This window comes from Vanellus vanellus (assembly GCF_965231255.1).
Source record: "Vanellus vanellus genome assembly, chromosome: 8".
Lineage (NCBI taxonomy): Eukaryota > Metazoa > Chordata > Aves > Charadriiformes > Charadriidae > Vanellus > Vanellus vanellus.
Window position 1 is genome coordinate 17,406,931 of NC_138913.1, and position 72,089 is coordinate 17,479,019.

The window sequence follows — 72,089 nt, forward strand, 5'->3', positions numbered from 1 at the left end:
CAGCACTATACAAATGAAACAATATTTGGGTTTGGTTTTAGTGGAACAAAAAGAGGAAACAGGAAAGTGCAGAGCTGTTTTGTGCAATGTACTTTCCCATAGGCCACTTCATGGTGATTTCAGTGTGGCACAAGTGATTTCTGACAAAGGCCTTTCATCCAGAGCTGAGGGAAGGGCTCTCACTAAAATGCCACCTACTGCTCTATACTCTTAAATTACTGAAATGAAGTCTCTCAGAAATGCATTAGTCATGCTATACTCCTGCCTGACTATAATACAGATTGACTAGCACACTTGGAAGAAAGGGAAAAAAACAAAACAAACAAACAAACAAACAAAAAAAAAAACAAAAACAAAACCAAAAACACCCCACAGAACAATTGCAACAAGAATGTAGTGTTTTGTTAACTCTGACTTCCCCTCGCAAACCTCCCTGTTATAATAAAGAGCATCTGCTACGAACAAGAACTAACCTGTTACTAACCAAATTCTGCTATTGATGAATGCATGATTAATATGTTCCCTCAATCATGGCATTAGCCCCTTAAATGGAGCAGAAATAATAACTCAAGATGCTCAAGTATCCTCTGGAACTGGTGGATATTGTTCAGCTTTCACTTACAGCAATGCAGCACTGCATTATAGCTCATCTGGGCTTGATTCTTCCTTAACTATTGCTACCGAACAGATACATTAAATAGGGCACTCCTCAGGTTATCATCAGAATCAGCCTCCAAGCACTGTATGCTGGGTTCTGCAGGCAACTTTTGTGCAGTGTTGAGTTTGCAGAAGACAAAGCTAGTTTACCACCACTTCTGTAGTTTTTTGATAACTCCGCTGTCACATACTAGCAAGCTGCTGCAGAAGGAAGGATAGAGTAGCCTGACTGCTGTATGGTGGTCTTCTAAGTGCTCTGCAGTAGCCATTCTGAGATTCAAAACCAAATTATTTCCTTTTCATTGAAAAAATGCTGTGGGCCAGCATGTGATGACATGCACCTGTTCAACATCTTTGTTGGCAACATGGACAGTGGGGTCGAGTGCACCGTCAGCAAGTTTGCCGATGATACCAAGCTGTTTGGCGAGGTAGACATGCTGACATGCTGGAGGGGAGGGATGCCATCCAGAGGGACCTGGGCAGGCTGGAGAGGTGGGCCCAAGCCAACATCATGCAGTTCAACAAGGCCAAGTGCAAGGTCCTACACCCGGGTCGGGGCAATCCCAAGCACAAATACAGACTCGGCAGGAAATGGCTGGAGAGCAGCCCTGAGGAGAAGCACCTGGGTGTGCTGCTTGATGAGAAGTTCAACACGAGCCAGCAATGTGTGATCGCAGCCCAGAAGGCCAACCGCATCATTGGCTGTGTGGCCAGCAGGTCAAAGGAGGTGATTCTGCCCCTCTACTCCACTCTCGTGAGACCCCACCTGGAGTACTGCCTCCAGCTCTGGAGTCCCCAACAGAAGAAGGATGTGTCCAGAGGAGAGCCACAAGTTTGATCCAAGGGCTGGAGTGTACCTCTCCTATGAGGAGAGGCTGAAAGAGTTGGGGCTGTTCAGTCTGGAGAAGAGAAGGCTCCGGGGAGATCTACTGCAGCCCTCCAGTACCTACAGGGGGCCTACAGGAGAGCTGGGGAAGGACTTTTTACTAGGGCATGAAGCGATAGGACAAGGGGGAATGCCTTTAAACTAGAAGATGGCAGGTTTAGATTAACCATTAGGAAGGTTTTCACTTTGAGGGTGGTAAGGCACTGGACCAGGTTGCCCAGAGAGGTTGTTGAGGCCCCATCCCTGGAGGTGTTCAAGGCCAGGCTGGACGTGGCCTTGGGCAACCTGGTCTAGTGGGAGGTGTCCCTGCCTGTGGCACGGGGGTTGGAACTCGATGATCTTCATGCTACTAAGCTTTCTCTTTATGTGGAAGGACTTCCTACAGGTTCTTTAACATTATTAGACTTAGATTTCCATATTCCAAAATTGAAGCAGTAAGAGTATGACGATAGTTTGTTCTTAAACAAATAAACCCCACAGCCCTTGCTTCTTCCGTGCAAATCAGACGCCAAAGTGATGCATGACTGTAGATACAGATACGTGCAATAATTTAGGAACTATAGAACCCAAATAGGACAGAGACACTTTCTACAAGACACAAAAAGAATGAAAACCAGATATCAGAAAGAAGGGAAATTTAAAAGTAAAATTTTCAGCTCAAGAAACGGGTATTTACAGCTCTTCAAACTTCCAGCAATTTCTAAACTCTGCCTGCAATTTGAGAGACTGTACCTTTTATGGAAACAGCTCTACAGGGTGAAAGAAGATCTCATATTTTTACCCCTACAGTATGCAGAATTCTCATCATTCATAAATGGGAAGTCAACAGACAGGGAGTGCAGCGCAGGAGGCAGATCTTATATGTGTGTGTATATTTTATATATACACGTACAGACAGTACATATATAAAAATGTGTATATATGTATAGAACTTTTGCGATGTGTGTATGTAAAGAACTTTTGAAGAGCTTTCTACTTGATTATAAGGCAGCAAACTGTTGAAGGAGGTGCTTTTTAAAAAGTTTTCATTGAAGTACACTGCAGCCAGAGAATAGTTCTCATTAAACGGTGTAGAAAGAGGTACTGGGTGATGTAATGAATGGATACCATTGTCCAGTTTGTGAGATCAAGATCAAGAGGCTGGTGTCAGATATATTTTCGGCTTGGTATAATAGTTTTCTACATTATATAAATGCAAAGGAAGAAGTGCCTTTTTATACTTGTTGGATTAGCTTCAGGTTTTCTGAGATGAGAAAAAAGTGCTTTCTTAGATGTGTTGCCTGGATTTGCTGGCTTGTGTCATCTTGGACCTTAGTTTTAAAGTACAATTTTTTTTCTGAAAAATTCACTTTCTAGGCAGTTTAACAAAGGGGATCAGTTTCCTCTGCGACATTTACAGAATAACCATAAAATCCTTCAAACTATCCTGAAAAAATCTGGGAGATATCTTCCTTTTCAATATGTTCTTCTTTCTCCTTCGAACTTTTTAAACAAACACAATTTACTTGCAAGCAGGAATCTACTTGTAGTACGTTGAACCTGCTGAACCTGAATTTTATAACAATACCTAATGATGATAGGTGGATAGATTATGTAATTAGAGCCAGATATATTTCAATACAGCCATTTTTCAGTATTCTAATGAAAGAGCTTTTGAAGTCATGATAAGCTGATGTCTTATGGGATCTCAGTAGCAGCAGTGTTTACTTAAGCTTGTTAACACTGTTCATGGTAAATATTTTATTTCCTTTTCAGCTTTAATTTTTTTGTGGTTAGTCAGTACCCATGAAAAGACTCAGTACCCATGAAAGGACTCAGACCATGAGTCCTAGAAAGAAGACTTCTCTCATTCTACTAAGTGAAGTACAGATACTGGTCATGCTGTATTTTGTGCCTTAACACAGACCCCATGAACGCCTGGTATGAGCAGAAAGGCAAGCCAGGTCTTACAGACTTCTAAAATTTAACCGCTCGTCTGAGACAGTCTGCAAGACAGTGACTGCAAGAATAAGTCATGTCCGTCCCTTCCTTACCATACCCACTTCTGTACTCGGCAGATGATGAGCATCAAGAAAAAATAGGTGTGGGATTTCCAAAAGGATCTAAGCACTCTGCAAAAATGCATCCAAGTACTTCAGTGTAGTTCGAAACCTCAAGGGAGTTTTTGACACTTCCTTTTTGGATTTCAATACTTTTGCATCTAGTGGTATCACTAATATACACAAACAACAAGTGACATAGGTTGCACAAAAAAGACACTGAAATGCTTATTTTCTCCTTCTCCCAAGAAGCAGAACCGACTACTTGTGCCAGCAATGTGAAGCAGGTCGGAAAGAGGTAATTGCTCAAACAAGCAGGAATCCTTTTGGTACTAAGTGGATTCTTGTGAATTTTAGAGCTGACTAAAATATATACTGTTGTCTTTACTTAAATGAAGCTCTGTAAAAGTTAAGAACTGGGTGATCTAAATTAGTTTTTCAGTGTGCGCTAAGTCATTTATAAGAAGCTGAGACATTCACAGTTCCATTGACGTCAGTAGGACTGGAGTATGTAGCCCTTTAACAAAAAAATCAGGACACTGTGCTCTGGTGTCTGCATAAGTGTTTGTCACAACATTTGGGCCCTATTAAGCCCACACAGACTACTTAGAGATAAGAGGCTCTGTATCCTATTAAGCAGTCCTTTGAGCCATGCAATTTTACATTACTTCCCCGTCATTTGTTCAGACCCCTGAAACCAAGCTGAATAGCAGAATCCAAATATATACAGTAGCCATTATTGGCCAATATAATACGACGATCTGTCTTTGTTTAACTGCAAATTGATTCTAGGACTGAATTATTTGTTTCACTACAATATATTAAACTAGTGTAAATCTACATATGTTTCAATAGAACACGGCACTCCTCAAAAGGCATGGCCAGTTCTGAAAGTCTCATCCCACCTTTGTTTATCAGATCTCAATTTACCATCCTTCCAGACACTCCTGCTTTCCCACGTTTTCCCAGGGAGGGGTGGGATGGTTAGTGGTTGCTAGACAGCTGATAAGGTGTAGTTGATCTGAGTGTTTGAGTAGTTTGTTTAAAGAAATTCTATTCAGTTTTGCAGTGACATTCTGTCGCCTGACTGTTGCTGGCACATTGTGTGCAAAACAGCTGGAATTTTCAAAGCTCCTGTTTATCTAAAATAAATAGGCGAACATAACCAAAACATATTTCATATGTACCCTGAATATATTTAGATAAAGTACTCTCTACATATTCAGATAAAATAACTTGATCCAAAAGATTTTTGGTAGGGAAAAAAAACAGCTGGCAAGCTCTACATTCCTTCCTTTGCTGGCAGCCATAGCTTAGTCTTACTCTACAGCACTAGAGAAGAGAAGGCTCAAACAACCATTTTACACAACCACATAGTCTTCATACTATCAGAAGAAAGTTTGCCATAATTTTTGAGTGTATTTACCAGATTGGTTAACATTAAATTGAAAGTAGAGTAGTATGCTTGCCTTCATATGAGACTGAGAGAAGTACTGATATGTCTGCAATCAAGTTCATAACGTTTTTAAGTCAGTTCTGAGTATTTAGGGAAAGGACATATTGTAAAAAAAACAAAACAAAAAAACAAAACAAAAAACCAAAACCAAACCAACCATACCACAAATAAACAAAAAAAAAAAAAAAACACCAGAAAACTTGCAGATCAAAATTATTGGTGAGAAACAGTGCCACCTATAATGCCATGGCATGTGTCCATTCTCAGATACACATGGTTCCTAGAAGATCCCTTAGTGCTTATTAAACCTGCAGGGGCCAAGAGCCTCTGCAACATCTGTAATTCACATCTTATAGGGAAGACGTGATTATCTGGTCACATAAACTGATGCTTAGTTTTCTCTTTCCTAAAATTTGCCAAGTCAATGCCTTATGGAAGTTAAACTTCTATTTAAACATATTTTTCTTTCCGCATTTTGAAAGCAACTAATGCTAGCAGTTTGAATTTTTCTCAGCAGGTCTTAACCATAAAACCAAGTGGCAGTGCTTAAATAGCTTCACTTCAACTGCTTCACTGTTGATCATTTTGGCAGCCACTCTTAACCAGTGATTATCAAAACCTTACACTATTATTTTCTGTAAGTAGAGATATTAAGATAAGAGATAATTCCACTCAGTTTTATAGTATCAAGATATGATCAGGTATAGCCTTTGAAAGCAATGTCATATCTGTACCTCCCCAATGGAGGAGAGAGGGGAAGCGTATCCTCTCCCAGGTACAGCATTTTCCTTTGCCACGTGCATATCAAACATGAAACTGATTGCTCTAATCTTTGTACACCGAAAGACGCCCCTAATGACCTGTCAAAGCCTGCAGCTTCTCCCCCTTCCTCTTCTGCCACAATAGTTTGCATTTCATATTTTCCATTTAAAAATCTGCAGGACCCAAACAATCTGGGCATTTCACCAATTCTGCAAGCAGATATACCATGCTATCCAACCCGAGAAATGGGAAACAAAGCCATGTTAACTATTGATAGTCTTGCGAAGACAATTTATGGGAGCAACACAGCACAATGCTGGGACACACGCAGAATCCAACTGTCATACGAATTATGGATCCTGTCCTTCCTTCCTTGCAAGGGCATTTGAGAAAGGTATTACCCTTCCTTCTCTGACACCAGTCATGCATCCTCTGTGTTGACACATTAAGAAACACTGCCCTATCTTATGCAAGAGTGGAGACAGAAAGCTTGATTTTTAGCACATAGGAAAAGGAACAACTGTTAAATGAAACAGCCTGCAGTGACCTAATTCAAGAAAGCTTTGTCAGGTGATAATCTTTCTCATTCTTTATATGTCATTCCCTGAAGCACATAAGTGTTCAAAATAGTTTAAAAACATTCAGAAATGTGAGAGAAGTAGCTGTCCTCCTGTGCGGCTCTGACAAAGATTAGAATTCCCAATATAGTTGCTGGTTGCAAAAGTGCTCTTAAGCTGCTGTTTCACTGGGTTTATGTCTGAGTGCCACTAATCAAATTAACTGTGATGGCTGCAGTAAGCTGTTTATAGAGATGAAAGACCTAGCAAAAGAAGTTTCTGTTACAGCTTATGAAGCTGAATACTGTTAAGCACATAAACACTCACTGCATGGAAAATCTTGACTTTTATTCTTTCTGCTATTCCTCACTAGGGAGTCAAGAGAACTTAAGTGTTCTCCTTAAGTCTTGCACAAGCCCAAAATCCTTCTTCCCATCATATAACTGGGTTTTTTGCCCTTACAAGAAACCACATTTGTTTTTGTTGTCTCTTAAAAAAAATAAAATTAAATTAAAGGTAATACAAGCAGTAAACAAGATTTAATGGAATATATTATAGTATGATAGTCATGTCAAGCTGCAAGCTTTTCCCCACGGTATGGTTAAAAACCGAAAAAGCAGTCAGCAGAGTGTTCCAAAACAGACTACTGCAAACCATGCACTTTTAGCCTATCAGATCCTTGTGACTTTGAAAATGAATATCAAGCTGTGGGTGTTTGTGGAAAGGATCACTGTGCCACAGAAAAAAAAAGAGGTAACAGAGCAGCTACTGAGATTACAAGGAGGCCTCTGGCACGCAACCAATTACCTGCAACTATAGTAATATGAGAAGGCAAAGGAAGGAAGCAGAGAGCATCATTGTGTACTGATATAGACGGTCTCAGCTCTTTACCAGGCTCTGGAGCAGATGCCCAAGGACTAAAGATTTGCAAGCTCTCTGCAGCTTTACAGATCTTCGCAAGGGCCGCTCACAGAGGATCTATAACAGACTTTCTCTCGGTTCACTTTAGCCCGTTCACGCAAACAAAAGGTGCTGAAAAGAAGATTCTTTTACTGAAGCATACAAATGCCTAGGAAGTGTTAGTAAAAGTTCTGAAATCTGTCTCCTCCCTCCATTTTCTCATTAACATATCAGAAAGTCATAGAAAGGGTTGTACTTCCAAAATATTTTATACCAAAATATCTGTTCATAATTTGTACAGGTCAGGCTAGGTAGAAAGCAGGAAAACAAAGCCTCAGACTGCTGTTGGACCCTGCAGTCCTTGCTAAATGAGTACAAGACATCACCACCGCTAATGAGTACCCATCCTGGCACAGCTACACAGCAGGCACAGTGCTAGCAAATCCTACAGGTCCTTCTAAATTAGCTTTGAGAACCTTCCTGACAGGAAGATTTAATTAGTAGTATTAATAATGTCAGAGGTCTCTGCCTTTGAAAGTATTCCAATTCTCCTAAATAAATATGTAGCATATGGTTCCTCAGGATTTCCAAGCACAGAAATCATGTTTTCACGCCTTTTTTTGCATTAGTAACCATTTGTATATCCATTGGGTGACAGAAAACTGGGGAGTTTTCCTGAAAGAGAATTTTTTTTTTGTTCCCCGCAAAGTTTTGAGCACTTATACTCCCAGTGAGAAAGATGTGGGAAATGGGTAGTAGGATTTAGTGCAATCCTTATACATAATAATAATAATATCTTATGATCCAGTCAGTCAAATGACTACCAAGTTTCACTTTTATAATCCAACAATGAAGAAAACATTTCATCTTCTCACTACCCTGTCATCTGACATCCTGATATATTCTCTCTTTTTTTTTTTTTCTTCTCCAGTTTTAGCTTTTAAGGCTGGCAGTGCTACATTATTCACATTTAAAAGTGGTTCTCTGTAGACTTTGCAAAAGTGCAGATTTTTTTCAGCTCAGCACAAATTTCTATCAACTGATATTTTACCAAAAGCTTCTCTTTGATCATTTTGTTGCATAAAATAATTCTGTTCCTATCATTCATCTCAGTACCATAACATTTCTGTACTTAAACAACATACATGTCTTAGGTGTTTGCTTCTTTGTGGCTCTTGGAAGAGTTAATCTGTGATTAAAAATATCACAAACAGTTGCATTCGGAGATTGGGGTAACTTTTAAATAGAAAGTTCCAACTTGTACTTAGGAAATACAGAAATACTAATAAGCCATCATTTAACCAGCTCAACAGCTATTTTAGAATTCAAATTAGGATAAAAATGGATGACATGAAAATATTTTCACTTTATACATTATGCACCAGATTAGCCCTCAGTGGTCAAGTTATAAACATTGCAAAAGCATAAATACATAAAGTGGGACAAAATGATATTAAAACTCAGCATGGAGAAACATGAAATAAACCAAAATTTCCTGATAGAGCTTCCTAGAAACTGACAGTATTAATTTGGCCAGATAACTTTCAGAGGCACAATTATTTTTATTCAGTGTGAATCGTCTCTGATGTTAGAGAGAAAAACGTTTCTCTCAGATAAAAGCTGCCTTTTAACAAAGCACGTCTTAAGCTTCACGCTACCAACATACTATAATTTGCTCTGAAACGTGGTCTGCTGATGGCATTGGATGTGTCACCCTGATGATACATCAAGACAGCGAATTCTGAAATGGTGAGCACATTAGTAAAAATTACCTTTAAAGACCAGTGTCTGCATTCATATGCACAACAGATGTAAAACAGATGTCCTCATACTTGTGCAACTATTTTAAGTACAGGCATAAAACATTTTGTGCATGTAAAATGAGATGTGTTGCAACAACAGTCATATCTGTTCAGAAAGCCACAGACCTCACTGCTGTAATATTCTTCCTAGCTGCTGCTCTGCCACTGGGATGTCTCTGTACCCTGTCTGAGACAACTGCTGTGCTGGGATGAGGGGGTAAGTGCAATCAGTCTCCAGGTAGAGGAGGGGATGGGAGGAGAGCGTGCAGGGCTCATCTTTCAGTCTGAGCTGCAACAGCCCCACGCTCTCTGTGTAGATCTGATAACCACAGATATGCAAGAGCTGGCAGTGATTCTGTCACGTGGCGGGGACTGCCATGATCTATCATGAGAAAACACTTTCTTATCTTTACCAACAAATAAAGAAATCTTTAGGTATTTTTAGGAAGAAAGTGGCTAGACCTTCATAGATATTACTAATATCCGATTTCTTGGCTAGGAGAGATGTGAAGTTTTAGCAGGCAAGCCTGCAGCAGTGAGGAACACCCTGGAGAGGACTTCATTTCCACACATCTCTTAAGGCCTGTAAAACGCCCAGGGAACCTCTTAAAGCTCAGGGACTACCCTCGTCCTTCCCTTGGCAGCACAATGGAACAGGACGAAGGCAGGAAGAGACGGCTCTGCTGCTCTCAATGCTGACTTCACCACTGACCAGGCCAAGCAGCACTCATCAGTGCCTGGCAGACTGTGACCCTGCCCACCAAGGCAGGCAAAGAGGATGCTTACAGCTTCCACAAATATGGGACATGGAGAGGAGCTGCTGCCTCTTCTTGCTCTCCTCACCACCATCACACAAGGCTTAGCAGCAGACTGCATGGCTGTAGAAGGTATTTCACGCACCTGAGCCATGGTGCCTCTCACGACACTTTGTGATGTGACTGTGCCTTGTCTTTGCTACAGGCTTTGTCTACAAATCACAAACAATCCTGCAGCCATTGCCAGGACATGAGCAGTTATCTGAAGCCTGATTCTCTGTCTGCATTCTTCTGGTCATACTAGTGGGACTGCCCCATGGAATCAATGTAGCTGGCACTGTGATTTTGTGTATGCCTGAATATTATATGTGTGATGGTTCCTTCCCCCCATGAAAGCCTGCACGCTTGAAGGATAACAGGATCAATCAAGGCCTTGCTGAAGTCAGGAATCACAGAATCAAAAAAATGGTAGGGGTTGGAAGGGACCTTCAGAGATCATCTAGCCCAACCCCTCTGCCAAAGCAGGTTCACCTAGAGTGGGCTGGACAGGAATGCATCCAGGCAGGGTGTGAATCTCTCCAGACAAGACAACTCTACAGCCTCTCTGGGCAGCTTGTCCCAGTGATCCGTCACCCTCAAAGTAAAGAAGTTTTTCTTTATGTTCACATGGAGTTTCCTGTGTTCTATTTTGTGCCTGTTGCCCCTTGTCCTGTTGCTGGGCACCACTGAAAAGAGTCTGGCCCCATTCTCTTGCCAGCTGACCTTTAGATACCGATAAGCACTGATGAGATCCCCTATCAGTCTTCTCTACTTCAGGTTAAACAGACCCAGGTCTCTCAGCCTTTCATCTTAAGAGAGGCACTCCAGTCCCTTGATCATCTTTGTAGCCCTCCGCTGGACTCTCTCCAGTAGTTCCTTGTCTTTCTTGAACCGGGGAGCCCAGAATTGGACACAATACTCCAGATGTGGCCTCACCAGGGCAGAGTAGAGGGGGAGGATGACCTCTCTTGACCTGCTGGCCACGGTCTTTTTAATGCACCCCAGGAAACCATTGGCTGCCTTGTCCACAAGGGCACATTGCTGGGTCATGGCCAACTTGTTGTCCACCAGGACTCCCAGATCCCCCTCTGCAGAGCTGCTTTCAGGCAGGTCAACTGCTAACCTGTACCAGCGCATGGGGTTATTTTTCCGTAGGTGGAGGACCCTACACTTGCCCTTGTTGAATTTCATTATGTTCCTCTCCATCCAACACTCTAGCCTGTCCAGGTCTCACTGAATGGCAGCACGGCCTTCTGGTGTGTCAGCTACTCCTCCCAGTTTTGTGTCATCAGCAAACTTGCTGAGGGTACACTTTGTCCTCTCATCCAGGTCGTTGATGAATATGTTGAAAAATACCGGATCCAGTACTGACCCCTGGGGATCACTGCTAGCTACAGGCCTCCAACTAGACTCTGCGTTGCTCAGCACAACCTTCTGAGCTCTGCCATTCAGCCAATTCTCGGTCACTCATCTAACCCACACTTCCTAAGCTTACCTATAAGGATGTTATGGGATGCTGTGTCAAAAGCTTTGCTGAAGTTGAGGTAGACAACATTGGCTGCTCTCCCCTCATCTACCCATCCAGTTATGCCATCATGGAACACTATCAGATTGGTCAAGCATGATTTCCCCTTGGTGAATTCATATTGACCACTCCTGATTAAACAGCGTGTAGAGGAAGAGAAGGTCATAGGTTTTTGTAAAGTCCTCACTGCACATTGAAAAGATGCTCTCACTATCAAAAGGCATGAGTATTTGTCTTGCTAGGTGTATAGTTAACTGCTGCCAGAGACATCAGTTTCATTTTTTGATTAGGGAAATATGTACAAGTTGTTATAGTTAATAGGCCAGTTTTACTACGCAAGTCACACAGGAGACAAACAATACGTTAACTGTCTTATTGAGCAACACAAACAGTGGAGAGTGGTTTTTCAGCATCCTCAAGAAGTGACTTTGCTATTACGCTAATGGTGCCCCGGTGAGTATTCATTTTCAGGTAGTAACAACCCTTGAAAATAACTCTTTCAGTCTAATTATACTGCTGGATTACAGGAAGCCTTTCAGTGAAGTTTATGGAGCAGATTCTTAGTCACTGGAAACAGCTGTAACGCCACCAGTTTCAGGAGGAGTAATCCAATTTACACGCTGGACCTACCTCTCTATTCAGTAAACCCTGTATTAAAGGTTACGTAATATTTAAGGATAAAGGAATAAAAAAGCCAAACTTGATTCAGGCAATGATTTTGCACTTACTGAAATGAGGATGAACAGAATCAAGCTCTAAGAGATTAGTTATAACTAGGAGATTAGTTTGGTGTAATAAAGCACACTTAGCATAACATGAAGAACTCTTCAGTGCATTTTGGAATAATGCATTTTAAATCTGCCAGTTGCCTCTGAAGGTCTCAATCCTGCAAAGCTCACTCATGATTTAACTTTATGTACTATAAATAATCCCACTGAAATCCAACTATTCACAGTGCAGACAGGCAAGCCGATTTTAACTGCTGGACAAATTAGGGATGTAGCCAGAGGAAAGTTCCCTGGCTTCCAAGTCGCCTTCGGACTTGACCTATAAATAAACAGGGAAACGTTTGGCATTTTGCTGAGTAGAAATAGTCCTGTTTTTCAGTGGTTTTGGTTCCACTTCAAAGAAAATCTTCTATTCTTTCTCAAATGACTGTGATTTTCACAAGAAAGCCCATAAAGGTCTCATTCTCTATAGACTTATGTTTTTAATGCTCCCCCTAAATGGGGAAAAAATACTCAATCACAGTTGCTAAAATGATGAAGAATATATAGTTAATTTTCATTAATCCTGTGCAGCTCTTGCCTGTAAACTCATTTGAAGCCTGTATTCTAGATCAGCAGCACATTACAGCTGGTTTGAGGCACAGAGTTGTTAGGTGTCATATACCAAATGAAAAAATCCACGATGCAATAAAATTACTGGTTTTCTCCAGTAAGAAAAATAGTTTTCTCAACATGGATACAGAGGACTAAGAAAGACTGGTGCTTTTAGCTGAAGCCTGTTATAGAAGAAACACGCTAACCTGAGCCAGGGCACAAAGCCAACAACCACTAGATAAAGAACCTGAAATTTACATTTAATCAACCTCAAGTAGGCACAAGAAATCAATTTAACACACTGTTTGCAGAACATTTACTGTGGAATCATCTTGTATGATGCAGCACTGCTAAAAATTACCCCCACAAAAATCAGCTGTAATTAAGGAAAGCGCAATGGCCAAAGAAAATATGCCACAGAAGTCACTGAAATAGAACAAGGAATTTCTTTATTTTGTTTCCCAAAACTTCAAACGTAACCTTTGATAAGTTGAATGTTTGATCTTTTAGCTACTAGCACAATTTCCTAGTTACTTTTATAAACTGGAGCTTTCAAACTCCTACCTACTTCCAGTGATCTCTGCATACTGGCTTATTTAATATTCCCTCAGCTTATCTCAAGTCTCAATGCAGCGAGGCTTTTTAGTTGCTATGGCCCTAAGCACAGAACATGAAAGAAAAGGATATCTGGGAGTCTCGCTCTACATTTTTCATTTAAAAACAAGGCCTGGGAGCCTGAGGCATGTCCCCAGTCATTTTTAGTTGTTTTTGAGCTCCCGTTTACACTTGGTGCATTCCATCTTCACAGGGTACTTCTTCAAAATATTTAGGGAAACAAGCAGGAACACCAAGGCTGTATCAGATCTGTAACCCTGCTTACAGTGTGGAATGGGATGCCCATATGCATGGATAGTAAGGACTAAACTGCTAAATTTGTCAGAGGGGTCTTGCCCAAAATCTCATGGCCTAGTTTCCTATTAGTCATTCTGATACAGTCTTCCTAATCCCAATACTCATACAAATAGTATTAACTTTCCACAGCCCAGGTAATTCACAGCTCCTTCAATACAGCACCATTACGCTAATTAATCTAGTTGTTGTCACAAGCCAAACCAGAGCTGATAAGCCCAATATGTTACATTAAGTATAAACAGGCAGCTATAGAGCATTACATTCACACTGTTTGCTGTTGTCGTATTTAATATAAAAGGCACGATATCTTTGCGAGCACCTTTAAATAAATGTACTCCTATCATTTTAGGTTCACAGAAAAGGTAAAGTATGTTTAATAGGTAAGGAACTAGCAAAAGAAATTCAGACTATCTCAGAACAGCTGTTCTTGTCAGGTTTTACCAGTGACAAGACAAGCACTCTCAGCTCAGGAGCTGCATTGGCACCAGCTTAGAAATGTTTTTAAATTGGAGACTGAGTTAGTGCAGAAAATTAAGTTAACTCACACTGTAGAGGCACCACCAGGTGGATCAGCAATGCAAAGTGACAAAACTCACAGACTCCTCTAGATTTGGGTGCTGACAGCACTCCAGGGAAAAGGAAGCTCCTCTGACAAAAAGCCAGCAGAAGCAAGTGAAGCCCATTCATCCTACACCCCTCCCCATGCAGAGGGGTGTATGCTCACAGCGCACTCAACTCTGCCAGCTCATACACCACAGCACGACTGAGGCTGGGGGGAGCTGCTCTCATCAATGTCTGGTCCTGAACAAGAACACCACAGTGATAAGAAATCACCTTTTCCCTCTCGGGCTAGCTATCCTAAAAGTATCTTTTGCTTGGACTTCTTGCTTGAAGCAATAGCAGTACTTCAGTGTTTCAACCAGAATAATCATGACGTGTTAACCACTATGTTAATAAGAAAAAATGTTCTACTGACTTTGGAGGAACCACTTTGAAACTTTAGGCTACAATGTAGTCTGCCTCAAGCCTAATGCTGCTGTACTTGACCTCTCTCTGCTATTTTTTAATTTGGCTCAGCTATCTCTGTGTTACATTGCAATGTGCAATGAACTCAGTTTGCTCTTGTGTGACACAACTCAATCCAACTAAACTCTTACTACCAAGGTCAGAGGGCTGGTATCTAGAAAAGTGAGGATTTGCTGCTCCATTTAGAGGTACCCAGACATCAGCAAGAACTAGAACCTGCATCTTTAAATCTCCTCTTCTTCAGCAAAGAATGTAGTAGAAATGAAGTAATCCAAACAATGAAGACAGTATTTCACATTCCAGCTTCTGGAATATTTCACCTTTGCCTGTGAATGTTAAAAGAGTACTAGATACAGAGATCTAAATATTGGCCCAAAGAAATCTACCAGAAATTATACATATGATGACGGAAAATAATTTCTACTAAATTTAAAATGCTGTAGATTTACATTTTCATTTTGTCCTTTGTTGTAAAGACTGGCAGATAGGTATAGTGGTATAGCAGATAAATCAGGAAGCTTTTACATAGTAAGGTACATAGAGGTGGTGGATAAGGGTAAAAGCCAAATATTCTCAGCTGTTTTCAGCCTCCCAGACAAAAACGCTGTACATTCAAAAACATGGGAAGGCTGGCACACAAAGGTAAAGGGTGGCTAAGGTAAAAATCTCCCAAGAAACAGAATATTTGCAGCTAATAAAGATACTAAAGTTGAAGAATTTATGCACAGAGAAATAAAACGTGGCCTAAACAGATCCTTTCCACTTCCAATTTCTAATTATTTGAAGATCTTTGATTTCTGCTCTTTGAAGCTAACTGATCATTGAATACTATGCACGATCGCTGTTGTTTAAAGCCTATTGTGTTTTAAATGATTGCTTTCACAAGTAATTTTGTTGACATTAACATATAAAAGACATTTCAAAATAACTTTCACTATATAAAACCAATGTTTCTTTAGTTTGATTAAGAAAGAAAAAGGCCTATCCCTGGAAGTCAGCAACATTTTAGATGAGCGCACAAAAAGAAATTATAATACTATCTCTCTTTGTAAACTCACTTATGACTTATATGCACTTGCTGTTGCTCATTAAAGTTTCATAAAAAATAATGACTCGTCTGTAGAAAATGAAGCTTTGCTACAGTGTGAATCTTTTGGTGTTTTTTCACCTGAATTTCTCAAAGAAACTTACCTAAGTATTACCCATTTGAAGTCAGCAATAACTGTGACATAGATAGGAAGCATATGACACATATTGCTGAGCGCTGTGGAACAAGATTCAAAAAATTATATAGAACATAAGTCAGCAGATATTGCTAGTATGTCAAATACACTGCAAGCGCTCAGAAAACTTCAGCTGCTTCTCCAGTGAGAGTTCCCAGTAGCCATGTGCTTAAGCAGTTAAACGAAATAGGTATTTTATTAATGCTGCCAGAAAGAGGAAGATTACAATGAGAAAGAAAAGATATACTTGGGGTGTTATATGCAATTTAAATTTATAATAAATCCCAAAAGTTGTAAATTGGGCCCTAGTGTAGGGGAGCGCTCTTCCCAAGCCTAGAATGCCTTAGGGGTGTTTAGAGGTGCTTTAGGGGCTCCCTTTCCAATCACAGTTTCTCTTCCACAAATACCGTCCATATTTTACCCCAATACATGCAACTTACAGTCTGATGAACAAAATGAAACTTGGGTTTTCTTATTGGGTACTTACACACGGATTGCACCGTGGCACATTAAGAGCTAACAGGGTTAAGTGTCGTCGGGTTTTGAAACTATGTGAAAGCACTAGACCACAGCATGCTTAGGAGATGTTGATGTCGAGAAGTCACCCTGATTGACATTAATCTGCACTCCTCAGACAAGGATCAGACAGTAAAGAGGTAGTCCACCATTTTGTATAACTCCATATTGATTCCACCAGCCATTAAGAACAGAGAGAGGAGTATGTACATAACCCAAATTGCATTATGTTTTGACTCCTATCCACAGTATCACTATCCTTAGACCCTCTTATTGTTAGACTTTGTTAACAGAACCTGAAAGTACCATATCATACCCGATGTGCCAAAGGCAAAACTTTACTGATTTGCATTCCCCAAATCAGATATCTAAATAGAAATTTAAATTGCTAAGTAAATAACTGGATTTACTACAATGGGAAGTGCTCAGGTCCTATTATAACAAGTTTATCCACAACTCTCCATATAACATTCCTATCTGTTTTATTCAAAGTCAGTTGGCTCAAAGAGCTGCTCTGATTGATCTGTAGCCACAAAACACATATGGCACCTATGGCAGAAAAAGTAATCTTTCCTCCTCACACCAGTCTAGACTAAGTACTGCAGACATGGTCTGTACATCAACTGGAAATACTGATAATTATTGGTACTGTAATTTTCCTCCATAAAAATTATTGCAGTAGTCTTAGAATTTACAGGCTGTAAGTAAAGGAAAAAACAAAGGTGTCCAAGCCTACATCTCCTAATCCATCTTGTTTCAAATGGAAAACCCATTGTGCTTGTGGGTTCGATCCTGTCAACATACCAAACACGGTCAGAAAACCACGATTGTACTGAAACTATACAATGTATTGGCTCTAAGTCAGGATTTCACATTGAAAGTCTATTTCACTTCTGTGGCATCCTTTTCTGCTATCTGAAAGTCCTTTGGGGATTGTTAAAACAAGAATTAACATTACAGATTTGTAGTGTTTTTAATAAGAGGAAAGAACACTTCAATAAGCCCTTTCTTTTTGGATATCAAAGGATTATATTAACCTTTCAACTCACAAAATTCTACAGACGTCTCATGTTCATGTAGATGCCATCATTATGTCCTAGTTCTGTTTCTGCCCCACAGAAGTCTTCCATGCTGCAATATTAATCTGCAACCCACCCTGATCCTGTCTGCATTTTTTTTGTCTTTGGTGGATTTTATAATGGGTTTTTCTGGATTCTGACAAAATTGTTGTTCAAATCATTTAACAGCCGTAACATGCCCTCACTATCTTCTGAATAATCAGTCTTCATTTCATCAGCAAACCTTATTCACAAAGATTTTAGCATTGAGAGTGCTGACAAAAATGTCAAATACCATAAATGGAAGAAATTCCTGAGGGTCTCTATTAATAAAACCCTTCTTCATTAATATGCCTCTGTTGACAACTACGTTTTAAAAATGGTCAGTGAGTCAAACTAACATGCGCCCTTGTTAAGGCTACATAATGCAATTGACCCACGTGGCTCACATTAGTGGGTCACGTGATATTACATTCTGTTAAAACAAAATGTAGTACTCCTCATAGCTGTTTTTATCAAACCTGTATTTCTGTGAAATGGATAACAGATTTGTTTGCTAAAAACACTTCTCACAAAGCCATTTTGATGGACATATCTTACATTTTTAATCTTAAATTGTTTGTTTAAGCTCTCTATTTAACTATTGCATTTCTTATGCCTCTATTTGACCTGTGGCTAACCAGCTTAGGGTTGCCCGCTTTTCAAAAACCACCTTTCCCCTGTTTTCTCAGATGTGTGAAAAATAACACTGTTGTTCATCTTATGTCTTTAAAGTCTCTGACATAAGTTTTCAGAATCCGTGTTTTAAGAAAAATCCTAGTTTCAGTAAGTGCGACTACTTTTTTTTTTTTTTTTTTTTCCCTAAATGGTGAATATTCTATTCCCTCAGGATCTGCCTCCTGCATGTGTGTTCTTGCTTTGTTTCAAATATAGGACAGAATCTGTTGTTGACATTTTTTGCCTCTTCTGCATCACTATTCAGGATTTCACCATTTGTATCAAGCAAAGAATCCCATAATAGCTTATCTTCTAAATTATATTCTAAAATGCTTTTTAAAATTGTTTTACCCTTTGGCCATTGATGTATTTCCACAAGCACCCTTTATCAGCTACAGCTTCTTTCCAATAATATATGTTTTAACAAGGATGGGTTTTAAGCACTATTAATACATTTAGTCAAGTCTGCTTTATTTGACTGTGAGTTCGGTTAACATTCTTCACTTAAAATGTATTTTCCAAGCAGAAAGTATCAGTGGTTTTTGAGTCAGAGAGCTATCACACTCAAGCTATATTTTGTTGTACAAAGAAAGGATAGTGAATCATAATTAGGGAATGTACAAATTATTGTCTTTCTGAGGGAAATCCTACTGAGTTACTCCATGGTGGGCTCAGAACAAAACTTTGTTAAGAAATTACATTTTGTTTTTGAAAAGTCTGAAGAAACTGTTTAGTAGCCCTGCCAGCATTCACCAAAGTTAGCTATTATAACAAAGGCTTTCTTTATGCGTGTTACAGATTGCTGCTTACAGCTCATATTGCTCCCCAGTGAGGTTTGCTTGGGAATATACAATTTAGTAATGCAGGCACTGTAAGTTTGCATACATACGAGTCTTACACATACACTACTCTATTTCTGAAATGGTCTAACGTTATGTCAGCCAGTAGGTGATCTAACTTTAGGTTACAGTGATTACAGATGCAAAAGTAAAATGGAGTTAGATGTCAGGGACTAGCCCAAATACACTTCAAAGAATAGAGATGTTGGGGTTTATAAGAAATATTTTTACATTTTGGTATTTGTTATCAGAAAACAAAGCAGTGGAAACACCAAATATTAGCTTTATTATCTTAAAATCAAGCCCATAAGTCTTTTTTGCTTTCTTCTTTTTTTCCCCAGTGAGTCAAACGGAGATACAAGAAAAAATTAAAGGAAGAATGTTGTAATGGAAGAGATTGTCCTAAAATATAAAGCTTAGGTATTTCAAAGGTTAGAAAAATACTGCATTTGTAGTGGTGACTGTATATCTAATGATCGTCACATTCCTATTGGTATAATTTGGCACTCATCTGATCCAATAACTCTACACACGAGATATATGCAGAATTTAGAAATCCTTTGATGGCTTTTCATCTGTTCAATTATTTGGTACTATGTTTAATTTCAAAATATTTTCACTTGAAGAGGATAATCATATCTTCACATGAAGAAGAACCCCCTAAACATGAATCCACACACCAACTAAAAAAGAAGAAAGCAAATGAAGAGGAAAATAGCTCATATTCACAACACACAGTATGCAAAACTACATTTACTTGCTTTATGAGGGATTTTTGGAAGGTTTAAAGAAGCTGGAGTGATACGTTAGTTTTGTATGCCAAACTAATTTAAAATCCTGCAGTAGTCAAATGGAGCATGTAGTTAGCTGTAATGTTTTGCTACTAGTTAAGGAGTAAATGTATCTTCTTTATGGAGAGTTTTCCCACATTAAAAACACAGAGGAAAGACATTAGTCAATGCTTGCTTTCTACATTTGGTTTGATCTGATGCTTACGTGAAAGAAATAGGCTGGCAGGTTGAAGAACAAAATAGGTGTTGCAGAAAAGAAGATGCCTACCTAAAAAAGTATTTTTATGAAAGTCCAGTGAAACTACCCCTCTGCGCAGTGTGACCAGGATGCTGAGAGGGGCACTACACATACCATTATGGCTAATAGTTATTATTCTGTATTTAGATTCTTACAATCTCATTGTCATCAGTTTATGGGGACCTTCGTCCAAAACTGAATCAAACTTCAACGGACAAAGCCTGCTTGCACAGCTGCTAACACCTCGCCATCTTTCTGAGAACTGTCAGGGTAGAAATTCCTAAAATACTAAGTAATCTTTTTTCTTTCATCTTGACTGGTAAAATTTACCAGAATCACTTAGGGTTTCTTTTAAGAGAGAGCATAATTTCATTTTACTACTAAAACAGACTTTCATGCAAAAACTTCAAATGAATGTGTCTAATTTGCCTTAGAACTGACTTGAACTTTTGGCACCCACATTGTTTCTTGTCAAGGAGATCACAGGCTTGCTACCCCTTAATCCTTCTGCTCATTTTGTTTGGTTTGAACCTCTCCCATCCTGGCTTCATCTGATGCCCTCCAGTTACTATTGCTGGAGAAGACAGCAACAGCTACTCTCCATCCATTCTTTGCATGTTGCTAATGATTTTACAGACTGCTATCATATGTCTGCTTATGGAGTTTAGAGAGCTTAGCCTCTTCACCCAGACACCAAAGCTAAGCACCTTAACATTGGTGCTTTAAATATACCTTGCCCCACCTTTTTGTTTAATCTTTGCGTGTGGCAAATTGAAAAAAAAAAAACAACTCTTTCCCACAATCAGTATTCACCTCTTATAAAAATCAAAAAAAATTTAGTAAGCAAAAAATATCAAGAAAAGAAGAGGAAAAGAAATTTATATCTAATGCAGAGGGGCTGTGAACAGACATCAGCAACACTATGTCATTTCCTGATGTCATTTCCTTGAGACTTTCCAATACTTTCAGCCATCACCAACACCATGATGTGGGAAACCTAGTTCAGAAGGATACTTCTAGATTTGTTATTCTATTTCCTTCCTTCCTTCTCTTGTTTATCTTTATTCCTTCTGTCATTCACAGTTGCTTCATGTTCTCTGAAAATCATAAATGATCTTTCACTCAGGTTGATGATTAAAATAACTCTTTTTTTAAAGTGGAAGGAGAAAAAGATGATGAATGTGGGTATGATACACCTGGCATTACATGGAAGAAAGACTTAAAAGGTAGAGGTCATAGGCAGCAAATCTGCTTATTTGACTGCATTTATTCTTTCAGTCATAAACCAACTTTCAATTTGCAAATTATCTTCAGGCGCTTGTTCAAGCTGACAGCCAGAGGAAAGACTCCATCCCAAGAGCAGGCTAATTATCCCCATGGCCAAAGATTTCAAAACTTGAAAGGGAAACAGGAAAAAAAAAAAAAAAAATCAGAAAAATGAGAGACTGTCTGTTCATCATTTCTATTCTTAGTGTATATTTGATGAGATGGTTTAAACACTCTGAAGTGAAAGGATCTTGATCACCACAATGGCTGATGCAGTTAGACTGTTTATGGGGGAGGGGGATGTCACAGACACAATTCCTATTCACAAGACTGAAATCAAGTCTTCTAAAAAAAAAAATACTATCCCTTTTATTCTTATGGGTATACCAATTGCTAACTCTCAGAGGTAATTGGCAAAATGCTTTATAACCCTTCTATAACAAAAAGCATGATTGTATAGTGAAAGATGAGTCAGATACATCAGAGTGCCTTTAAAAAAACCAACACCCTGTACTTACCATCCACAGAAAAAGGAAAGAAATCAAAGGTTCCTGCTAAAAACCTAAAAAGGACTAGTTAATAATGTGAAGTCCCTCGAGTAATTCCTAATCAGATTATAAGCATAACTCAAATATAACATTTGCATGATGCCCTCAAGTGTCATTATTGATGCTTGATTGTATTAATAAATTGCTAGCATCAGCTAGATAATCATCAGTTCCCATTTTGTGAATGATTCCTTAAACTGTAAGTCAGTGCAGGATATTGTGAAAATAAGTTTTGTTATGTTTACTCCAGTAAGATTGTAGTACACTGCAATTATATAGTAATATAAAATAATTTGCATTTCTGAGGATTTAGGTTGTTTTTTTTTCCCTTCAGACTATCTGCTGCTGTATTTTCAACTGTCACAATCAGTCAAAGAGGATTCTCTCAATAACAAGGCAGAATGGCAAATTCAAACCAACCTCCATAGACAGCAAGGTGTCTTTCATTAGATTTGGTAGCATACAGCTGCACTTTGTTCTTTCAACCACACTAGTAAATACTTTCATTGTGCACGTTAATCAGACTGAGAAAAGATATGGAAAATGGAAGCATCAGAGATTTATACTACATTGCTGAATAATTACAACAGAAGATGTGCCATTTACTGAGGATTTCTTTTTTCATGAGTGAAAAACATTGAAGAAAATGCATGGTAATTATCATTCTTAGGGGATGCAAACCTTTACACTGACATGAAAAAGACATGGAATAGTATATCCATTATAATAGATATTAATAGGCATCCCAAGGACAGTGGTACACAGTATCTCACAATACTTCAGAAAAGAAGGAAAATCAAAGCAGTTCAGTATATAGCAACCAAGGTTTTCAAGAGGCTCCTCTCTATGTTACAGAGTTGAGCAGAAAGGTTCAGAGACCGGGAAGGCACCAGCATACACAATTCCCCTTGGACACAGAGATTATAGCCCTCAATCCTATTGATTTTGATGAGACTATTATGTACTGAAATGAATGATCTTTGATTTAACAAAACTTTTTAGAGATACAAATTGCTTTCCTTAATTGTAATGGGTAGCATGTAGGTAAGACAACATTATTGGATCCTCAATCTTTTTGTGAATGGGAAAGAGCAATTTCCTGAGCTGCAGGACTGAAATGTCACACCCCACCAGAGAGATGCTGTTTCATCTTTGAGGCTATTTTTTTCCTAATATTATTGCTGAACAAAGTATGTTTCATCTATGTTTTGGGGTTTTTTGGTCTGTTTTTTTTTTATTTTTATTTAAAAAAAAAAATACCATGATTTTTTTTAAAAAAAACAACAAAAAAATAACATGATTTAAAAAAAAAAAACAAACACAACAAAAAAAAAGCACAAAACAAAACAAAAAAACAAAACCAACCCTACATGCAAGTGTCTTGTTGGTACATCTTTTAGTTATGACTGAAAAAGTGTTTAATTGTCTTTGCCACCTGGCCTGAGCCCATTACTCTTGGTGAAAAAATTTAATAGGCTTTTGACTAAGCCTATTGGTATATCATAAAATTTTGTTACTGTTCCCAAATCTCAATTTGATATAAGGCCACAGTACAATTATGGCAAGTTCTATCCAAGAAAAGAGAATTTACTGAGATTAAATTGCATTACACTCATCATATGAATTCTAGAGGCACTGACTATTCATGATCTCAGCTGACATCATTTGTTTAAAGCAAACACATACGTAAACAAAAATTAAGAAGTATTCCAAGTATAAACTCAAAAATGTAGTGGTATTTAAAGTCTGTTTGCCTGGGTATGCAATGGGAATGAAAGGACAAGTGTTAAGCAATGATCAGTGTAGAATACACCAGGTTTGGGGGTTTCCTGTCCATACGCTGTGAACAACATCATGTGAGTAGGTTGGAGGTGGTAACTCTGTGAGGATTATTCAAAGAATACTGCAAGTCTAATGTATCTCAGTCTTCAGCCTTCTTTCTACACAGCTTATCCAATCAGCAATAAGTACTACCGCATATTAGTAATTTAGTCAATCTTTCATTAACCTTAATGTTCCACAGATTCTTCTTTGTGAAACACAGTATCATGACATATTTTGTTAACTTACACTGAAAGAAAAATAATCACACAATGTCATTATTTTAGCAGAATTCCATCAACGTAAGAGAATTCTATCCATTCCCACTGTAATTTAAGTTCATCCACCAATTGCTACAATGACCTTCAAACTTCTTGTAGTAGTGAGTTCAAATTTGCTGTGCGGGCAAAAAAAACCCCACAGCATCACTTAACACAGACAATTCTTCAATTAAGTAGACAAAAATCATATTAGTTAATTGACTTCATCAGTATGCTATAAAATTTCGGGATCCATTCTGCTTTTGCATCTTGAATTGACCACACTTGATGAAACACCCAAGGCAAACCACTAATTTTTACCATTGCTACAGGGTTTCTGCAAAGGAAATGCATTCTAACAGACAAATTACAATCTCATCTTCTATCAGCTTCTTTTGGGTACATCAATTAAGAATATTAAATACTTAAATAACCAGAGGAGTCAAACCACTTAGTCATTATGTAACACAACTCCAAAGTTGGAAATGACCTGAAATTCAAGTTAAAATGTCCTTCTTTTATATATAGAACGGTCTAATCCAAGAAATCACATCTCCCAGTAAGTAAAGAATATCACAGAATCACAGAATGGTCAGGGTTAGAAGGGACCTCTGGAGATCATCTAGTCCAACCCCCCCACCAGAGCAGGGTCACCTACAACAAGTTGCACAGAACGACGTCCAGGCGGGTTTTGAATGTCTCCAGAGTGGAAGACTCCACAGCCTCTCTGGGCAGCCTGTGCCAGTGCTCTACCACCCTCAAAGTAAAGAAGTTCCTCCTCATGTTAAGATGGAACTTCCTATGTTCAAGTTTGTGCCCGTTACGCCTTGTCCTAACACTGGGCACCACTGAAAAGAGACTGTTCCGATCCCCCGGCACCCTCCCTTTAAATATTTATAAGCATTAATAAAATCCCCCCTCAATCTTCTTTTCTCTAAACTAAAAAGACCCAAGTCCCTCAACCTTTATTCATAGGAGAGATGTTCTAATCCCCTAAATCATCTTTGTAGCCCTTTGCTGGACACTCTCCAGCAGATCCCTGTTTTTCTTGAACTGGGGAGCCCAGAACTGGACACAGTACTCCAGATGCGGCCTCAGCAGGGCAGAGTAGAGAGGGAGGATGACCTCCCTCGACCTGCTGGCCACACTCTTCTTGATGCACCCCAGGATGCTATTGCCCTTCTTGGCCACAAGGGCACATTGCTGGCTCATGGTCATCCTGTTGTCCACCAGGACTCCCAGGTCCCTTTCCACAGAACTGCTCTCAAGGAGGTCAGCCCCCAACCTGTACTGATGCATGGGGTTATTCCTCCCCAGGTGCAGTACCCTACATTTACCCTTGTTGAATTTCATAAGGTTTCTCTCTGCCCAACTCTCCAGCCTGTCCAGGTCACGCTGTAAGGCAGCACAGCCTTCTGGAGTGTCAGCCGCTCCTTCCAGTTTCACGTCATCAGCAAACTTGTTGATGGTACACTCTACCCCTTCATCCATGTCATTGATAAATATATTGAACAGGACTGGACCCAGTACTGATCCCCTGAGGAACACCACTCGTTACTGACCTCCAGCCAGACTCTGTACCACTAACCACAACCCTCTGAGCTCTATCTGTCAGCCAGTTCTCAATCCACCCCACTGTCCATTCATCTAACTCACACTTCCTAAGCTTGCCTATGAGGATGATGTGGGAGACAGTATCAAAAGCCTTGCTGAAGTCAAGGTAGACAACATCCACTGCCCTCCCCTCATCCACCCATCCAGTCACCTCATCATAGAAGGCTATCAGATTAGTCAGACATGACTTCCCCTTGGTGAATCCGTGTTGACTACTGATAACCTTCTTTTCTTCCAGGTGCTTTGAGATGACACCCAGAACAAGCTGTTCCATCGTCTTTCCAGGGATGGAGGTGAGGTTGACCGGCCTGTAGTTTCCCTATGCTACATATGTTTTCAAAAGCTATTAACTCAAGGGAATTAGTGACTAATAGTTCATTTAAATTCAGGAAGACAGAATTTCCCTTTTAAGCCAGCACTCCAAATGGAATTATTTGAAATGGCAAGAGGAGAGGAAATCGTTTCAATCTTTTTCACTAACTAGGTGAGCTATAACAGTTAAAGGACTAATTAGGCCTTTGATGTGTAACTAACTGAACCTCTCCCTGGCAACAATTACAGCAGCTGCCTGAGACTTGGAATTGAGCTACTGGAAAATGGACAAACACCCATGGTGAAAAGAAAACAAACCACAAAAGCAGAACCTGAAAAATCAAAAGGAAACCAGACAAGAGTGGTAGCGGTATGTGTAATTTTTAATGCTTGGGAGCTTGCTGAACAGAAAGGAAGCTTACAAGATCTACACATGCACCTTAACTTCCCTATAAGAAAAAAGATTTTTGCTGTACCTATAAAGCCTAAGTAACAGAGATGCCCTTCAGGCGCACCGTGACCTTGTTGCTGCAGCCAGGAGTAGCACGCTGCATTCCCTAAAGTATGCTTTCATATCCAGGACCATAGATGGATGAAACTTCAGCAGATGGGAAGCGGGGAGAGCCTGGTGGCAAAACCCACTAACAACTGCTGTCTTACCTCACAGGCCAGAAAAAAAACTCTTCAGCAGCAACAGTTTCTAGTGGGAAGATTTTCTCCTTTGTCCTTCCTCTTATAAGTGTATGTCTGGGTCCTTTCTTCCTCCATCCCATTTGCTATTTTGTGCAACACAGGGCAGGTTAGAACAATATCTATGTTTTAATACTTTATTCTCATCTGGGAGGACCTGTAAATGTGCATGTTTCTGCTCATATAAAGGATTTCACGGGTTTCCAATCAAATTTGCTATCAAAAGCAAATATGCAAGCCATAAGGACAAAAAGGTTACATGTGCGCCTTGGTTAAATTTAAAAACCCCTGAGGATTATGTTCTGTCTTTTGTCTGTCTGACGTAGCATAATACACAAAATGAACCAATTAAAATCTAAGCCTTTTACCTGCTAAAATCTCCAAGTTCATCCAATGGAAGAGCTTTTACATTGCCATGCCAACGTGCTCCATGTGATGATGGCAACACAGGAACAGAATTGTCCTTAAAGCTTGTGACTATAATAAATAGAATATTGCAAGAACAATACTGAACGTAGAATAAAAATCCTGCTTGGTTTTGTTTTATGCTAAATAAAACCAAACATTATAAATAAAACTTTTATAAAAAACCCTAAAATCACTGAGAGATTAAGTTTCCGACTATTTTTATGGCATTCATTGATCTTTTTCAACTTTTTATTTTTTACTATTATGTTTTGCCAGTCAATGCGTTTTCACAGTTTAAAAATGTCACAAAAGAACCTATTTCTTATGGCCCCAGTAATTTTTATAAATTTATGGATAAAAGGAGCAGCTGGAGAATATTTTTACTAAAAGGGTAAGCAGTAGGAAGCTGTGCTGTAGCAATTCTCTTGTGCACTGCATTAGCTGCTCCGTTCAGAACAAAGGTTATCTTCCCTTGTTGGCAAACAAGGCAGAACAAAATAACTACATAGAGACATTCTCTGGCTTCTGCTTTAGAAGGTTTTAGCTGCAGTACAGTGAAGTGGCTGTAGTAAATTATGGTCTATCTATTTACTTAAGTAACTGTTAAATCACTTAACAGTGAAATTCCCTGTAAAAGCTGGAGTTGAAATGGTACCACAGACACTCATGCAACAATTAATCTCTTAACTTGCTTTGGTTTCCAGGAGCATCAGAATTTTGAAGCATTTGAGATGTGGAGAAACAGCAGCCTTTTCTTTACTAATTGGAAAACATAGCCAGCATGAGGATTTATGTATTTTGGCAGATTGCTTGTGTCTTCTGGCTTTTTTGTTTTGAAATGATATTAATATATCTGCTAAATAACTCTCCTGTCTTCCATGTTAACCCACAATAATTCAGGTAGTTTAACCTCCAGCTCACCCATAAATATCCATGATAAATCTATGGCAGTCTAACCAATAGCAGAAACAAGAAAGCATTTGCTTAAGACCACATGGAAAGAAAAATATTGCAGAACACATAGTACAGTTCAATGCAACTTGGTTGTCACACTGTGACCAGTCAGCTGTGTTTTACGTGGCATTGTACATTCATTTCCACATGGACATTATTCATATCCCACATCTATACTCCAGCAACATGGAAAGGCTCTTTTCTGCTTGGAGACCTGTCTTCTTTAAAAAAAAGAGTGGAGTCTGTGATGAAAACATCATAATTTGTTCTTACTGCTAATATAGTTTAAAAAAAAAAATAATAAAAAATCAGTGATGAAGTAATTTCCTTGACTCCTAAGGGAAGAAGTATGCAAGTTCCACATGATATCTGTTTGACTTCAAATTTTTCTTTAATTGTTTTTCATTTATGATCCGACTATAATTTGGCATTTAAGGTTGATGACTGATACTTTTTCTGGGGGTTGCCGCTAGACTGCCTCTCTCTTGCTTTCCCATATTGCATGGAACAGAATAGACACATATTTCAAATTCTGCAGTACTCCAGTTTCACTGGCAGTGAAATCTGCAAGTGATTAGACAAATATGAAGCTGATGATTTTCCACCATTCACCAGAACTCCAAGAATCTGGGATAAAAATATTAGAAGGGCACTATCACTAATTGCACAATCTCACATATAACCTGACAGTACTTCCAGAAAGTCTAAGTTGCTAAAGCCACAAATTAAAACACTTCATAATAATCCAATGGGAATGGAATTATGTAATAGTCAATAAAATGACATGCTTCTTAGAAATCATATCAATGTCTTTATATTCCTTTATACTTCAAAAGAAGAACACTTAACTATAAAATACATGGCTGACCATTGATGTCTTTGCTTATTCAGTGACTGGTGATTTACAGTTTACCAACTGTAGCTCATAAATATACTTGTCTAATACAGGCTGATAACTCTCATTGTGTGCAAATGACTACATCAGACCCCTTTCAGATGAGAAGGAAAGTTCTGCCACTAATAATCTTCCAATCATTTTGTCACAAATGAAAAAAATTACTCTTTTCCGTTATATGACCTGCACATGCTTGTCAGTGTGCATAGGGGTCTCTTATTTGGATCTTTGCAATACATAGACAAAAATAAAATGTAAAATAGTGAGCTTTTTGTTAGCTATAATGCTCCTTACCAGTGGCATAAGAGGAAAAAGAAAAATTCATACACCTAACCCTAAAATAAAACAACACTCTAATAATAAAGGGCAGAGTAAGTAACCCATTAGGGCCTTGAAGCTGTCAAAGAGTAGGTACAAGCATATCAAAATATTCAAAATAATACACTCTCTGCTCCAGAAACTTAAATTACCCCTATGACAAGTCACAAAAGTGGAAAACAAAAAAAAAAGACTACTTAAAAGAAATGCCTATAATCAGTTTGCTGAAGAGCCTTATCTATCCAATTTTTTAAAAATGGAAAGCTTTAGTACCACATTCCAAATTATTATACCTTTGTCTCCTTACAAAGGTAATTTTCTTGTGAGCTTGTATTTGTGACATGAGAGGATCATGCCCTAAGGAAGATAAATGACAGAACATGCTAACTCAATAAGGGCTAACACGTTGAGAGTTTTTTCAGTCACTCACCAGTTCTCCATATTTTTGTCATGTACAACAGTGGATTTAGTCTAGAGGACGAAGCCCCTGTACTAGGTATTCTAGGTAGTTTTACAGAACTGCACTTCCACAACAATATTTTATTGTAACCATAAATAAGTATTTGTAGAATACCAAAGATAATTGATGTTGGCTGTGAGTAACTCTGTTAATAACAGCTCCCTCCAATGTTCTAAATAAAATTTATTTATGGCCACACAGGAACCATATAAAACACAGTATACACACCACTACAGACATCAAAAACTGATTAAATAAACGATGTTTCATTTGCATGTGAAGGCAATAAACATTCTTGCATTTGCTAAATTTATTTTTGCCTTACATCACTCTCCGTCTGCTCAGCAGCACATAAGTCTCTGCGTTCACAGGAGAATTCTAGCGTTTCCTGACTCTTCAGCATTCTATGTATCCTCAGGATTCTTCTTCTCCCGTACTATCCCTACATTATTTACTTGTATTCCTGCATCTATTCTCCCTCCCGTCTCTTTGGAGTACCACAATCTCTGTTATCAACCTTTAAGCCTTTCTAAAACCTCAGCTACAACACATGAATATTGACTCTCTTTACTTTAGGATCAGTGAAGCCAGTAGCTTAGTCTTGCTTTCCATCAAAGATACCTTCACACAAGGTTTACAAATAAAGTTGAGAGGTAAGCATCACACAGTTTTTTAGAGATCTCAGTACAATGTGCAACAGCATGTCATTAGCAAGTATTTTCAGAGCTGAGCATACAAAGTGCTGCACGCAACCACCTTACCAGGCCCAAGCAGTTTCCTGTTAACTGCCGAGTTAAAACTTCATAGTTAAAAAATTGTAGTAACTTTGTACTTAAAGCATGTGGCTAAACTCTCTTTAAATGTAATACTAATTGTATGAAATTCGAACTTACTTTTAGTGTTTGATAATCGTGGATGTTTATTTTAAGTTAGACCTCCATTCTCTGAGACTTAACACTCAAAAAACAAAATACACCTACTCAGTCCGTGTGTCTTCTCCTACTTCACACACCATCTCTGCACTGAAGTCACCTGACCTCATGCATATATTACTAAAATCCATTCTTCAGCCATCACTCCACGATTTTACTGCTACGCTGAAAGCAACTCTGATTTTGCTTTTTCTTTTTACTAGCCTTTTTACCAGCCTTACTTTTTACATTTTGTCTTCCCCAGATATACCTTATACCTTATTTATCCCATTTACAACTCGGTCTAGATATACTCATGCTCTTACAGGTATCTGTTCAGCAAAAATCTACTTCCAGGATACATTCCTGCATTAACTAGAGCCTGAGCTAAAAATCAGCTGAAATGGTTTTGAATCTGAATAATCTTATAAACAGGGTATCAAAGGACTTTGGGTACTTTGCAAAAAAGTAATGTTACTGACTTGTAAGTGATGTTCTAAGGACACGTTTACACTGGGAAATTACTTTAAAGAAAGATGTAAATGTAAAGGGAGACTGCTACACTGAATAGACCTCATGCAAACACTCATATATTGAAATGAAAATGCTTCATACCGAGATGAGCAAGCAGATACACTGGAACTGTTTCCCTTGTAGGCTAATTCTAAGTCAGCATCCCCAGAAGGTAGTGCAGGTCTTGGGTTTCCTGGCAAGTTGCTCATATTTTCCGGCTGGCTCATTTTTATTCCAAACCCTCTAGATGAAATAAATGCCAGTACTTTGGAGGATCAGGCTACATTAAACATCACCCCAGCAGCTAATGCTATTCACTGACAGAGCACAGCTTCTGGTTACATTTCTCCAGCAAGACAGCCAGCACAAGAGGTGCTGAGCCTCCCCCTGCCTGCTCACTCATTCATCACCCACTCAAAAATGCCAGCACTGCTGTTTGTTAAACTATTAAAATCTGGATCAGAAGATTTCTCTTAGTTTAAAGAAGCCTACAAAAGGGAGGACAGGAACAAGCAAGCATTGACAGCAGAGGGCAGAAACCTCTCGGGCTTCTTGAGAAGCAGGAGCCAGAAAGTAACGTTCTACCACACCACCTGCCATCTCTGGGGCCACTTGATCTGATGCTTGATCCAAAACTCACCAAAATAAATTAATTTCTTATCAGAACCTTTAAGAGCACAGTTATTTTTATTAAGCTTTGTTAATATGCACTTAGAATCCATATTGGGCTATAATAACAGCTTTTCTGCTGTTCTTCCCTTCAGACCCACAGAACAACCGAGTCTTTAAAGAAAACACCATAGGTATCCACATAAATACAAGTGTATGCTCTAGCGCTATAAAAGATGTCCTTTCCCAAATCACAGATGGAGGCAAGTCTTCACAAACAGAAGCAGCAAGCAGGCGAAATTGCTGAACTAGTCATCGAAAGTCCTGGTGACGACAACTAGGCTCCTTTGATCTGCCAGTGGGATCCTCTTGCCATGAAACAAAGAGAATGACAGGACTGTGTGCCTTAAATAAGTCACTCAGTACTGTTGGAAATAAAACAGGCTTTAAAAAATATTTTTCTGTACAAATAAAGTCAGTTCAACCAGAGGCAAACGCAGCTGCAGCAGTGAGGTTGGCGGCAGCCGGGCTGTGGCAGAACATCGTCCCTCACGCAGCAAAGACAGTACGTGCAGGAGCAGTGAGCGGGAGCGGGGCGGACACCTCAGCCCCGCCAGTCCCCAAAGGGCCCCAGCCAGCAAGTGCCCCCGCACTCCTGGCTCTGATGATACGTCCTGGGTACAAGTTACCTTCCAGTGGCATGCTCATCGCTTTGGTTGCAAAAGGGTGAAAAATTGTGCATAAAAAAAAAAAGGAGGAAAATACGTTGTGACTTTTGACTACTAGTTGTGTTTTAAGTTTAGAATGGTACTTCAGGCCCTCTTAGATTGTGCATTATTTGCTTTTCATTTAAGTTGCTTGAACAGGATTTTTGTCCTCATACCTTCAAACACGGAACCATTCTTTTACAAAAATGTATCTTTCTACTGTCATGTTCTCTGATTATTTCAAAGCCTTCAGTAACTTACATTTTTGGGGTCTAAATTTCTTAAACCTTTCTTCTTTCTCTTTCATCTGCTCCTTCCCTGTACTCCCTTCAATACAAAGATCACTAACAGGCCAAGGCATGAATTTGATGTGTGTTTTCCTAGATACAATTAAACTACTAACAGCCTCCAAGAAATTACATCAAATAACATAGAGCCTAAGTGCTTAGCATATAAAAAAAACAACAGATTTTCCATATTTGCAAGTGTATTTTCCTATTATTTTTGAACAAATGTCTTTTTATTGTGTATAACCTATAATTTGTGGTACTGATAGAAAGCCAGAGAAACATGGAAAATCTCGCAGTGTTATGCAAGAACCCATCACGGTCAAAATTATAGCTAGGACCCAAGAATGATCCAAGGAAGAACTGACTAGCTTTTTGGAGAAGCATACCTACTGACCAAACGGGGATGACTCATCCTCATTGTTTCCATCTCTCAAATCCCACTGAAAAAAGCTAAAGCTGCACTGAATCTTTTCCCAAGAGTGCATTCCTATAGAAACACTTCAAAGCTGCTATTCAGAGAGTTGCAGCTGGGATGAGGAAGGGGATCTGTCTCTAAATGCAATGTCATAAATGCATGCTAACAGTCTGAAAGATTTTCAGATTTACTTCATGCAAAATGCCAAACTGGCACCAAGCAAAAGCAAATCTATGTTTATCACCGTAATCAAAAGACTATATAGCAATCTCCTCATAAAACACATACCAAGGAAAGAATCACTTCTTCCAGTGCAAAAAACCTCAAGAGTTTTCAACAGCGGCATGTAGATTTTTTTTTTTACTCCAGACTTAAGTATATAACTTTTACACAACATTGAGAAGAAATGTACACCTTTTTTTTTCCATCAGTCCTGTCGACTGCTCTGGTTTGGTAAAGCCACTATTGCCAGAATTGTTTCCTGTGCTGGAAGCAGAGAATGGAAATGAAGTAATTCAACAGGAAAGTAATATCACCTTAAACTTTACATCAGCACCAATGCTTGTCTCTTCACATTAATTTGTATCAATTCTGACTTAAGTTAACCGTATAAATTGTAAATTTGATTGGATCCACAAGCAACTTGTCTATTCTTATCCATCCAAGAGAGAGTAGAGTCTATAAAATTGTACTTCATTAGTGGTACTAGATTGACTCTGATAGAAACAGCATTTAATTTTTTCCTCATTTATCAAAGCACAGAGTAAAATTCCTGCTAATAAAATACCATGTACCCTCTATATTTCTGATCCATGGTTTTGGTAAAATTAAATTTTCACAGCACCCACACATATAGCCCCTAATTCACAACTACCAAGGAACTGGGAAAGAGAGAACTACGGAAAGCATTTTCTCCTTAAAAAACAAAGGCTAAGTAATATACAATCTCAGAGCAATGCAATTTGGAAAACACATTCCCAGAAAGCTCACCCACTTACTTCAGGTCATACATTGGAAGCATATTTCAAATATATTCTGAATACCAGCTGAACTACTCTTACACAAAACAGCAGGTGAATATTTTCTACACAGGAATACGAAAAGCACATTGTGGCTCCTCCTCAAGATTGGCAAAGGAAAGAGGCAGTGACACAGAGGCTGGATTTGTCTGTTCGCATCTGTTCGCATTCAGCAGTTTTCAAGGGCCCTCAAAGGCCACGCTAGGCAGGCTGAAAGCCCTTGGTGGCCCCACAGGGACAGTGTCACGGGGCTGGGCTGTATACAAGGAGCAAGTGAGCAGCACACTCAGAACCTGTTCCCCTTGCATTTTTTTTTTTTTTTTAAACAGCTCTTACGTGCAACAGATAACAAATCTTTCCAAGCTTCTCTTCATAGAACTTGCTAAAAGATTACAAAACATTCCTTCTTAAGATGACTTGTGAGGAATATTTTACAATTACAAAACCACTCCCTTCATTGAAATAGAAATGGTCATTTTTCAATTTGATACTTTAGTTTTGCAAAAAAATTGATATTTTGTAATTTAAAGTCCTATGACTTTACCTTGCAAATTATTTTTTTCTCATTCCACTTTGATTTTTATTATGTTTTGTATTTATATTTTGATCCTTTCCAGCAGTCACATCAATGTTACTTATCACATAATTAATAAGAATATGAAAAGCCTCACAAAAAAAATTACTGGAAAAAAAAAAAGGAATCATGAAAAAAAAATTAAATTCGGAAGTAGAGGTCTTCTTTTGAGGTCTTTCTGTCATGCAGAACTATGAAAATATTTATTTCCATATTAATTTTCAGATTAGCCTAGAATCATTCCCTATCTCTTCCTCCAGACACAGAGGAATATTTTGACATTTCCAGATCAGCCTTATTTAAGATGTCTATTCCAGATATACTCAGATTAATTTCTCATGGTTTTCAAACAATGAGGCAATCTGTTCTTCAGCACTTAGGTCGTTATATACGGTGTTTGGTCATCTTTTTATTTAAATAATATCAACATTCAATCAAGTCGCAACCCAGGACAGAAAAATACTACTGCAATAGAAATTAGCTCTGAGTGTATTTATTTTGGATGTATCTTGACATTCCCCTAAAAAGAAAGTGTAAGTATATAAAATTGTGCATACGCATATATATACACTTAGATAGATTTCTATAGAGCCTCAATTTTAAAGTATGAAAATTGACTGTGAATTTAACCAAAACAATTGACAGAGGCTTTAGACGGAGTCAAAAGAGAGAGGGTAGAACAGCGAGTTGGCTTGTACCTTTTGAACCAGCACTTTGTTGGTTTGCTATAAAAGATCTAAATAGCTTTCAGCTGCTGCAGTTCAAGCAATAAGAAATTCTGAGAAAGATGTTTCTAGCTGTGGTTTTCACTTTTGTCCTGTATCATCCGGGATTTTTTGTGCGTTTGGGACAAGGGGGTGGGGGGCGTTATTTGTCCTTCTGGATAAAATTGTGCTACTGGAAAGCAGTTACCATTCAATATCTGCATTCAGGTCTCAGTCCCAATTTGATTATCAGGGAGTACTTCACAAAGCAATGGATTGTTAAACCTGATGTGGTACAAAACCCCTAGAACTTCAGAATTTTCAAATAAGTGTGGCTGAGTTTAAGTTAAAGCTCTTTCTCCTCCCTCAAATGTGCACATTTTAGATGTACTTTAAAGCCAACTCCTTTCTGAGCGAATGCTATTAGTGAATTTGATTTTATCAGATTGTTTATTTTTCTGTTTGCCTCTAAGCACAATCTTGTATCTACTTATTTCTTCTTTATTTTTAAATAGTAAACTTCAAAATTATTTAGAGGTACATCTACGATGCAAGTATTCTACATTCCCCTTCCTTTCCAATCACTTTAGAAGACTTTCTTTCCAAACAAATGATAAATATAAAACCAATTTCTTCCTCACAAATGCCACTCATGTGGAACTAAACTAAATCGCACAACAATTAACAATATGTTAATGAACTAAACCAGAAGTTTAATGGAGATTAAAAAAGCATTTCTAGCAGTTATAGGGAGTAGATTATTTTAAACAAAAGCTTCCTGCAGCTAAATACATTGCATAAACAATAAACTTCAGTCTGTGATTGCAAAAATGGATTTTTATTTGCAAGAACTTGCACATTTAGCAATAGGCAGAGACTAGAAACATACAGCATTTCCTGCTATGGATAAGACGGCAATTTTACCTTGTAAAAAATGGAGCGTGGCTGCCATAAAACACATTTTTTTCGGTAATTGATCACCACACCTGGCATTATTTAATAAAATACAAAAAGGAAAATCCTAGCAGAATATTTAGTTGTCTCAGACTGAAGTTAATGAAATATTGGCTTCAGTAGGGCCGTGGTTTATATTAACCTGATTTTAATGCAGCAGGACACGAGTTCTAAAGTTATGAGACAAAAATACATCTGCTATAACAAGAAACAAGAAACAGGTCTGTTATACCTCTTAAACAGCCTATTAGCGTGAATCTCCTTTTTCATATACACGTTTTACCTCTCCCTCACTTGCTGGATTGAAGACGACCCTTATTCACAAGGAGAAATATTAACTAAAGGAAAGTTAGGTCAGAAATATTTTATGAATGTTTTTATCCTCCCCAAATTCTTTCAATGGGATTTAATACTGAAACTAAAAAAAAAAAAAAAAAAAATACTCTTTTAACTTCAGAAAATCTTTTTAACCTCAGAAAAAAAAATCTTTTAACCTCAGAAAATTATTGCATTGATTGTTCTTTTGAACTATCCATTACCATTTCTCACCATTCCTTCATTGTCTATAAGTCTCAAGAATAACTAGCAATGGTACATACAGCACATGAACTCTGGGTGATATCTGACTGTGCAGGTTTGTGTGTCTGGAATTCAGAGGAGAAATGAAATGCACCTTTGCTTAAATGGCAACTTCACTCACTGCTGCAACATGCAGACTTTTAGTGTGACACACAGGGAAACGAGTTCAGTAACATGTGTGATCTTTCTTGGCCACCAAAATCATTCTGCATTTCACTATCAGATACACACAAGCTCATCTGGGTATATCCATTTCCCTCATTCCCAAAGTGTCTTTTTTCTCTAAAGAACAACTTTTTTTCTTGCCAAAGACAAAACAATTTCATCCATTTTAGAGTTGCCATTAATGTAACTTATGTTGTTCCTTGATGGGCATAATTCTGTTTCGAAATCTTTATAAATGTTTTTCTTAATGTAGTCAACTCATTTGTCTGGCATGGACCTATTCTGTTTTTCTATTGTCCGTATGCTTGTCAAAAACAATGTATAATTGACTACATAGTCTTATTTGCATGTCTTTCCATCTGTCCTTGTCAAGTAACTTTGTTTTATTATTTACTATTGGAAAATTAACCTTCTGTGCTCTTGAAAAGTGATTCAGTCAACTACATAAGGTAGATTTATTGTTCTACAGAATTCATAAGGCAGATGCCTCTTTGCAAAGGAGGGCCCTATTATTAGTGAATAATAAGGGAGGAGAACAGGCACATGGGCTGTACAGCTTCCCAGCAGGAACAGCACATGACTGCATAACATTTTGCAAAATTTTTGGATCAGGGAACTTTCTTTCTAAATGGTAAACAGGAGAGATAACAGGCCTTCCCTGCTCAGCTGTGCAAGACGAATGAAGGAGTTAAAAAAATAACTAAAAAAAAATTGCTACCGGAGAAGAAAACTGGGTGTGTTATACCCTTCAGGTTTCTGCTTCTTTATAACTAATGTAGTTTGGTTTAGTTATGTTGTAGTTTCACCTGTCACTAGAGTCTCCACAAGACACTCCATCATAATTTTGTAATTCAAAGCTAAAAAAAAATTAATAAAATATTTTATAGCACACACGGAAACTGCAACTTCGTGGTGTTATAAAGTCATTCCTAGAATGATGCCACAGCATGTCAGGTTAATAGATACTGACATGTGCCTCCTGTCAATACACATATATTTAATAGATAATCTCCTATGACTACTAACATTTAACACACACCAAAATTAGATATAAACATGAAAATTCAGATTGTTTTATAACTGTGTAGCAAGTAGGATTTGCTTAATTTAGACCATGCACACCAACTGCAGCCATAATCCTTTGTATGTATTCAGACATATGTTGCGCACACATACAGACACAAGCAGAGGAAGATATTTCCCCCAAAGGAAACAGCAAGTTCCATAATTAATCTTTGCATACAAAGGGGGAAAATACCTCTTCAAGAGTTGGGAAAACCTAGAGTAACACACAAGCTGTGTAAGTAACTACAGCAAAAGTGTTATTTCTTTAGATGGCACAAAATCTTTTTATTTCTTCCTCCAATCAACACTCCAGTTAAGTGTCAGTCTCAGGAAATTTATGACTGACTGGAAGAGATTCAGAATCAGGCTATTAGCTTTACTGAGAGTTATGCAGTTAACTCCACTGATGACAAACTCATTTCTTCCCTGCCCCCATAATGTCTTTGCAACACTGCCATGTGTCCAACCTTTACTTACATTCAGAGCACTTGTAAAGAGGAAAAGGGGAAAAAAAAGAAGCGGACCCTAATTTTGACACTTAACTTCCTGATTGAGCCTTACTTCTTCACTAGTAGGATTCATCTTCACCAGTCTTCATCATTACCACCTAAAAAAACACACTCAAGGGTAGGAACCAGAGGAAGAAAAACTCATCACGCACAGTTTGCACCACTCTGCTCGGTGTCATCTTGTTCTTGTTGTTAGTGAATGGCACAAGACCACTTTAAAAGAGGGGCTTGACTCTGCCTTATATACACGCGTGAGCAACCCCCATTTGCCCACTTGGCAAGGAACAGCTTCTACCAGGAAGAAAGGTTGATTAGTTAGGTTTCAGCATTCTTATACAACTCTGTTTTCCACCCAAATTGAACATAAAAAAAGAAAGTGGAAAAGTACATGGGAAAAGAAATTAGTTTCCCTGAGGTTTCTGAAAATTAACATGGTTTAGACCTGTGATCTCCGTTACAGTGCAGATGCTGTCATACGGGGTGCCCTGGTTTGAGGTAAAACAGAACCAATTTTGTTCAGTAACTTTGCTTCTTAGCTGGGCCTTTTCTAACTACTGAAGTTAACAGCATATTGTGCAGACAATGTTCACTCTCTCAGAGTGATAAGGCCAATTGTTTATAGCTGATGCCCAGGCGTGGTATGCAGAGAGGCTCTTGCTTATACTTATTGCTATAACCCCCAAGGCCAACCGACTTGGGTAATTGCCCTGTTGGAGGGTCGGAAGCGGAAAAGCATAGTGGGGTTCCACCCGCAGGGAGGAGCGGACAGGGCAGGTGACCCAGAACTGACCAACTGGGTATTCCATCCCATCTGCCTCATGCTCAGTATAAAAGCTGAGGGATCAAAGGGTCAGCGCTCTTCCTTCAATGGCCGACGTCTGAGGAGGCATCTGTTCGTCTGCCTGTGATCCTGATCCTGAATGCAGATCCGGAATCCAGTTTCCGGCTGTGACTGAGTCCAGCCTGGGACTGCCCCAGTGCCAGCCAGTGTTGTGATTGTCATCTCGGGAGCTTGATACAGTTTTGTATATTTTTTTCATTATTTCTTTTTATTTTATTATTAATATTTCATTAAAGTAGTTTAGTTCCTTCTAAACTTACAGTGTCTTTTTTCCTCCTCTGCCTCTGTGTTTGAAGAGGGGTAGAGGGGAGCATCTGTCGGTCCCAGCTGGGGTCCCCCAGGTCCCCAGTAGCGGATTTTAGCCTAAACCACGACACGAGGTCATTTAAAAAGCAGCATCAGGGAAACAATGTAGTATGAGGTGTAATACACTATTTTCCTGTGAGCAAGGTCAAATATATAAATTCTAGAACTGTGTTTGCAATGAGGTTGCAAAGCAGGTGAGCACTGCTTAAATATATGCACCTATATTTTATTCTAGTTACAGAAACAGGATCAGTTACTGTTACATTTGAATGATGTTTCTTGGAACCAATCAGAAGTAGTCAACCTTTTAATCAATTCCCCAAACAGTAAGACGTACTGGTGCATTTACTTTGCTCTGAAGCAGATGATGGCTACGTTACTGCCCCCATATACTACTACAGAGAATCCCAGCAGTTTTCCCTCCCCATCTGCTTTGCACCACAGAGATATCTCCAGCCATCTGTGTAACCAGAGTTAGAAAAATTTATTACCTGCTTCAGCTGAGCAAAACGTCCACAAAAAATGTATTTGTACAAACACCCCCCAACAGCAACACCACACATATTTTCCTGCTATAAATTAAAACCAAGTTTGTTATGACAGAGGAGCTGACTGGCATTGCTTTTGACTGATTTTGTAGCTTAGTTTGGACTGCCAAGCAGTATGGCTTTGTTGCCAATCAAGAGCTTTGGGCATATCTAAGGAAAGACATAAATGTATTCAGGCACTAACAGGAAAAGAAAAAAATATGTGTAAATAAATATAAATAAATACACACACACACACACACCAGTTTCACTCACTATTGATAGAAGTCCTTGGGTCCCACAGTGCTGCCTGAGAGCATGCTGGGTATTCAGATGCAGGCTTTCCTCATTAACAGAAATTAAAGCACAATTTGTCCAATCACCTCTCATTTCTATATACCACAGGACAGCCAGGTGGAAAGGATTACTTTCCCATAGCTTTGCTAGGGCTTGTTCTTGCAGTACTAGAGTGGGATACATGCTTGAAAGTGGCTTTCTTTGAAAACTTGAGAGCCAGTTACTTGGCCATACTTTATGAAGCGACATGGTGCTTTCCTACTTCCCCTTCCTGAAGGCCCTTAGAATGAGGAAGAAAGCACTGGTGCCTGGTTCCACCACTTTATAACCCAGGAGGAGAAGTGGAGGGACACTGTATGAGGTGTGCCACTACATTACACAAAAGAGCCCAAGTTACCACTGTATCTTGCATTGTGCATTTCCTCAGCTTTCTAAAAGTTAGAATTTGAACCTATTTAAGTATTTCTTAGTTTCAAGGTGTATTTACAATGTGTGGTATATGAAGTAAATGTGAAATGAGATAAAGAAATTAATGTAGACACCTTAGATGGGTATACCTTCTACTTTCAAATAAACACACAGTTCTCAGACTTCTGTGGGAGTCCTGTGTGAGTAATGACTAAATAAAAACTTTGGAAGCTACCTTTATGTGCTTGTATATGTTACAATTTATAAATATGCTGTATAAACATGAAATATCCTCAGAGAGACTACAACCATCCAGAGGGGAAAAAAAAAAAAAAAAAAAAAAAAATTATAGCTTCTCTTACTTTACTTTTAAAAACTGCAGTATTGTTGGCATACTGGTCTAACATTTCAGAAATTCAATTAAAATATGCCTTTTCTATTGTTCCCACATTTGGTAAACCTCCTCCTTTGAAATACTGGCTGCTGCAAATTGAATTTTTTTTAGGACTACTTGCACACACCTGAGCACAATTTAAAATAAAGGCATTCCATCAGCAGTGTTACCCGGGCAATAGTCTTACTTCCAGCAGCATCCTGTGGTCTTTTGCTGAGACTATACAAAACACTTCAAATTCAAACCTGGTTTACATAATCCAGATCATTCCCATCTCAAGTATATTGACGTGTGATTTGATAATCTGCCTTCAGGTTGATCTGTGTTCCTCTCCTGTTGCCCTCTGCCCACCTAGGTAATCTGTGCCTAGTAGCTGACTTCTGGTTGAAAGGTCTCTCTCTGGGACCTCTCCAGGTCTCCTCACACAGGGTGTAGCGCCATGGACCGCTGGTGCTCCCATGTGCTATCATAATGCAAGTAGTAAATCACAACTGACAATCTAACTCAGACAGCTGCACCCCAGAACAATTAGCAGCTTGTAAACTCGAAGCACTGCTCTAAAGCTAGAGGGTTATGCTAAAGCCAGTGTGAAACAGTTCAGTGGATTAGATGTGCAGACTATTTAGCAATCTTTACTTTGCCAGAACATACTGAAGCTAAAAATCATGAAGTGATAAATTCCTCAGGATGCTGCTCTAATCAAGGGAGTTTATATAAGCGTGTCCTACCTGTGAATATCACTCAAACATGGAATTATTTAATCAAAAGGAAATTTAAGTGCTTGAAAGGAAATAGAGGTTTTATTATCTGCAGGTAATTGTTCACTTGAAGTGTTCTCGTTGGCTGTCTGGGGGAACGAAGGTATGATTCATGAATATATTCTGCTGTCACTTCCACCACAGATGCAAGTTAACTGCTGAATCTCAGAACAATTTTTACTTTGGTCCTCCTTAAGTGCATCATCTTCTGTCATTGTAAAACATGAATTACCCAAGCAGAATCAATCAAAAACTGAATTGAAATCAGAAATCAAAATTTCAATGCCACAGGCTCATTTTCCTCATGTTAAGGGTGATGGAAGTTCATTGAAGACCAATAGTAAGATGAGGAAAATTAGGCCCCGCAGGAACAGTGAATGAAAGAGTTAAGGAAAGATATGTGTTTTATTTAGTGTTGCAACATGAGAAGCAGAGGATAAAGGATCAGCTGAGTATATTCTAGTACAAAAAAAAAAAGAAAAGAAAAGAAAGACTGTCTGGTCAAAAAAAATAACAAAGGCATTAGTATAAGATTTAACTGGGGATTATTTTAAATGTCACCTTGACAGACAAGTTTGGTGGGGTTTTTTGTTTGATTTTTTTTTTAATTGCATATTCACCTTTGTTGCTGGGCTCTTGCTTCAGAATGGGAAAGTCCACCATGTTCCTGTTGCTCAGAACTGATAAAAGGACAATTTATCATCCTTTGCTCAGGACCTCTAATTACAGTAGATAATAGGAAGAGCAAAGATATTGCCTCAAATTTTCCACATCCTTAAGTAGAAAAATAATGAATAGAATACCAGTCTACAAAGCCTCAGTTTATTGAATAATATTGCCTCAAAGGCAAGTCCAACAGGCATGTCAATAGCTAGACGAAACTAGATTCTCTTACATGAAGATACCTCAGATATGCAACATCGTGGCTATAGTTCAGTTCTTGCAGGAAGGAAGTGAAGAAAGAAGACATTTCAGGACAAGTGTCCAGCATCCGCCCGATATGCCTGAGAAACACATCTTAGCTTACCGGAAACCACCTCTGAAAGCATATAGGAGTAACTTGGAATCTAGACATGAGGACTCAGGATTGGAATGACTCTTCTCAGACTATTAGGAATGCTTCATTTATATCACCCAGTTAGACAATTTCAGCAGCCTGCACTGCATCTGAATGCAAGCCAATGTGTTTTTACCTGCTCTTCTAGCTGTGCCCGCAAAACTCCATTTGCTTTGATAGTTACACAAGTGCAGCCAAATGATCAGCCTAGCACAGTACTATTCACAGTGACATTTGACTGGTTGCAACATGCCCTGTCCTTCTTCCCCAAAGTCTGGAACCAACTTAGAAAAAGGAAAGCACTCATTTCCAGTGGATGTCTAGGAGCAAATTAGGGAAGTACACCTGTTTTTCTTTTCCCAAAGAATGTTTGCAGAAGATTTTTGGGGACTTATTGATTCAAACAATCTTCCAAAATACCAGAGGCCTTGCTAAACTTTTAGCCAGCTCTCCACTTTGAAGTTTGCGGATCCTTGGTCAGGAAGTGCAGCATTCAGGTGGCCACAGTCCCACTGAGTAGCATTTCATGCCAGGAATAGCTAGTCTGTCCAGTTTCAGTAGGTACCTTCACAAAATACAGTGCTACTCCTGCTGACCAAGGATAACAAAAATAACCCTTATAGTTAAATAATATAGACCACTGTATATTCATTTCTTTAATATTAGGTTATATTTTATCTTATGAACATTGAAATTGTCATGTACTCCATATTTTATTTCTGTATATGTATTTCTGCTATATTTTTGTCTGCATGATTTTTATCAAAAGTCTCTCATTGTTTGCTGACATACTTGATTTAGGTTTGACTTTGACTCTCAAATGGTCATATAATCATTGGCCTCCTTTCATAGTCCATTATGTTAAGCCAAAGCTGCAGAAGCAGAATTATTTCAGTCTCGGGGTGGTTCAGAGACATTAAATATTTAATAAGTTTTTCCTTTTAGCGGCTGAGTGACTCTTGAATAACCATTAAGGAAAAAAACAAAACCAAACACCACCATCTAACAGATGCAATTGCAAAAAATTCATTGGCATATGCAAACATTGGTTTATGTCACTCTCAGTTGCTATCCTCTTTCAGCAGCAATGAAGTGACAAAATAAGGTAGGAAATGAAGCACCTGAACTCTGGTATCATAACGCAGATGTTAGATCCAGTGAACTATGTAGATCAGGTCAAGTGTACCCTGTCTTTGCTGCCCCTAGAGAGAACGCCTGGCATATCTTCAGCTGTAAGGGCAGAGGTTTTCATATGAAGCAGTATGACCTACATTTAAGGTGCACATATCCTTTACATTGTCAGTAAGCTTGTAACCTGTAATTAAAATTTCAAATGCAAAATGTAATGCAGAAGGGCGGTGCTGTTCAACATACCCTGTCAAAAGTAATCATTATTTCCCATTCTACACACCACCAAGGCACATGCATAAAACATATTTCTTTATCTGTTAACATCCTCAGATTTCTGCCACCTTGCTACCTCTAGCATCACTTTGACAAACTGGAACTCCTCTGACAACACAAGCATAAACAAACAGTATGAACACAAAGGCCTAAACTCTGGCCCTGGTGCAGAAAAAGGGAAATGTACAGGTTTAAACCATAAAAAATTTACAGAAAGTGTGCACAAAGAGATAAGGCTGAATTTTTTGGACCACAAGGACCACTCCCCATATTACACCTGCAGCACTGACAGATCAGACACTGGACTGAAAATTCCCCCCGTGTTAAGGTATTGTCTTTCGGCATAAAGCTGACAAAGGTGCTTTACCCGCTTCACAGGACAGCTGCTCAACTTCTTTGACTTCTGGCAGACCCAGAAGAGGAGTCAAATCAAAGACACCTCGAAATTAGTCAGGAAACAGCCTGTTCTCATCTCCTCCTTGCATCAGAGCGCTTAATCTATTTGGGCAGAATTCTATTTATGTTGCTGTTAATGAAAAATGGTTACCTGACTGCCAATGGAAGTGTAAAGATCTAATGTGACTTCCAGATGAGTTTTTCTATATCCTTTTCACACATCTCCTTCCCACTCTCTCTTGACTGCTGTGAGTGCTCATAGTGACTCAAGGCATTTTTTTCTTCAGACCCTTGGATGTACAGAAAATGCTGGTTGCTTCCACTGCATCAGGCCTGACAGCCTGCGGCCAGTCTCCATGACACCCCAGATAGGTAGGTAACAGCTGAACACAAGCTGAAAACTACTGGTGTAGCATGCAAGTCAAAAGGAGCACAACAGTAAAGTCAACGTCATTGAAAGTCCTTAAAGCCCCCCAAAAGTCTTTAATGAGTTATTTTAGGAAGCCAAAGGTGAGAACAAATGGAAAGCAGTTACCAGTGCTAGCAACATAATAAGAAAAAAAGTAAAAATAATGAATATTCATTGTATTGAAGCCTTTTTGTAAGAAATTTTACAGTAATACTAGAACTGAATACTCATATATGAAATGTGTCAAATTTGGGCAGTTAATCATTTGGATGTTCACATTTGTATAGCATTCTGTGAAGATCTTGCGAAGGCTGGAGAAATGGTGCACTTTAAGAAGACAACACAATGAAAAACTGATAACCATGACTTTTAACAGAGGTTTGGCAGCTAAGCAAAGAGAAAACCAGGTGACTGAGAGCGGGTCTAGTTCAAACGTTACTCTGGGGATCTGTGCTATTTTGTTATGGTATTTGTGCAACCTATCACAAGTGAGCAATGCTCCAAAAGAAAACAGGACACTGGGTCAGATCCTGATTTTAGTGAGGAACACTCACTGCAACCCCAAAAGTAAAATACTGTGGTGAAATGCTCTGTGCTTCCCAAGTCTTCTATCTACCTCATGTCCCCCCCAGTACAAATGATACTAAAAGGCAACTGTCCTAATAACACTCAGTTGCTGTGGTGTAGGTGGACAGTTACTTGTTAAAACTTCTCCACCCCAGGCACAGTTGCACTGCACCATTAGAGAGCCTTATGCACTGATTCAATACCGCTTCATACACCCAGAACTGTGTGGAGGGGTTTCTAGCAGAGGTCCTGTCTGCTGAGAGGAAAAGTTACTCATGTTACAGATTAAAAAAGACATGGCCACCAGCCTGGGAAGATTGTCTCAAGTGTCAGACTCTCGGTGATTTAAGCACTTCAATAAGGGACAAATAATATACTTCCTTAGCACAAAGGTATTTCAGAAAATTGTACGTGAAAGCTGAGCAAAAATTGATACCCCATTGCTGCAGTAACCACAGAATGTGTAAAATTTCTGGGTATTTACTAAATAGGATATTTAGCAGATTTTTTTTTTTATATAAGCTTGATTATTGGGGTTTTACAAATGTAAATAGGAACAGAATTAAAGAATCCTCATCCCCTTGAGAAGGGTAGCACTGAATGCATGCAATATAAAAATAGCTGGACTCAAACCCAAAGAGTTAAAGCAGTAGCGAAGCTGAAGATTATAATTCTTATGAAAACTTAGTTAAAGTAACCTTGTCAGAATTAAGAACATGCATAATGAGACACTGGCTGAAGAAAACATCTGTTGTGACACAACAAACCATGTTGTGAGCTTTTGTTAGACTGGTAATTAAGTCAAGCAGTTTTGGAAAGATACCCTCCCTGACTTAGAAAGAAAAAAAAAAAAAATAAAAAATGGAGCTATGGAGCTGCAATGCAGCTTTCTGTTTGGCAGTAAGGAGATAACCATGTTCGTGTTCAGAAGCTGCTTGCCAGACTCCACCTGAGAACTGGCTCATCTGGTTTTCTGTCCTGTCAGAATGGTTTCAAATGTCACAAGCGCCAGAAAGCATGGTAACTTAGTCAAATTTGTAAATGCAAAGTACTATAATACTTCTAAACCTAAATACTACTTTTTTTAAATACTTGTAAAAAAGGTTAGTTTGCATAACCACTGAAATGCCCTAAATGCTTGTAAAGATACAGTCACAATCTTGTCAAGAATGAACTAGAGTCATAACATAAAACTGGGTGAACTGTAAATTTCTGAAGATAAATAAACCCAATTTCATGTTATAAACAATGTTGTTATCTGGTTTGCAAGTGGGGGCACTGGATGTACCACAAAGAAACAGAACGGAATGTTAAAGTAGCCAAAAAACCCTAAAAACTAACAAGCAAGTAAATGTAAGCAACTAATAGTAGCTGCAGAATTGCTCACAGCACAATTTCTCCATACTTTCAGCTCCTTTTCTAGTCAGCTGCCAGCTCTCTCCTTGTGCAGGAACCTACCACCGTAAAATAGATTGCCTCTAGTTTAAGAGGTATTAAAAGGGTGAGAAGGATAAGGCATACAGAGAGCAATAACGATGTTTTTTTCTACGCTTTCGCCTTGGTGCCAGATTTTCTGGACCCCCACCAGCAAGGCTGAACATCAGCATTTCACAGAAAAGAGAGGTGGTATAGGTTGCTAAGCTGCACCTGACCAGGAGACACAAATTTAACAGTTTTCAGTTCTGACACAATCTGCTGCATCATCTAAATCACCAGATGTATGCAGGAGTAAAAAAAAAAAAAAAAAAGTTGTATCAAACCCAAACATTGACTAGCTATCACATGCAAATATAAAATTAGAAGTTCATCATGCAAATTGTAAGCACAGTATATGATCCAGGAAACCAGGCAGGCATAAAATTGAAACATGGGAGCCATAGCACAGCAGTATACATTATGCATTTCCTAATAAACATCAGGACAGGGGAAAGCCATAATCCAGCCTATGTTCTTCAGAACAGTAATGTTTTCTTTTCAATCCCCTTTGAGCGTGAATGCTAGCCACCCCAAAGGGTGGAAAGAATTAAAAAAGCTTAAGAGTAAGAACAGAGAAGAAAGATTAGAACAAACACTTAACAAGACAAGGATTGAATGCCTGGAGAACAGTGCAGCAAGGATAGCCATAGCAGCAGATTAAAGAGAGACACAAGCCTCATTGTAATCGTAGGCTTTCAAGTTCCTATGCTATGTCTGTCCCTATCCAGCCAGTAGAATTTCAGTCATGAGTTCTCTGTTTTCCCCCCTGTTTTTTTGATCTCAGCATGGTTCCAGCCAGTCAGGTATTAGGGATGTAAATTTTAATTACTTAAAAACAGGAATTAATTTAATTTCACACCACAGAATTTCACACTTATTTGATTCTAAACACAGCGAAATAACACAATAGGTATTAGTCTGCACAAGAACTCTGAAGTTTGATCCTAGAGTGACAATTCTGGAGATTATTCTAATGATTTATCCAAAGTCTTCAATTGATTGACCAGGCAACGACTCATGGCTTGTGGACTGGTCACCAGACCAAACGCAGGAAACCTGTATTCAATTCCCAAGCACATATTAATTTGTTGAGCCCTTTGCTTAGGCCAAGAAAGAGGCACAGCAGGTACTGTTCTTAATTTCCCAGTCTTACCTGCAGGATCCTGCTTGCTTTTGTTCCGAGCTTTGCGAGCAGCATAGGTTTGAGAACCTCTCCAGAAGCAGGTGTTCATCACTTGAAGAATATACCAAGCAGCTGCTGTTTCCTGTTCCTCAGCAAAGGCTCTACAGTTTCCCAGGCCAGCCCAGAAACACAGTCACTAAAGGGAAGGGGGACAGAAACCCTTGGTTAATCAAAGCAGTTGGAAAAAGACAATTTTTAGCACAGATGAACAAAATTTTACAGGGAATGTCAGCAAGCCAAAACTTAGATCAAATTAGATCAGGTATACTAATTCTCACCAATATTTTAACGCTTAGCTTCTATTTTTCTTCCTCTTCTGCTAGCCCTTCACCTTTCTGTTTCAAATTATCAAGAGTCCTCTTTGCATACACAAAATGTCTTTGCTAAAACCAGAAAACTGTGCAGTACACCCTCCTGCCCCAAACCATTCGTATCCCACATCTACAGCTAATAAGATGCTCTTAACCAAGAGGCTGCATCCACGTCCAAAAGTGACGAGTATGCAGTGCTTCAACAGAAAACATTCATGTTGAGACAGAAATTGTGGATAAGAGGAGGGAAGCAGGATATTTGGTCAGCTATTGATCTAGCCTGAGAATATAGATTATTGTGAGATTTAACATTCCCCTACCACATATTCGAGTTTCAGCTATGTTTTATAAATGTAACTGTTAGCATGTTCTCCTACTCCAGGCTGTGCAAGACTAGGGGGGATAACTGTAACCAGAGCAGAAGCACTGCTGTGTTTCACATCTCTACAGAAAATGCTGGATTTTTTTACCTCAGGAACTCCTAAAACAAAAAGTGAGATTAGTTTGACTAATACACTCTTATACTGAGTCTGCCTTAAGTGAATTACATGCAGTGTCCATGAAAGCTGGGCATGAGGAGGAAATAATGAATTTATGAAGATGAACACACAATGAATGTTTCTTATGTTTTATAGAGCTTTGTGGCCACTATGGGAGGCACTCAGGCAGGAGGGAATATGCTAAACGATAGAGGCACAACTTAATGATGAGTCTTGCAGAGCAGAGGTCATGGATACATATTTTCATTTTATGGAAAAAAGAGTTAGAGAAGACTAGCAGAGGATAAAGACAGAAGATCTCTTTTCAAAGAAAGGGATAGACAAAGATCTCGAACAGCTATCAACCTGTGCATGAAAGAAGAGCTGGATTTACAGTTCTCTCATTCCCAAACTGGCCTTAACAGTAATGTCAAAGTGCACGGAAAGAATGTTGTTGTCCTTTGCGGCTGTGAAGACAGCGAGGCAGCTATTTACCTTAATAAAGAGACAGATTTTGTGTCATGTGCTCTAAACCCATGTTTTAGTTTTCTGTCATAACAATTTCCATTTCCATAGCAGAAGTTTAGTCTTCTGTTTCACTGCAATAAGCTTGCATGTTATTTTTCATCTTCATTTTGTTTAGTATCAAAAGCAAATCTGGAGGAAGAAGACAAACCAAGGCTGCATTTTTTTCATGTAACAGCAAGCATGCCAGCTAGGGTTACCGCACAATCTCTTCAAGTATGTAAACTACCATGGAAACTCAGGGTTTGGGGACTATCTCCTGCCAAGTTTCCATGGTTGCTTTTAAGGTTGATAATGCCAGACACCGATGTTAGTGCCAATGATCCTTAAGAAAGGGGGAGGTGGCAAAAAGAGAGATCTTTAAGAAGCCCTCAATCCCCAGTCCCAGCCCAACTAATCAGAAGCCTCAGTCTGGGTGGAGTAGACAACTGCTTTCTGCAAGCTAAGTGCTCTAGGAGTTTACACCTTTGCCCCAGCTGTCACACTGGTGTGGGAGGCAAAGCGCAGCCTGCCCAAGCTGGCTTTGTTGCTAGTCATTGGCAACTGTCTGGATAAATTGGAGTAATCCTAACAGAATTAGAAACAAGCTGCTACAAGCATGACAAATTATTAATCAAGGGTAAAGGGAATGAATGACTTCACTTTGCTAGTTTGTAAGTTACCAAAACTAGTTCTTATGGTCAAGTCCTGTGACTTTTACACTAATCAAATTAATGATAAAATTAATTTATGGCTCCTTATGTGCCCAGATCTGCACTTGATATTAGGGGAAATTTTTGCCTAAATGATCTGTATACAAGACTATTGAAGCTTTCCTTTTGTATTCCCTTCTCATTACCACAAACCCACCAGTCATTGTTACTCTAATGGAAAAAAAAGGCTAAATTTTCCATGGTATGCTACAGCCCTGTGAAGCAGACCATGGAGCACATAGCCAAGCAAAATATAGGAAAATAGACTAAAAGTATTCACAGAGCAGCAAGTTGTTCTGCTAGTGAATTTCCGCACATCATTCAATGTCAGCAATGCAATAATGACTGTGATTGCTATCACAACACACACCTGGTCACTCAGTACAGAATTCCTACTTTTGATGGGCTTGACTTCAGCAGCTATAGCCAAAGATTAAAAGCCGAGCCCTGTGTGTTTAGGACGCGGCAATACTGACAGAAGAGACTGCTCTTCACACTTAAATGAACAAAAGCAGGCAGTCTAGTCAGCTGTTTCTAATGCTCAAACAGGGAAACATATTTGTCCAGACCTTAGGCTCCTTTTATTGCCAATGAAGAAAGATGAATGAAAGAAATACAGATTATGTTTGAAGCTAGGCTTGCAGGGAAGGGCCAGAGAACACCAGCCACACAAAACCCAGGACATATTCTGACATAATATAGTATATTCCATCTAAATAGCCCTAGAAATCCTCAATTTCAGTTCTCTTAGTACTGACCAAAGCTTCCTCAGGTAGAGAAACATTTGTGCTTAAGTGTTAAGAGACCTGTTGCAGGTACAAGACATCTTTATTTCTGACACCTCATCAGAAAGCCATAGTTCCTTGCGACCTGTCTGAGGGATTGTTATATAAATACAGGAGGTTTTGTCCCTAAGAGGTAGCATCATTTGATGGGTGCCTAGTAGTCTGTGTGAAAAGACAACATGACATCAAACCACTGTCTGGAAGAAAAACCTCTGTCAAATTAACAATCCCAGTCATCCCTCCACACACCCCACTGTCCCTTGAGTTTCATCATTACCATGGTTATAATCAACACAGGACACTGATTAGAACATTGTTATTACCTGCTGCACGTTTGACTATTGTAGTACAGATGGGATCTTATTATTTCCTATGTATACTAAAATGCTTAAATAAACTGTAACCAGCTCAGGTGACAGCTGTGTGTTTGACCGGGTTAAAATTACAACATCAACTTAGATAACAGACAATACACCGATGAAGACAGGCCTAAATTCTGGGTTTTAAGGGTGTGGGTCATTTAGAAAAGGTCTACAAAGTCAAGGTCGACATATGCGGGGACAAAAAGGATATAAATAAGTGGCAAACACACAGATAAGATCTATTTACTGTACATCTTATCTGTGTACAATAAAGGGGTTGTTCAGAGGTTGTTCAGCCTGGAGAAGAGAAGGCTCAGGGAAGACCTTAGAGCAGCCTTCCAGTACTTAAAGGGGGCCTACAGGAAAGGTGGAGAGGGACTCTTTATTAGGGACTGTAGCAATAGGAGAAGGGGTTGCGGTTTTAAAGTGAAAGAGGGTAGATTTAGATTAGATATTAGAAAGAAATTCTTTACTCTGAGGGTGGTGAGGCACTGGAACAGATCGCCCAGAGAAGTTGTGGCTGCCCCATCCCCGGAAGTGTTCAAGGCCAGGTTGGATGGGGCTTTGAGCAACCTGGTCTAGTGGAAGGTGTCCCTGCCCATGGCAGGGCGGTCGGAACTAGATCTTGAAGGTCCCTTCCAAGTCTAACCATTCTATGATTCCGTGCCTCATGCAATCTCACCCCTGCCCAGTGGCATGTGAAGTTTTAACAGAGAATAAAGATGGATAATTTTTCATAGTTACATGAAAATTGAAATGATCTCCGTTAATTACTGTCATTTTAATGATTATATATTAAAATGTTATATAAACATTAGGTTATAATAAAAATGTTGGCATAATTTCATTTTTCTGTTGGCTATATATCCAGTGTTACTGTCCCATGAAGATCCTGCAAATAGTACATGTAATGCAGCTCTGTACAGGCAGTAACTCTGTGAGACTGGGTAATCAGTCCAGACATATAGGTAAAATGATTTAATACAACACTAATTTTGATTTGTCTACACAAATGAAAGAACGGCTATTTAGGTTCTAGTTACTTAGTTATCACTGAAAACAAAGCATGTCTATAAAACACTAAGACAGCATTTTCTAGCCACCTGAGAGAAAAAAGTGTAATTCATTCCCCCCCCCACCCCCCCCGCCTCTTTTTCTGCACAAGTGGTATCAGATCCTAACAACCAGCTCCAGACTCTTCTAAAGCTGTCCAAAGAGGTAAGCAGCCCCATATGTTTTATCTATATGCCTAAGCTTTTGGTTGATCTCATACCACAGAATAGAGTGCTACTTATGTTTCCTAAAATGGAAGGAGCAACACGGCAGTATTTACAAAGTCCTACTTTAATCCAAGGAGGTTAACAGCCATATGTTTTCTATATACTCAGTGGATAGAGAGACAGGATCCTCTTGAGTACAGTTAAGATTCGGATTATGCTTTCTTGAAGGAGTGTCTGCCGTTACCATCATCAACAGAAGAGAGTGTAGGGAAACTAGATTCCCTGGGCTAAAATTAAGCTACTTAAAATCCTTACTATCCTTCACTACACCACCCCCTTCGAACTTACCTTATATACGTGTGTATGTTTCCAGCCAACAGAAAAACAAGTTCGGTCAGTTTTTCTTGATAACATCTATTTCATGGGTGTGTGGGGTATTGTGTATGCTCCTGTTAGCTTTTTGAAAACATTACTTCAAGAAAAGTGTAAATACAACATGGTTATGCAGGCTAATCAGCTGCAGTGAGGTATTATCATATAGTCAGCATTTAGTTGGGGGGGAGGGGGGGGAGCTTGAAAAGACTTAGTCCACCAGGAAACTCTTCTAGGTTAGTGTGAAACAATAGCATCACAATAAAAGTGAAAAGTGAAAGAATTGTTTCTGGCCATACTTATTTCCCTCTTTTTGCAACCTCTGTGCAAATACGTAAATACATCTTTTTCTAGGTCAGAAAAGAGGACAAGAAAGAGTCAGAAGGAACTAAAGTTCTGAAAGCTAAAATGCCTTCACTCTAAGCCTCAAAGTAAATTGTACAAAATTATGCCTATTAATTCAGTGAGCAGCAAGAACACCACTTTTGCTAACCTTAAATACCAGCAAGTATTTATTTACACTTGAGAACTTCTATACTCTTTTGGAATAAAAGCATTTCTGCACTGGTTCAAGCTGACACATTAATTTTCCCTCAAATTATGTTGTACATTTCAGTGAATGGATAAATATACTGTGCTGTAAGCTAATAGCCATGTCAGGTATCTCCAGAAGAACAATGCTATTCACAGATTTTGCAAAGCAGTATTTCATGTCACATATAGTGGTGTGTGCTACCAACATATTCTTTTACAGGTTCCAGAACTATTTTTCTAGAGGAAAAGCTGCATACATCCCACTCCCAAATCTAGAGGTAAATAGATAAATAGTTGTTTATACAATATTCCATTTTTTTTGCTGCACTAGGATCACTTACATGAGTAGCCCCACTATCATTCACTAGTATGGTTATGGAAATCACAGTGTCCTTTCCATGGAGATCATATTTTTCCTTTTTGACTGGATATTTATAGATCACACACTTTTCTATTTCCCCCGCCATCATGCTATTTGTGGGACTATGTAAACTACACACAATTTAAAAAGATGTTTTAACATGCAACAGGTTTTTTTCTGCAAACTCTGCCCTGGGCTATTTGCTTTTCTTTTGGGCATTTTAACAAGTTTGGATTTCTATATTAAAAATATTCTGATACAAGTTTATTTTACATTGTCTTGTTTCCATTGACTGTAGTAGAGAGCAGAGTTATTTCCTATTTCCACCGAAATAAGAAAAAAAGAGATGAAGCCCACTGGTCTTTCTACATAGTGTTTCTTTGTGATTCTTCATTGTAATTCTAGTTAAAATTAAATTGCTATCATGTACTTCATATGTCAAGTCTACGTCAACTGTAGTTATAATATGCTATGTAAGGAACATACCAAACCTAGGGTACCATTTAAATAAATATTTCTGCAGGTACAGATCTACCACAGCATAGCAGCTCAGATTTTTACAGTTATGTGAAGGCATTTGTCACTATGTAGAATAAATGATTAGACAGAATAAAGTAATCATGTTTAAACAAGAGACCCTTGCACAAAGAGCTGTATTTTTCATGCATTTCTCAACATCTCCCAGTACTGGCTCCTTTGTCACTTTCTTCTACCCACAAACAAAAAATATTACACATGGATTTAAAAAAAAAATAAAATGGCTTATAGGACATTTGAAGCCAAGAAGTGAAATAATTCCCAAAGTAAAAACTTTTCTAGATTCTCAGCAATATCACCAACTTTCTTTCATTTAAAATATAAGTTACATACACTTCTGAAAATTGTTTGCTTAATACTATGACTGTAGGACAACTGGGCTCTCCATAAGCAAGTGGGGCCCAAGTTACTTTGATTTTTTTGTTTCCTGTTTCACAAAATATTATTCTGAAGTCAACAATTTAAATTTAGATTATATTGCTGAAGAGGATGCAGGAGTAGAAACTGACACACTCATAACGCAGTATGGCTCATGTCATCAGACGATAAAGCAAAGAATTTGACATTGGTGGTGGTGGAAATATGACTTCCACATAACTGTCAGAGAATTTCTAATGGAAGTTGAATTTAAACAACTTCCTTTGCTCTTATAACTCCACAAAATGTTGTGTCTCAGTTCTAGCTTTTTTCAATATTTTTTACATGGGAAAGACCCTTCTATAAAACTGATTTCTGCTGCAAAATACAGAATATTGGAGCATAATATGGAGCCTACAAAGAAACTGAATGTATTGGGTCAAGGTGGTAAATTTGTACCACAGAGCAAGAATGAAGGAGTCTGCATATTTTTCTTTAGTATTGTGAACTTTAATATGAATGATCCTAAGAAAATAAAGGTTTAGCCAAAGAATTTCCTCTTGGGGGTGTGTAGTAGCTACTACATTAAATAACTACCACAGTTTCAGAGTGAATTACCATTCTTGTTTTTTATTTAACACTGTATCCCTTCCCTTTGCAATATCTGCATCCACTCGTCCAGCGTCTGACACTTGGCTCCCCAGGAATCTCAAGAGGAGTTTGAAGTATAGTAGTCACAGCATCACAACTCTTAGCAATCTGGAGCTGGACCTTCAGCTGGTGAAAACTGACATTCTCCACCTGTTTCAGAAAAACCTATTACAGTTTGTAAGAGCCAAGGATGACATTTATAGTGTATTATTGCCAAAACTTAAAGCTTAAGACAACAAAGCTACAAATGTCTGTTCAGAAAAGATACAAGTTCGCTATCTGTAGTAAATAACAGCAATAACAGCTAATACTGATTTGTCAGAAACAAGCAGCAGGATAACAGGGTCTGTGGAAAAGCAGTAAATGTACATATTCAGTATAGTAAGAGTTTTGAGACTATCTTCCATGACAGTCTCATGAGTAACTAGGAATACCTAATGTAGATAAATTCTATGAAGATGGATACATATATGTCAAGAAAACAGATTTAATGTGTGGTTATCAATGGTTCATTATTAAAGTGGGAGTTATACCAAGTAAGTTCAATACATGTGTGCTCAGAGACATTCAATAGCTTCCTTAGTGACCTAGATGAAAGTTACAGAATGTTGTATCTTTGTTAGTCCATGGATACAAGCAAAGCAAGATTTCAGAGGAGAAGCAGTATTTTGATAGGCCAACTGATAAAATATAGGAAAACTGAACAATCATTGCAGAAGAGCTGAAAGGTATGTGCTTATGTTAATAACATTTGAGCGCTCAAGAAGGTCTTAGGTGCCTGAAACCTTCCCTACTGCTTTCCTGGTTGTATCAGCTGGTCAAAGAAAAGATCTCTCTCTTGACAAGCCTTGCCTCTTCAGATGATGATATACTTGTAACATTTATTAAATTAAATATAATCGCCAACAAGTTGGGAGGGAAAGCTATTACAAGTTGGAGTTATTTTCAAATCTTTTTGCAGAACAGTCAAATTTAGCTTCAAGAATAAAACTTCTGAGGACGACACATAGGTTTCAGCACCTATAACAGGTACTATTAAGCAGTATAATACACTGAACTGAGCAACTTCCTCTGCTGGAATAAGTCAGGCTGGTACACTACATCAGTCAATGGAGCTACACCAAGTTTACATTAGCCAAATTGATGTTCTTGTTTGCAATCTAATTTGAGTGAACACCAATAAGCAGAATTTAGAAGCATTTTTCTAGCTCAGCAGTTATTTATCCAGAATGATTTTTTTTCTACTTAAGAAGTTTAAATTGCAGTAGAACAATTAGAAGAAGAAAAAGATACATGTATTTTAAAGTGAATAAATATAAAAAGTCAGAGTGCTATAAAGACATAGGTAGAATTAACCCCAAATGGAAAGCAGCTAGTGAAAGTTAAGGCCTCGGTTTTGCTGAGAAAGTCAATTTTAATGGACTTCTCCAAAATGGTCTCTTTTAATTTAAATTCTTCTGAAATGCACCTTTAAATAATCCTCCTGCTTCTCTTAGAACATTGTCTCCCCACAAGCAATTTCTGAAAGTAGTTTCAAGAGGAAACTGAATGATTGGAGACTGACTGATTACTCAAGAGAGTAAAAGGGGTTGCATTAATTTTATTTTTGCTAGCACAGAGACAGGGACAGGGAAGGCAGAGAGAGGGGAGGTCTTCTCTAAGTAACTAAAAAACCTGCCAAATAGGGTGACCATCTTTTTATACTGAATAATGTTCTGGGCATGGACTAGCATTTCTAGCGATCGCTACTCATCTGCTTAAACTCAGAATGCGTTGAACCCCCCCCGCCTCCCCAGTCATCAATTTCCTGCTCTCGCACCTACAGTCTGACCAGAGAGCATCACAAAATGCAGATAAAACAAGCAATGGCTCCAAGTGCTTCACGGTGGTTTGGGTGAGACTCATACTTTTTCCAAGCAGCAGTAAATCAGCCAGGGGATATTACGGCACTGACTAAAAGCAAACAGAAAAAGTGCAGATTTAAAAGTGCTTTGGTGCATTTTGTTTTCAAAAAGCATACAAAACTGGTCCACTCCCAGCATTAAGCAGCATCAGTAGAAGCACAGAGATTCTTTCCTACCTAAAAGCCTCCATGCACCGTTTCTAAATTTGAGGGTTTTGTCACCTCCTCTTCCCCAGTCCTTTTAGTACAGCTGCACAGCCTTAGGAAAGTACACATTGACTTAGACAGATATCTTTGATCTGGACTAGTTCTCAATAATAATAAAGATGTAAGGTGGCATCTTTAGCACAAAACCATTAACCAGTCACCTGGTCAGCTTTACTGATCACCATACTATTATTCAGCTATTTCAGATGGGCCAATGCAGACTACGGGTATAGCTTCTGCAGCAGTGTAGTTCTGCCCAACCCAGATATTAATAGATCTCTTACTCATGCTTGAAATAACCTTCCTAAAGTTTCTGAGATTGGTCAACTGGAAAAAGAAACGGAAGCAGCACAGAAGGTCACATCTTTCTATCATCTTTCTTCTCAGACTTTCCTCCCCCAATTATAAACAGTCAGTACTCAAGTTCACAATTCTTGTGGAGCTCTAGACACAAAATTATCCCTTACTGACCACTTCGGGGATCTTGACCTTCTTTTTCATATCTGCTCTGAGGTGAAAGTCAAACAGCATCCAGCTGAAACTTATCGTTATTGCAGCTGTCTCAGTTCTGAGGAACCACTCACTGTTTTCAGCTTCAGTTTCTAAACGAAATCTTACTGATTAGCTTCAGCTGTCCAACTTTCTAATCTTCAAACCTATATTAACAGATCTTAGCAGTATAATTTTCAGAGGAAGTGAAGATGACATAGAATCTTTTCTTTCTTTGAGATCTTTCCAAACAGATTTTGTATTGTCCTGGGTAATAATGAATTAGGCATGTTTGACCAACTTTGCAAACTGGGGTTTTTCAGGTATAGGACACTGCTGCTGCACATCAGCACTCAAATGATACCTAGTCACCTTTGGAAAAAGCAGATCTCCATTTCTGTGAAGCAATACCTTCTCTCAAACTTAACTAATGCTGGTGCTTTGCATTAGGAATTATGTGAAACAAAAAACAATTACTTAAGTCAGTTATTACCCACTAAAAAGAACAATGCAGACCAATGCACTGGTTGGGGAAGGAAGGGGAAAAGTAACAGGCCCTCTTCTTCAAGACAGCCCATCAACTGTTTAGTACAAATAGTGTGTTTCTTTGATAAAAAAAAAAAAATACTTTCTATAACCTGTGAATATTCTGAACTCCAGTTATCACTTCCACAAAAAATATGTTCTTCACAAAATAACAAGAAGCACCTCAATAAATCTTGCTTAAGACAATCCTGAAACGCACAAATCCCTCTGTCGCCAAAGCATTCTGGAACCCTTTGGGCATCTTCAAGGGAAAAACTTTACCCCAATTGTGGATTTGGGACATGCCTTGGTTCTGATCATTGGCTAAAAACACATAGATGATCCCATAATAAATGCTGAAGTTTTATCTTATTGATTTCTCTTGATACTGGTACATTTCTCAGAATATTCATGTTTCTTTTCCTAATTTGGAGCAATTAGAGTACAAGGCTACATGCTCTTCCTTTTACTCTGAAACTTCTACACATACGAGAACTCCTATCAATAATGACCTTAGGGTAACTGATACGATGATGCTAACAAGTCTCTTCCGTAACTAGATTTGTTAACATTCACAGAGCAGAAATATTCCAAGGTGGCAGCAGGAGATGCCTGCTGAATAATATTCTTTATACACTTAAAAGGATGTTCATCCTGCTTATTCATTTTAATCTGCTAAAAGTATCTTAGCTAGAAACATCTTAAGAACAATTTTATCGGCTTAACTGTCCAGTAAGGAGTATAACCTGGCACATGACTAGAGCACAAACAATTAAAAAGCCTTAAGTATGTGCCTGTGTGCCTGTATATGTACTCATGCATAGAGTGATAAATTGGAATTAAACTGACTCCCCAAATAACCCTTCTTTTTTTTTTTTTTTCAGAAGGATGCATCTTCACAGAATTGCAGCATGTAAGCTAATGGCTCTAATAAATCTTCAGTAAGAATATAAAAACCATAATGAAATATCTTAGACTTAACTATGATGTAAATCATAATTCATCTTACTCCAACCAGTGATTTCCAGGGACTTATGACAATATTTTTAATGCTGTTTCCTAATGAACAAGAGATTTTCTCTCAAAGAGCCGCTTCTTAGGTTGCCTTATGAAATAAATTGTCCAACAGGGAAATACCCCTTGTAGTCTAGAATTCTACACCGTCACAAATGGAAGTAGACAGCTGCTTTGATTTATTTTCTTATATTCAGCTGTCTTGCCTCTCATTTAATGCAGAGACATATTAAGAAGATTAGTTAAATAGATTCAATTTGCTATGTGCCAATCAATATTACAGAAGGTAGTGGGTTATTTGTGATCATAAATAGAAAATAGCACATGTTAATTGCAAAACTAGGTACCACAAATTACTACAAATCTGCTCTAACTATGTCTATTTCTTATTATTTCACAATGGCTTTAACAACCTTTACACTCATCTCATTGAAACAGAAAACCTGATTAGGGGCACTAACTGAATAGAAAAACAGTTCCTTGGAGCTGATTACATGCATTTTGCTTATCAAATCTTATCTACTGATAAGGTCTTCCGCATCTCCCTTCTTCAGAATATTAACTCCCTATATGTGGGAAATATTCTACTGGTTTTATCTAAGACATAAATGAACTGAATCTTCACTGATATACATCTCTGTGATCTTAGGAAATGATGTTTCTCTGCCAGTTTCCCTGCCCTGAGATTTTGTGCTTATAAAATGTGCAGCGTGGGTACCACTGATGGATACTTATTTGGGTTCAAACATAATGTGATGTATTTGGTTTAGGATCTCTTTTAAAAATATTTGTTCGAGGCTTTAAATATATAGTTTTGAACTGGGCTTTTCCACAGCAGTATCATCACTATACCTTCCTCAACAATTCAAGCCTTAAAAAAAAAAAAAAAAGCCACCAAAACCAAACCAATAAAACCCCCTCAAAAAACCCCACCAAAATATCCCACCAAAACCAAGCCAACAAAACCCAACAAAATAAAAAAGCACTTGAGTTAAGCTAAACAATTCAACTTTAAGAGGCACAAAGATGTAAAAATTAGTTGACAAGAAAGATTGACCTTCCCAGCTGTACAGTTTTCAATGAGGACATTTTTTTTCCAAAAATGTAGAGGAGATTGAATGAGCATAACAGGTGCATTTTACAGCTATAAAGTTCTTGTACAGCTGATGGACATGACTCTACATTGCATCAGTATTTGGATAGGAATACAAAGTAGTTAGATCGTATCAGAATAAAAACTGGCAACTACTTATTCTTTGTTCATTGTTCATTTATTTTTCATATGAACTCAATAATGAATTGAAAAAACCCAAGGGTTTCCCATTTCTGTATCACCATACACTAGGTAAGTGCTCCAAGGTGAGGATGGAAAATGTTTGTTAACAATGCAATGTTATGATGCTCGGGTATATGAAACAGTTATGGAAGTAATTTAGTAACCTTGCAAAAGTGTAGAGATGTCTCAGGAATGACATCTGCCTTTCCAAATCCTCTATTTATCTCTGTTTTGGAAAGAACAATAATATACTGAAGTAAAATAATCTTATATATAATTATTTGTATATAATATTTTTATATATAAATTTATATATTTTTAAAGAGTTTCCAATAATTTCAATGCCTCTCAACATATGAAAACCCGATTTAAATCATCTGGGTTCATTTTTCCCCTGCTAAAATAAGTCTTAAGCACATGATTATTCATATCTAATTTAAATAATAATGATAACAATCACAGAAGACTTGATTCTGCTCATAGTATAAACCAAATACTAACCTGCAATATATTTATTACTCCCATTACTTGCAGATAAGTATTTAAAAACCTGCATTAGAGTCTGAAAGTGCAACTGGTTTGAATTATTATAATCCCATTGATTTTATTATATTTTTCTGAATTAGTTGCATAAATATCGAAAACACTGACAATCCAAACCAATTGAAGAATTAATTTTGTTAGTGTTTGTGTAGATAATTATTCAGTATCTTGTATCCAGATCATAGAGTCAGGTTTTTTATTAATTATCTATTGTTCCTTTAGCTCATTTTTCCTGAAATATATTTTGTTTATTTTAATGTAATAAGTTTCATATAGATAGCAAAACAGTTTAGAGTTATTGGTACTTATTAGTTAATCATTCCTTATTAGTTCATTCTTCATTATACTTTTAATTTTAAACAGGCATAACCAAATTAAAAGAAAAAAATGAAGATAAATAGTTTTGGTTATGTAATTTACATTTTTTTCATCAGCACCATAACTTTGAAACTGAAAACTTTTCCTCTGATATTTTCTTAAAGTTACTTTTTATGAAAAAGTTCACTGGAACAATATGGGATTATTGGGAGGGAGAAGGAAATGGAAGCGAGGTCACTATCAGTGTGAAACACTTTGATATTGAGATGACGCTTACAGAAAATAAGTGGTTTTTTTTTAAAGGAACTGTAGGGGTTTATTTGAGAAGCTAGCCAAGCATGAACACCCACAGAGCCTTCCAGACACGCTAACTCCAGTGGCACCAATTGCATTGCGATGGGTGACTTTTAAAACTAAGCGATTACTGAAAAAAATATTGTGAAAAGCCTTCAGACAGTTTGGGATGCTTACCAACATTGGTGAAACTATCTTTTCATTAGCATAATCTTCCTCTCGTCTCTCAACACAGAAATCCTTTCATGTTATAAAAACACTGTCCAAGTATTGCAATCAGAACAATTCCTTTTGGGATGAATGAGTCTTACTACACTTAACTGAAATACAGCAATATTCCTTTTCTATTGCTTCCTGCATATCCTTGGGACACTCCCCAGCAGGGCTAACGGGTCTGTACTGAAAGCAACACATTCAGGCAAGTCAGAACAGCAGCAAGTGGACAGACAGAAACTAGTGTTGGCCCTGCTGGGGAAGACATTCCAGCACTGTTTGTGATAACAGGGAGGACAGGAAAGCACAGATTAAATCATTAGTCATATGAGCTTTAAACAAACATATTTTAGTTTCATTGTTTAGACTTTAAAGAATGAGTCCTGAAGTCATTCTTGGTAGGGAAGCAGATATGGTCTGGAAAGCAACGTGCTCAGAGCAAAAGCTCCGAGGGCCTCACTTTTCAAGAAGAGAAGATATCTAAAGAGTCAAAGGTCATCTTAAATCGCCAACTTCTATGAATGTTCATTGTAATTACAAAGATGATTTCTGGCCAACTCTTTCAACAGGCATGAAGCCACAGAAGGATGCTACTTCCCAAGTTTCTGTAGTTGACAGCCAGTTCCTCATGACAACACAGTCATGCTTCCTATTTACCACTGCCCCCACAGTCAACTAATGCTCTACATCAGGCTTTTGTGGGTAGGAATTCAGAAAAATGCAGTGACACAGAGTAAGCGAGAGGTGACAGGAAGATGAAGGGCTGAGAAGACAAGAACATAGGAGAGAGAGGAATTAACAGCAAAAGATAAAAAAAAAAGTTAAAGCTGAAAGCAAATAAGTATAACACGTTGCACTCTAAGGGAGTAATGTGTGGCAAAGAAGGGGTAGTAAAAGTTGTGTTGTTTGTTTTTTGGTGGTGGGTTTTTTTTTTGTTTTTTTTTTGTTTTTTTTTTTTTTACGCTTATGATTTATGACAACAGGCTGACAACAGTCTTCAACACTGCAGGAGCCCACATAACGTATTTCTTTCTTGCTGGACTTGGAAGGGATAGAAATTTTTCTTAAGATCCTTATAATAACACACAGAATAATTCAAGTTATTGCATCATCTACTGCAGACTTTAGAAGATTGCAAACGTTTATAGTTTTTAACTTTCTATTATAGTGTTTATTAAAACTCCTAGTAAAAATTCCACTGCTTAGCATTCATAGAACCAGTGTGCATTAAGCAAAAGATGATGAACAAAAACAAAGTTATGAAATGTTTAACAATCCATCTTTTTGAGCAACTAAATTTCAAGCACCTGCATGCTTTGGTATCTAATTAAATTTCCTAAGATACATTTAAATTACATCAGTAGGAAAGGTTTCACAGAACATGTAAAAGTTGCTGCTGTTGTTCAAGTTAATGTGCTGTTCAACAACTGGCACAACAGACAGGTCAGGAAAAGCAGTCTGTTTACATTGCATGGCTTCCCACGTTAATGACCTATGTTAGTAATAATAAATATGCTAAATAGTTATTATGATTCTCTAGGTTGGAAAAATTATACTAATTTATGGTTCTCCAAACTCGTTGCTATAAGCAGTGTACTCTTGCAGCACATGAGGGGAAGCTTTATCTGTGGTCCCTCTAACTACCAGTAGATTACCAGCATTTATTTGCACTGCCTTGCCTTCTGCGGCCACAAGTGTAACATTGACATACTCCCACACAAGCACACTTGTTGAAAAGCCCAGCTTCATAGTGTGTTTACATTTTTAAAGTATTAAGATGGGCATGTTAGGACCTACTACTTTTTTTCCTCATTCTGCTCCCACCTATCCCACATCATTCCCATTGATTGAAACTGAGCTACTTCAATCCTGCCTACCCAACACATCGTTACGGGCAGCAGTTATATAGCCCTCAGGCAGATCTTTGCATCCTTTAATTTCTTGCAAACTTTTAAACCACAAGCCCTGTGGGACAGAGACAGTTATTTACCACATGTTTTTCTCAGACCTGGCTGAGGCTTTTTTACACCATGGCAATATTTAACCACAAACTACATCAATCAGCAGTGCAGCCATCTTGACTCCTCAGTGAAGGTGAGGCATTCCAAGCCTGCAATTAATATGCTTCCAAAAGCAAAAAATGGCACATCTTAGACCCATTTCTCTGTTTCCTAAATTGTGAACAGAACTCATGCAGGACACATTTTTTTTTTGCCTTCCTCTCTTTATGTGCCTTTCCCCAATCCCTTGTAGAATAGCAGAAATTAAAATCTAGACTTTCACTGACTTACAAGATTCTTTATTCTTTTATTTGTCTTGTCGGACTTATTGCATCTATACAATTCCCCTAGTAGATTAGGAAGCCTCAGAGGCTATTGCTCAGATTAAGCAGTAGCTCTTACTGTAAGCTTCTTATTCTCAATGTTTCCATCTTCTACTCTATCCGCATGATTAAACAATAAGTATATTATATCTTTCAGTACATCTGTCAGTTCAGGTCCCATCACTCTCAGCCTATTTCTGACATCACTCATTGCAACGAGACTTGGTATCTGTCCTTCACATAGACAGTGCATTTAGTTCAATTTTCAAGTATTCTAAAAAATTGTCATATTCAGTGATGCCGATGTTATTTCATATGCTGCTTGTAAAAACGATGACATTTCCTGCCACTTTCCACCATCTTTCAGTACAAAAGGTCTATAATGAGATGCCAGACAATCCCATTACTTTAATTAGAAGTGACACTAGGTGGGTCTATTCAGCCAAGCAGAATACCCTACCTTAAAAAAAAATTGTATCAATCTTCTTCTGAAGTATAATGTGACCATTAATTTTAAGGCATTCTGCTACCATGGGAAATAGGCATGGTCCCATCCACAAACTTTCAATAGTTTCCAAAAAAAGGCTAGACTGATGGAACACTATTAGAAATTCTACTTAAAGACGACAGTTCAGCACCTTAGATAATGAAGAAAATAAAATAGTGTAAGTGTGATTCATTTCCATTTTTTCCCCTTGATGAATGGATCCTCAGCAGCTGGATCAGAAAGTTAAGTGAGGACTAATACAAAGAGGCATACCTAGGAACCAGGACACATGAAATGTCTCAATAGGCTAGGAAGAGTATTTGTTTTTCACTTGCAACGCATTTATCTGACAACAACAAAGATTTATTTCCTATTGCTGGCCACTAATTATGTGAATTGCATATTGTTGGTGTTCATTAAAATATTAAAATCAACTTGAGACATTAGGATATGCCAGAATCCTAAAACTTGCAGCAACTTCAAAAATAACATTATTCTGGCCAAGTTTTACCAGGTTCAGGTCCATGTCTTCAAAGCATGGAGGGTTTCTTTTGACCTGGTGATTGGGATTAGGTTGCCAATAAATAAAAGACAGATCTGAAGGGGACCCAAATATATTTGTTACAGCAAAGAAAGTTCCATTAAGTAGCATCTGGCTACTACCCACTATTCTGCTGGCTCTGAGAAGGCCTCATCCCTCCATTGCTGTCAGTGACTGAGTAAAGCGGAAGCTGGGCAGCACTTTCCAACAAAGAGAGAATGGAGGGAGTGAAAGGAAAAAAAAAAAACAAAAAAAAAAACAAAAAAAACCAAAACCACAAAACACACACACCAAAAACCCAAACCAGACCTTAATACTGAGGCTTGATCTGTTGGACACAGACTGTCCAACAGTAAGTATTTAACTAAACCAGCTGAATAATACCCAAAGCAGAAACTACAACTTTTCTTATGAAGAGTCATGCCAGGATAGTATATGAACTTTCCTGTGCAGAGGAGTGCTACAGCAATCAATTCTAACCAGAAATTACTAGAACTGCAACCAGAGTTCTAGTTTCTGGAAAAGAAGAGTATTATTTAGATGCAAAACATTCAGTCAAGCAAGATCTTTGATAATGGAAGTGAGAAGGAGGGGATGTAGCAACTGTGGTTTTGCTCCATGATTATTATGCCTAAAGAAGTAGAATCCTACATCATGTGTAGAGCTCCTAAGCAAACGGTAACAATGAAAATTCACCTCTTGTCAACTCTACAAGGACTAAAAAAAAAAAAAAAAAAAAAAAAAAAATCTAACGAAACAATAATCTCATTAGAAAAGCCAAGAAAATGAGCTTTAAGCAGCTGTTGGTTGTCTAACAGAAAACAGTAGCATTCCAGACTTTCTTGACAAAATGAACAAAAAGAAAACAAATGGACAAAAAGAAACAAACAAAAAAAAATTAAGAACAGCCTTCTTCAGCACAACTGTAGCCAAACAATATAAGTATTCAACATTTTGCATAGAGGTCTTTCGTGTTTTACACTTCCTCCTGTGTCACATAAGATAACTCCGTTCCAAGAAACATTCTTTATTTTCATTTAAACTTCTCATCATTTAAACCAAAGGCTTGAATGCGCTTTTCCTTCCCAACTCCTCCTACCGCCTACTTTTCTAGAAGCAAAGTAGTAGCCACTGCTTTGCCTTTTATCTCAGGTAAATTGGAACAGAATAAAAATGCAATAGAAGTCCTGAATTAGTTGGAATAATTCTATTATAAAGACCATTTTTAACTCTGCACATACTTTTTTTCCCAAGCCCTGGGAGGTCTGTGGTATGTTCATCTGCTACCCAGCACCTCTTAAAACCTACTGGAGCGAAAGCTGGGCTTCACTCTTGCAAGGAAAATCCAGCCAAAAGACTGCAGTCAAACACCAAAAAGAACAATTGAGAAGAGCAGAACCCCAGGTAAACCAGTACATACGGAGACACTACTTAGAAGCAGACAGACTGAATTTTTGAGTTATAATAGAAGTGAGGAAACTCCACGGTGAGTGATGAAAACAAAGGAGGTATTTTGGGAAGAAGAAGTAAGGGAAAAATAAAGGGGGGTACAGCCACTTCTTCAGTATTCCCAAACTATAAATCCCATAAAGAAGTCTAGAAATCTACTGGTGGGATTGTGGCTCCCAATTTCTCCAGATAGAGCTCCTCACAGCATACAGTCCCCACAATTATTACTCCAGATCATCATCTCTCATCTTATCCCATCTTAGAGCAACCCTTCTTCACTCCTGTTCTGAGTCCTCCTGCTGTCAGTCCCAGGTACAGGCTGCCCTTTCTAAAATCTGTCCACACACACAGGGTAGAAAAGATAAATCATCTTATGAAAAAGATACTACTATTTTTCTTTTTCTGGGATTTTGGGGGGTTTGCTTTGTTTTGATTTTCTTTTAATCCTCAAAAATTTTAGAACAAAATAGAATTTTGCTTGTACTGTTTCACAGTTTCAGATTTCTACATTTCTATAAGAGTTAAAAGTTGCTTTTAGTTTTAAATGAAAACTGAAATCACAAATTCATAACTGAATGAATTTCAGTGTTCAGCCAAAAATCAGAACTAGCAAACTGAAACTCTCAAGATTTGGCACCACTCTACAGGAAGCTCCATAACATGACAGCTGTTGGGAGCGACTCAGCCTCTTCCCAAAGAAAACTAAACACAAGCCTGTCTAGAGAACTGCTGAATTCAGTTATTGGCCTGATTTGCTCCAGGACTTGAGCTACAGAGAACCCAGAAGGACATCCAGCAAACCAAGGCAGAGCATTGACCTAGGATATATAGGAGAGCTAACCTTCAATATTGCCGCTAAATATTATCTCTGTGGGAAGGGAGTCATTGCAAGAAATTACAAACCACTTTTGCAGACTGACAGGGGGCAGGGTCACTTTTCTCCAGTTACTTACAGCACAGAAATTGTATCTAATTCTAGTGCATTGGATTCCAGCACTTGTAAGATTAAAGCACAGACATTTGGCTTCTTGCTGAGGAAATGTGTTGTTAGGCTAAGACCTGATGTTAGGGATCATGTCATATATGCAAATTATAATGCATATTCATTAATATGCAAATAAGAACATAAAATCAGATTAATCCCAAAGCCCAAAATCACCAGCTATCGTGACCTACAGGCTTAAATTGAGCATGTATGACTGCTTGCTCATCACTGTGACTTTGGCTTGCTTCATGATTAACTACAAGGCAGCCACATACACATAGTTTTTTCCATGTAACTAGATGTTAACTATATTAAAACTGAAAATATTTATTGTAAAGACTTACTCTTCCAATTCCCATTCAAGGGCTAGTCAAACATCTCTGGATTTGCCAGTCTATTCCAGATACTTCAGGCAAGTGTTCAAGAGCACCAGCTTTCCTTTTTAACCCCTCCTTAAATGGAATGAGCTGCCAATGCAACAACTCTGGTTACTTAGTTTTTGATTAATTGTCTGGAGAGTTACGCAGCAAAAGACTCCCCTGAGGTCTGTTCAGCTGAAAGAAGACAGCAAGTCTACAAAAATCTATGACACCCAATAATAAATGAAAAACATCTTTCAACACACTTCTTTGAAAATCTTTACCTCACTGAATATGCCTATTCAGCTCCTGAATAATTGAGTTTAGTTGTGATAGTTTTAATTAATTAATCAACTTCAAATTTGTGAATTCTATGCTTAGTCCAGAAGCTACCTTTTACTCTGATGGATCCCTGGAAAAAAAAAAGGACACAGAGATGAAGTCACTCTCATTGAAAGCAGTAATGACCTGCACTTTTCTTGAAACTATACCAAGCTATCTATCATTTTCATAAATCCAGAAATGGGAGAAAGATTTGTGTATTAACTGGATTGGCACAGTACTAATTTTGATACAGTAACTGAATCCTGAAGAGGCTATAATCAAAATAGTTGGGATTTTACCACATACATGATTTCAGCAGATACACAAGTTTCTACAGTGAAAAAAATTCTCATTCAGTCATGGATTTATTAGTCCTTCCATAGGTGTTACTTTTAGCATGAAAGAAATTTTCACCATACCGTGTATTTGATAAGGAGCTGCCCATGTATTAAGGTGCCGTATATTGCTGATATGCCGGCAAATATGGTGACTATGTTTATACCCTCTTTCGATCTGTCTTAAATGGACATCCAGTCCTTAATCAATACTTTATATTCCATAGATTAAGTGCCTTTAAGGAAATTAAGGTAGGAGGTTTAAAAAAAGAAGGTTGCTTTTAGAAATTTATAAATATAAGCCCAGTAAAAGTATAAGCCTGAAATTCTTCAATTCTGAAGCATTCCTTCCTTATTTCAATTCTGCAATTCATTCTTGTTGCTCTATTTTCGACACTTTGTGTATTTAAACACTTGCAGTTGTCAGATCTTCATCACTGGGTCACAGGGTGGTCATAGTTCTCTCCAGCATGGATTTGTAATGACTAACTAGATGATTATTCATTCACCAACTATGATAATTTAGAAATGATTTCGATTAAAAATATTTATACTTTAGGTTTCGCACTTACAAGTGCTTGTTAGCAACTTCTGACACATTCACAGTTACAGACAGACAGTCTGAAATCTGTGAGGTAACTACTGAAAAAAAAATAGGAATTGGGGGAAAGTTAGCAACACCAACTAAATATAGAAGAATTATCCTACTTCCCATTCCTGTATTAGCCCAGAGTAAAGATCTGAAGATAAAATAGGTTAAAGTCAGTATTGCCCCAGTAATTTACACCAAGCTGCGTGGAGATGTCTACACACTGGAGGGAAGGGATGCCATCCAGATGGACCTGGACAGGCTTGAGAGGTGGGCCTATGCAAACTTCATGAAGTTCAACACAGCCAAGTGCAAGGTCCCGCATGTGGGTTGGGGCAATCCCAAGCACAAATACAGGCTGGGTGGAGAATGGATTGAGAGCAGCCTTGAGGAGAAGGACATGGGAGTGTTGGTGGATGAGAAGTTCAACATGAGCCGGCAATGAGCACTCGCAGCCGTGAAAGCCAACCACATCCCGGGCTGCATCAAAAAAAAAGCATGGCCAGCAGGTTGAGGGAGGGGATTTTGCCCCTCTACTCCACTCTGGTGAGACCCCAGCTGGAGTACTGTATCTGGGGCCCCCAACATAAGAAGGGCGTGGACCTGTTGGAGCAAGCCCAGAGGAGGGCCGTGAGGATGATCAGAGAGCACCTCCTCCTATGAGGACAGGCTGAGACAATTGGCGTTATTCAGCCTGGAGAAAAGAAGGCTCAGGGAAGACCTTAGAGCAGCCTTCCAGTACTTAAAGGGGGCCTACAATAAAGGTGGAGAGGGACTCTTTGTCAGGGACTGTAGCAATAGGACAAGGGGTAGTGGTTTTAAACTGAAAGAGGGTAGATTCAGATTAGATATTAGGAAGAAATTCTTTACTCTGAGGGTGGTGAGACACTGGAACAGGTTGCCTAGGAAAGTTGTGAAATGCCCCATCCCTGGAAGTGTTCAGTTTAGGTTGTCTGCCCGAATATTTCACGTTTCCAGAAGGAGAAATTCAACAGGAAACTTGGGGGAAGAGGGAGCATGGACATACAACAAAACAAAAAAGGGTGCATACTAGGGCAAGCCCAAGAGCCCATCCTTTCCCATACCTCCTAGAATAATCAATGACCAACTAAAATTACTTTCAAGCACTCCAGCAGTCTCTTTTGTTTTGAACATTTTGCTCAATTGACTTAGCAAAATTTAATAGGAGAAAACCTGGGCTGAATACTTTCCTAACATTAATTTATAGGAACAACAAGAGAGATGGATTTTATCAGAAGTGATCCAGAGTGCATCATTTCAACACTACATCCAGATGTCTGTATCATAACCCTTTTTGCCACAGGACTAACTGGCAGTTAAATGAGAGACAAGTATACACTCTAAGTTTAAAGCCTGGGCAGTCCAAGTCAGCTATTAGATACCACTGGAGTTTCAGATGTTGAGTTTGAGAGATATGTAGATTGTATCCTTTCACAAACCTGCTTTTCCTTTGTGAAGACAGATCACATCAGGTTGTCATCCTCTCCTCTCTACATAGATTTTTGCTCGCCTAGAAGGACAGAGCTCTTGACCCCAGCTACAGTAGATCTCCTTCTCTCCCCACAATAAGACTGCCTGATTTCTGAATATGCCAATACCAACATATAAACATGTCAGAACAGCCACAGTCTTCCCAAAGAAAAACAAAAAAGCACGGAAAAAAGCTAGCTGACTAGATGTATGCCGTAATCATCAAGATTTGTCTAGAAACAATGTGGGATTTGCTTCCTGTAACCTATGCTTTCAATAGGTGTTTATTAAACATGTTTAGCCCACATCAGTGAATATTTGGAACTGATGCAAGTTGCTGCAACCCCAACAAAAGAACAGATGGCTGTGAAAGCTGCTGTTCATATGCCAGAGATCTCATATGTATGCAAATTTGTGTTGCAGTATATACCATTAGATTTTTTACACACACACACACACACACACACACGCTCTTCTTACTTCAATGTACAATTAAAATACTGAAAAGTTCTGCTTTTTTCCTCTTGCCAAAAGCAGGAATGAACATTGACCACATAACCTTCCAGTCTCACCTCATCCCTCAAATCCCCTCCAAAAGTGAAATCTAGAAAACTATAAGCTAGAATCCAAAAAGC